We start from the raw sequence: 72,089 nt of genomic DNA on the forward strand, positions 1-72,089 counted from the left end.
GGAAAAGTTTCACCTAGGGACAAAAAACAAACAAACAAACAAATGAAAAACAAGATATGCCCACTTCCAGCCTCCTAAACATAGAAGCCCCTGCTGAGATCAGCAAACAGAAGCTCCCTGCTGGATTCAGCAATCAAAAAACAGCAGGAAAATCAAGACTTTAAAGTGGCTCTACAAGTTAAGAGAATTAAAATCCAAGTAATCAGCAGAGGGAGAGGAATAAAGGCCTGGAGGAGAAGCCAAATTAAATAAACCAACCTCAGACCCACAACTATAACAAGCCTGCAAACCACACACAGAAAAAATGGGAAGACAGAGGAACATAAACCATATGAATCAACAAGAAGAAAAAGAACTGAATGAAATGGAAGTAATCAAATTACCAGATGCAGATTTTAAAATAATGATTATTAGGATGCTTAAGGATCTCAAAGCTATAATGGATGGACTTAATGAGCACCTAAATAAAAAAATTGCAAGCATCAAAAAGGACACTGAAATAATTTTAAAAACCAGACAGTAATGACAAACACAATATCAGAAATGAAGATTACACTAGAAAAAATTAAAAGCAGGCTGGATGAAGCAGAGGATTGAATCAGCAATTTAGAGGACAAGATAACCAAAAGCACAGAAGCAGAACAGCAAAAAGAAAAGAGGATACAAAAGTTTGAGGAAACTCTAAGAGACCTCTGTGACAACATGCAGAGAAACAACATCTGTATAACAGAAGTTTCTGAAGGAGAAGAGAAAGAACAAGGGAATAGAGAACCTGACTGAAAAAGTCATAGCTGAAAATTTTCCTAAATTGATGCAGAAAAAAGTCACACTGGTTCAAGAAGCACAGAGAATCCCATTAAAAAGAAACTCAAAGAAACCTACAACAAGACACATTATAATCAAAATACCAAAGCTAAAAGATAAACAAAGAATACTAAAAACTGTAAGAGAAAAGCAGTCAATCAACTACAAAGGAGCCCCTTAAAGGATGACATTCAACTTTTCAACAGAAACACTTGAGGCCAGAAGGGAATGGCAAGAAATATTCAAAGTAATGCAGAATAAGATCCTACAACCAAGACTACTTTATCCAGCAAGGCAATTGTTTAAAATTGAAGGAGAAATAAAAATCTTCCCAGACGAAAAAAAAACAAAACCAAAAACTCGAGAAATTCATTACAACCAAACCAATGCTGCAAGATATGTTAAGGGGCCTGTTGTAAACAGAACAAATGGGGGAAAGTCTAGTAAAAGAAGAATGTAGATTTAAAGAAAAACTTGCAATAAACAACCATATATCAATAATAACCTTATACATAAATGGATTAAATGCTCCAATCAAAAGACAAGGTAGCTGCACGGATAAGAAAATAGGACCCATACATATGCTGTCTACAAGAGACCCTCCTCAAAACAAAAGATACACATAGACTGAAAGTAAAAGGATGAAAAAAATATTTCATGCAAATGGAAATGAATAAAAAGCTGGGGTAGCAATACTTATATCAGACAAAATAGACTTTAAAACAAAAGCTATAGTAAGGGATAAAGAAGGTCACTACATAATGATAAAGGGAACAATTCAACAGGAAGATATAACCATTATAAATATCTATGCACCTAATATAGGAGCACCAAAATATATAAAGCAGACTTTGATGGACATAAAGGGCAAGACCAACAGCAATACTATAATAGTAGGGGATTTAAATATTCCACTAACATCACTGGATAGATCCTCAAAAAAGAAAATTAATAAAGAAACAGCAGACTTAAAGGACACACTAGATCAACTGGATTTAATAGATATCTTCAGAACCTTTTACCCTAAAGTAGCAAAATATATATACTTTCTAAGTGCTCATGGTGCATTCTCTTAAATAAACCACATATTAGGCCACAAAACCAGCCTCAAAAAATTTAAGAACTAGAAATCATATCAAGCATTTTCTTTGATCACAATGGCATGAAACTAGAAATCAACTACAATACAAAAACTGAAAAACACTCAAACACTTGGAAACTAAATAGTATATTATTAAATAACAAATGGGTTAACAATGAGATCAAGGAAGAAATAAAAAATTTTCTTGAAACAAATGAAAATGAGCATACAACAACTCAAAATTTATAGGACACAGCAAAAGCAGTCCTGAGAGGGAAGTTAATAGCATTACAAGCATACATTAAGAAACTAGAAAAAGCTTAAATAAACAACTTAACCTTGCATCTTAAAGAACTAGAAAAAGAACAGCAAGTAAAGCCCAGAGCTAGTAGAAGGAAGGAAATAATAAAGATCAGAGCAGAAATAAATGACATAGAGGCTAATAAAAAAACAGAGAGGATCAATGAAACCAAGAAATGGTTCTTTGAAAACATAAACAACATTGATGAACCTTTAACCAGAGTCACCAAGAAAACAAGAGAGAAGACTCAAATAAAAAAAATTAGAAATGAGAGTGGGGAAGTAACAACTGACACAGCAGAAATACAAAGGATTGTAAGAAAATACTATGAAGAACTGTATGCCAAAAAATTAGACAACCTAGGTGAAATGGACAAATTCCTTGAAACATAATATTTCAAAAATCAATCTGAAAGAATCAGAAAACCTAAACAGACTGATTACAACAAATGAGATCAAAACAGTTATCAAAAAACTCCCAACAAACAAAAGCCCTGGGCCAGATGACTTCACAGGTGAATTCTACCAAATATTCAAAGAAGACCTAACTCCTATCCTTCTCAGGCTATTTCAAAAAATTCAAGAGGAGGGAAAACTTCCAAGCTCCTTTTATGAGGTGAGCATAATTCTGACTTGAAAACTAGGCAAAGACAACACAAAGAAAAAAAAACAAAACTATAGGCCAATATACCTAATAAATTTAGATGCTAAATTTTTAACAGAATTTTAGCAAACCGGATCCAGCAACACATGAAAAAAATCATACATCATCATCAAGTGGGATTTATTCTGGGTAGACAAGCCTGGTAAAATATTTGCAAATCAATCAATGTGATTCATCACATAAACAAAAGGAAGGAGAAATATCACATGATAATATCAATAAATGCAGAAAAAGCATTTGATAAAATCCAGCACCCATTTATGATCAAAACTCTCAGCAAAGTGGGAATACAGAGAACATATCTTACCTCAACACGCTAAAGGTCATCTATGACAAACCCACAGCCCACTATGACAAACATCATAGTCAATGGGCAAAAATTAAAAGCAATCACCTTAAGAGCAGCAACAAAGCAGGGGTGCCCCTTTCACCACTCTTATTCAACATAGTTCTGAATGTCCTAGCCACAGCAATCAGAAAAGAAGAACAAATAAAAGGCATCCAAATTGGAAGAGAAGTAAAACTATCATTATTTGCTGATGATATGATATTGTACATAGAAAACCCTAAAGTCTCAGAGAACCCAGAAATAGACCCGCACCTTTATGGACAATTGATATTTGACAAAAGAGGTAAGATCATACAATGGAGTAAAGACAGTCTCTTTAACAAATGGTGTTGGGAAAATTGGACAGCTACTTGCAAAAAAAATGAAACTGGACCACCAACTTACACCAGTCACAAAAATGAATTCAAAATGAATAAAAGACTTAAATGTAAGTCATAAAACCATAAGCATCTTAGAAGAAAACATAGGCAGTAAACCCTCTGACATATCTCGCAGCAATATATTTGCTGATTTATCTCTATGGGCAAGTAAAATAAAGGACAGGATGTACAAATAGGACTATATCAAACTAAAAAGCTTTTGCACAGCTAAAGACAATATAAACAAAATAAAAAGACAAACCACACAATGGGAGAACATATTAGACAATATGTCTGATAAAGGGTTAATAACCAAAATTTATAAAAAACTTGTAAAATTCAACATCAGGAAGGTAAACAATCCAATCAAAAAATGGGAAAAAGAAATGAATAGACACTTCTCCAAAGAGGACATACAGATGGCCAATAGGCATATGAAAAAATGCTCAACATCACTAATCATTAGAGAAATGCAAATTAAAACCACAATGAGATATCACCTCACACCAGTCAGAATGGCGCTCATCAACAAAACAACACAGAATAAGTGCTGGCGAGGATGTGGAGAAAAGGGAACCCTCCTGCACTGCTGGTGGGAATGCAGACTGGTGCAGCCACTGTGGAAAACAGTATGGAGATTCCTCAAAAAATTAAAAATTGAACTGCCTTTGACTCAGCCATCCCACTTTTAGGACTATATCCTAAGAACACCACATCACTGATTCAAAAGAAGAAATGCACCCCCATGTTTATGGCAGCATGGTTTACAATAGCCAAGATCTGGAAACAGTCTAAGTGTCCGTCAGTGGACAAGTGGATTAAAAAGCTATGGTGCATATACACAATAGAATACTATGGGGCCATGAAAAATAAGGAAATCTTACCTTTTACGACAACATGGACGGATTTGGAAACTATTATAAGTGAAATAAGCCAGGCAGAGAAAGAAAAGTATCATATGATCTCATTAATTTGAGGAATCCAATGAACAATGTGAACTGAGGAAGGAAATAGAGGCAGAGGTGGGATCAAAGGGACCAGAGGGAAAGCGGTCTGAGAAAAAGGGGATGATAGGTTTGGATAATCCTAGAGAGAAGGGGTGAGGGCATTGTAGGGAGGAGGTAAGGGGGATGTTGAGGAGAATAGAGGGGAAGGGGGGAAGGGGGATATTGAGGGGAACACAGGAGAGGGAGGATGCATTCAGGAGGACACTAGAATCTATGTAAACAAAATAAATTAAAATCAATACAAATAAAAAAAGACACCAACCCAACATAATTATTCATTTGATTTATTCACAGTATACACCTAACAGACTCAGATTAATATCAACATTAATATTAAAATTTTCATTACTGAAAACAGTTTAATATTATTTTTAAGTTCATTTGGCTTTAGTATATTAACTCACTAAAAATATTCAACCATATTAGTGCATTTTAAAATCACTTGCAATGAATCCGCCCTATTCTGTGATAATTCCGTTTCTAAGCTGTCCAGTATGGTAGCCATTAGTCACATGTGGCTATTAAAGGTATAATTTAAATTAATTAAATATAACTTAAAATTTAGTTTCTCAGGAACACGAGGCACATTTCAAGTATTCAATTGCCATAGTTGGAGAGACGCTAACATACTGAACAGCGCATATGTAGAACATTTTCATCGTCAGTGTTCTGTTAGGCAGCATTACTAGTATGTGATTAAATTAATACACTAATTTTTTATTTATATTTTATAAATTTCTTATATATGTATTTTATTTCATTTTGTTATTAAGTGAATTCTTACATAATTCCAAAGACAAACCCAGAAACAGGAGTATATGATATTTAAGGAAGTCTAGTTTCTCTTGTCCTCTCCAACCAGTCCTCTCCTTCCTGCAGGTAAACTTTTTCTTAAGATTGTGGTTTATTTTTTATTTACCTTTATTTTTAATGTAAACAAATATATATATATATATATACATATACATAAGTAATATAGATAATTATAATTCCGTGTTTTCCTACATAAATGGTCGCAAACTATTTGTCATTCAGTGGAATAGGATTTTCTATCCCTGCAGTGGAAAGCCTGCAGATTAACATAACCATAAACCTTTTAGAAGTAAATCAATGCTAACTTGTCATAGTAATTTAAAAAAAAAAATTTATCTGGAGTAGGTGATGAGACCAAATTTTCCCAGGAAAACTTAAAGTTGTGGGTAGTTTATTAACAGAATAATTTAAAGTTCATGTTCATGATAAGAAGTAAATTTTGAATATCCCAAGAGGTGAATGAAGGGTGCCATGTGTGTTAGAACACAGGGATGACCAGCTCAGCCCAAAAGGATGCCAGCCATGGTACTTAACTTGTTCTCCAATAAGAAAATTTCAGATCCATCAGGTCGATTGCCAGAAAATGGATATTTTTTTGAAAGGGTGGAACACGTTCATATTTCTTTAGTTTTTGTCAACAACTTAACAGCTGTGTTCCAAATGGACTGAAGTTGAGCCAAAACATTGTCTGGCAGCCCTGCAAACAGAATCTGACAATAATTGATTTTCAGAGCATTCTCAGTATGAATCCTAACATTCCACAGTCTGAAGAAACTGGAGGGACAAGAGGGAGAGTTAACTTAGGCCTTTATTTTCACAATATTGCAGATAGTACATGACCAAAAGAAATCTGAGCAAGAGATTACCGTTTTCATTGTGCACTATGTCTTAAGAGTAAAATATCTGTGAGAGAAGTCAAATAAAAAATCTGTCTTTCTGCCTGGATGTCATCTACTGCCCTAGGAGGTATGTTGGCGACAACTGCACCACACTCCCTTTTCAAGTGACCCAAGATAGCATGCATAGCAGCACAACTTTTTCCATATGAAAAATTTAAAAAGTAAATGCAACTCTCACAAGTTCTTGGAAGCCTTTCATTCTTCCAAGAAGAAAGAAATGAAAAGTAAGGAACTGAAAGTTTCTCGCTTAGAGATTCTCGCCAGAGTTTCTGAAAGACATCGCAAAATAAAAAGTAGTCAGTGATATTATTTAGCAATTCAGTGTGGGGAAGAGAGACAGAGACTGCGACCAACCTCAGAGCACTGCCATGAACCATCCACACCCACTTTCCACCCTCAACGTTGTTAGAGAGCACAGCAGCTGACTGACTATACTTGAATGTCCACCTTAAATATTTACCCAGCTCTTGATTACAAATAGCAAGAACATTGTCTATTAAAGAAAAACAAAAAAATCTCATTTTCTTAGTAAATAGCCAGGGACAAATTTAATTAATCAGGTAGCCTCTGGTTTTAAAATTTTAAACTTTCCCCAGCTGTCTGGAGACCACTACATATAAATATTTTCAATCTGTTTTACTCACCACAAATATTTATCTTCTTGAAAAATATTCCCCATATCAATGAGATTGAGATTATGAGTTTGAATCCTGTAAACACTACAGCCATTTCTAGTCCATGTCCCAATGTCACTTTGTTCTTTATGCACTGTGTTCAACTCTGGAGTAATTTGAAACAAAATATTTAAAGCTAAATTATTTTGGGCTTATTGCCAAAAAAAAAATTTAATTGATTTTTCTTCTTTTAATAAGGAAGTCCTTTGTAAAGCATATTTGCTTACATTATGAAAGGATGGCAAGTTTTGTGTAAAACAATTTAAATGTAAAAGATAAAATGTGCATAACTTCTCTTCAGAAATGCATATAAAGGAATTTTATGTGTATTAATTAAAAACAATTTCTATATTTGAGAAGATAGGTGAATTCTTTATTGCAAGGGGATCAAAAGATGCTAATTTTTATATTTCTCAATAGTCATTATTTCATAAAAATATTTTCATTTTGGCCCAGTGTGGATAAAAGCCAGCCTAGTTGTGCAGCTTGGTATTTCCATGTATACCTAGGCCCAGCAGAGGCAGCCACAAACTCTAATTGCTTGTAGCTCCAAGAATGTTGCTGAGGTCCAGTCATGGGCAGTGTCTCCCACTGGCCTGTGCTCAGTTCCTGCCAGAGAGGCCCAGGGCTGGCACTTCTAGGGGCCAGCTACAGAAAGCATTGGTTCAGAACCAGCTACAGAAAGCATTGCTAGAGTGGTATCCTAAGAAAAGGCTCCTCACAAGTGGCCCAGCTGAGGTAAGTTCCACTCTCTGTGATCAGCACTGGCACAGGAGCTCATATGCATTGGATGGGGTGGAGCTTCACAGTCAGTTGCCCTGGGAACTGGATATCCTGCCATGCAGGGCTACATTCCACAGGGGAAATGGAGAGAGGCTTGGAGCATGGACATTTAACATGTAAGTCCCTGTCTCTTTGAGTCTATAGTTGGATCTGGTCCAGGGGCTTAGCCACCTTTGGGGGGGCACCGTCAGACCCAGGAGAGGACTCTCTCAGTCTTTCTCCCTGAGACCAGGGTCTCACCAGCTGAAAGAACTTCTGCAGAGGGTACTACTGTCAACCAAACTCAGTCTGAACCTGCTGCTCACCTTGTAGGAGAAAAATAAAATTTGAATATCCAGCAGTGGCTGAGGGATTAAACTGTGGAGTAAGGGCCACATTCCCCATACTAAGCTCTTGACCAAGAGACCCCTGATTTAAGGGGTCCCACTAATGTTGTATTCACAACCTCAGCTGCCCTAAACCACCAAGTGTGCAACCTGTAGAGGGGTTGGTTGGGAGAGGCCAGTCTGAGCCCATAATATAGTCTTACTACAGAAGACTCTGTGGGAAGATGAGGCAGCTGCAAGAGGAGGAGCAGCTGAAAAGTGGAGACAAATCTTACAGAGCTTGGGGCTTTCACAGAGCTGCTGTTATCCCTAAGCAAGAGAAAGCTGATCCTTATACAAAGGTTGGCCCATTTTACCCAGGCACAGAAAACACAGTAAAAACTGCAGTAGCAGCTATAGATAGGTAGCCCATAACAGGTTACAAACAACAGCTGATGCCAACGCAAGAAGATCTAGAGTCAACACAACTGCTAGTGGGTAGAAAACAGCACCAACCTTAGACTCGGCTATCTATTCAATATTATACACAAGAGGAGGAAACTGATGTCGCTTGTCAATAATTTTCTAGCACATTGATGAAAAATAAAACTAGACCTGGGTGTTTCTGCCTATGCGCCCAGAATTATTCCCTCATAGCTTTAGGGCATTGTCATCTAGGAGCAGGTATCAATTTTATTCTTCCTGTTCAAAACAAACATCGTAAATGATCATCCTAATTGTCTCTGCCAGGATCACACCCTCTCTTTGATTTGTATTTCATGTCTTGGAAAGCACCAGCTCTCACTGCTGACATCTCAAAAATCTGGGATGGTTTTGATGACCTGGGCTGGAGGTGGTTGTTCCCCAAGTTTGGCTCCATGGACTTAATGAAGGACTCTGATCATGGGCACCTTTGTTTTGCTTGCTGCAGCCAAAAATCTGCTTCTGTTTGGACAGTAGTCAAGGAAGGTTGACCTACGAGTCACAATTCTCTGGATCTTTGTCCATTCACAACACTTGTAATCATTATTTAACATTCAACCTCACCACATACAGATATTCCACGGAATAAAGATTTCACTTAAATATTCATAAGCAACAATAATAAAAACAGTAGCAACTACTGTCTTTTGATCTTTTAAAGATACATTATGAGGCAGGTATTAAGAAAGCTGATTTTACAAATAAAGAACATTTCAGAGAGCTTCAGAAAATTTTTCAACAGAAATTTTTCAAAAGCTCTGCTCCTACTCACTACTCTGAACTGTCTCTAGATTTAAAAATACTATCTTGTACCTTTCATGTCCTAGAGCTGGGTCACTGTTTACTAGCAAAAATATGGGACATCAAGACTGTGATGGAACATCTTTAAGAAAGAAAAAATCAGTAATTGCTAGTAATTACACCTAAACTTTTTAAGGAACCTCTCTCTCAGGAAAATTTAGGATCTTAAACAGATAACATAAACCAAATTATAATCCCTACTTTATGTACCTCAGCCTAATTACCCGTGTTCCTTGTTTTCCAATACCCCATAACTTCTCCAGTTCTTACAACCTGGTCTCCACCACACTTACTTTTTACAACTCCTTTACTTTTTTTTTTAGAAGTCATAGATCTCTTTTTTATTGAGATATAATTGACATATAACATTGTATTCGTTTTGGGTGGACAACAATTTACATATATATATATATATATATATATATATATATATATATATATATATACTTATCACAATAAGTTTAGTTAACATCCATCACGTTTTTATTCTTCTAATGAGAACTTTTAAAATTTACTGTTTTAGCAACTTTCAAATAGACAATACTTTTTTATGCTTTCTATTTCTCAAGTTTGTTTTCCTTTAAGCACATCTTCAAAAAGAAATCTAAGTTTCTGGTTTTTATTGATAGAAACTTTCAGATTATATGTTTCTTTTTACTAAAAATAAACAGAGAGAAGTTAACAATTTAAAAAGCCATTTCGGGGAGTTTACTGGGGTAGAAAATTATAAACCAGCATCTTATTGATCCACATTATTCAGACTTTTTCATTCCTTTCTAACTCTTCTTTCCTTTGTCTATTTCCCCCAAGGAGAACAAAACTCAAATGATCCATAGCTTATAAATTGAATAAATGATAACACATCTCTCCTAGGAAATTTAGCTATCCTCCAACAGCTCCTGAATAGCTAAATGACCTTTGTTCTGTGGTTGTTTTATTGCCATATTAAATGTGGATGAACTTTGTTCAAATAAACATATCCTTAAAAAGTTTAAGAATTGTCTATCACATAGGCATGGTCATAATGATTCATAACTTTAACCACATCAAGCTGAAATCTATTCAATGATAAATTTAATAAGATCATAGGACTCCATAGAATTGGGAATACCTGTAGATGCAGAACATTCCTGTTTTCTCTTCAAATGCATCTACTGCTCATAGGCTGATAAGAATCAAGTCTACAGTGAAAAAGTAGATTCTAATCAACCTCTCAAGGTAACATACCTTAGGACTTTGAAACTTTACTTGGATGCAACCAATCCACAGATGACCTCCATCTTGTCTTCTTCTCAAGAAAGCTGGATCATAATGTGTGACTATTCTCAGAATGACAAGTCTTCAACTCCTTGCCATCTATTGTATTATGAGCTTTTTTTTTACTCAAAACAACCACAGGCTCTGTAGTGTTTTTTGTAAGTTTTTAAAGTCATCTCTACACAAAAATTTTGTCACTATTAATAGCATGCTTTCCCTTCCAAAACCCTACACTCTAGCAACTGCTACACAAGCATTAATCTTCATAGTAGACATGAGGCACACAAGGTCATAATCAATAGGAAAATGGGAAAAGTCCAAAAACCATCCATAAAAATCAGTATCCCATGACAAAATGTATCTCTATATTCTGAGTCACACTCAGTTTTCTCAAAAAGACAATGCATACTTTCAGGGAGAAAAGAGTCCCAGAAAAAGCCAACAACCTCTTGAATCCACTAATGCAATATTATAAACACATGAAATTTATCATGATCTCCACGTGCAGGTCACCATTTCAAGAGTCACAAGCCCACCTTATGCTAAACAAATGAATCTGATCGTGCTAACAGAACTAATAGAGGCAGAACCAGCTAAACCAAATGGACAAAGACAGTGCCAAGAGCCTTTATGGAATCAGAAAAAGGAATTTAAGAATCAATCCTGTTAACATAACAGAGAGACAATGAACATAAAGATTGCAAATGTGATAAATATGCCATAACCACCTGTAAAAACACATGCTGCTCTGTTGTGAGGAGGAAAATGGTACTTTGTCATTCTATGGCCAACAGAGTCCTTGAAAGATAGCACCTTCAAAATAGAGCTTTGTATCCTCAAAACAGGGAAGAAACATGAATTAATGGAGGTACATGATTAACCCTGAGGCTGAAGGAAGAGGGAAGAATGTCTTGTTCAACTAGGTTCTAATACGGACACTTGGTCTGGATTACTGTTTCTGGACTCTTTTATACACTGTCCTTTAATGTAGGCCAGTGATCTAAGATCAAAGAAAGCATAGTGAATTCAAGTAATTCTGCAGAGAGGCAAAGGATCAAATTCATTTATGCAGCCTCTTCTACTAACCTCCTTAATCTGAGGATTGATTGTAAAGTAACTGAAGGACAACATAAAATAAATGCCTTTCTAAACTTCTTCCATAAATGTTTCTTTCAACTATATTTCTGCAAAGAGTCGAGCTGTAGTAAGGTCAAGGTTTTACTTTTAGAAAGTTTCTAGGAGGAAAATGATCATACTGTGTGTGCAATGGACATAGAGTAATATGGGTCTTGAAAATGCATGAATGGAAATGGGTCAGAAATTATTTCTTGAATTTACAGGAAAGTAAGAGGAAGAATTAAATTTATTAGTTTCTCATGGAATTACAGGCTTACAGATATTTTTTAAGTACTTTACTTACTATATTAAAAAAAACTAAAAATCCTTCAGATGACCAGTTATGATAAAAATGAAGAATATAGTAATATATTAAGTAATATAGTAAGTTTGTTACAGTATGAGAAATAAATAGCGTATGCATTTTGCTGTGCCTTCTCTAGCATCAAGAATGAGATATTCCATGAAACACCTTGTATTTATGTTTAACTCTGAATAAATAAGTAGAAAGTTGGATAAATAGAAGATAAAAAAATAAATTTAAAAATTATAGAATAGCCCTGGCCCGTTAGCTCAGTGGTAGAGCATTGGCCTGGCGTGCAGGAGTCCTAGGTTCGATTCCCAGCCAGGGCACACAGGAGAAGCACCCATCTGCTTCTCCACCCCTCCCGCTCTCCTTCCTCTCTGTCTCTCTCTTCCCCTCCCGCAGCCAAGGCTCCATTGGAGCAAAGTTGGCCCAGGCACTGAGGATGTCTCCATGGCCTCTGCCTGAGGTGCTAGAATGGCTCTGGTTGCAACAGAGCAATGCCCCAGATGGGCAGATCATCGCCCCCTGGTGGGCACACTGGGTGGATCCCGGTCAGGTGCATGCGGGAGTCTGTCTGACTGCCTCCCCATTTCCAGCTTCAGAAAAATAATTTAAAAAAAAAATTATAGAATATATCTAAAGTAAATTACAAAAGGATTTCAAGACTCCACCTCTGCCATTAACAAAACTTATACCAGAAGTTTTTCAGACATATGAACAGAGCTTGTAGAATCAGAAGGAAGCATTTTAAAGTTTTAAGAAAAAAAAAATCTTTGGAGTCTGTCCTGGCCATGTCCCCAGATATTCCACCTAGGGCAGCTCATATGAGGGGGAAGGGAGAAACCACACATCTGGCCTTTTTCAGGGCTGAGCCGAATCAGACCTGGTGCTTATAGCCTCCTGAGATATAAGCGAGGGGGCATGCTGCCCAGCAATAAAAAACATACCTGTCTTATCTAAATTCTCAGCATGTGGATCTTGGCATCTCCCACCAGGCCAAATGTGTTTGTTTAACAAACCTAGCAAAGGGTGGACTTTAACTCCCAAAGGCTATGGCAATCAGAAGAGAAAACTAAAGCTTGGTTACTATATAACCAAAAAGGAAAGAGAAATAAAGTAATGGTGTAATAGATATCCAAGTTCAAATCCTGGAGTTTCTGAATGTGACCTTATGTGGCTAAAGGGACTTTGGAAATGTGATGACATTAGGATTTTGAGATGAGATTATTCTGAATTATCAACATGGGCCCTAAATGTGATCACAAGTATCCTGAAAGAGGGAAGTATGATAGAAGTCAATTTGGCCACAGAAGAAGTCAGGGTGATGTTGGAAGCAAGATGAACTTCTAGATTTGAAAATAGAGGAAGGGCCAGGTGCAAAGGATACAGGCAGCCTGCATAAGCTGGATGAGAAAAAGAATGGATTGTGTCCTAGAGCCTCCAAGTGGCTTTGCTAACACCTTGACTTCAACCCGCTGATATTGTCTTAAGATTTCTGATGCCCAAGTCTGTAAGAGAGTAAGTTTGTGTGCTTGAAGCCACTAAATCTGTGGTACTTTGTTACAGCAGTAATGGTGATCAGGAACGTGGGCTTCAGTGTCAGGGACATCTAAATTAGAAAGCTCTCTTGGACACATATCGACCTTGGGACCAGATTTCATTTCCAGGAGCTTCAGCTGCCTTGTGTTTTGAGCAATTAATGACATGATTCATGGGAAGAGTTTAAGCACAAACTATGACACAGAATATGTACAATTAATGGAAGCCAATATCATTAGGAAGAAAAGAAAATGATGATTGCTGAATCCAACTAAGTCCCATTTTTGTTATTCTTATCTCATTTAAGTTTCATGTTGACTCTGGGAGGCAAATATTTCTGTTCTAGATATTTTACAAATTAGGCAACTGAGATTCAGATTAAAATGAAGTCATTTGTATAACTTACTATCTTGATTCCTCAACATTCACTGTCTCTCCATTGATACTCTGACAATAAAATTTTTCACAGAAGATTTTTCAGACCAGAGCAGATTCGAGGTACCAGATGTAGTTTTAAAAAAGAGTGTGTTATGCTGATCTTTGTTCCTGTTTCTTATTGAGAATCCCATAATCCTATAAAAAAAAGTGACAAATGAAACAACAGGGCCTAGCTGTGTATAAATGATCCTTGCTAAATATCTTAAGTTTTTCTTTTTTGTAAATTTCCAACCAAAAATCTTATTTTCACATTAAAATGGAAACGCCTTTTGCAACTTCAGAATTCTATGAAAGAGCAGTTTTTATCATATCTTGTGTCCATACATTTTTTTTTCTTAACAATAGTTTACAAAAAGAACATTAACAGTTTGTGACCTGGCCAGCTGTATTTTTAGCTCCCAGAGGGGAAGGTTGGTATTCTTGGTAAAACCATGCAGGAAAACTGGAGGGAGCAGTCTGTTGCCAGTAATGTTTCTTGTGTGCCATTAAACCACCTCCATGAGTGGGGGAGCATTCCCTTTCTAATTTTGAAGTTGTATTTGGAATTGTTGCTGTGCACTAAGAACTTGACCTAAATAAAAATCCCACAAAGTGTAAAAAAAAAAAAAGAGTGCAATATCTGAAATCTGGCAAACGTCGGTCCTCACCCCTCTTCTGTGACTGATTAGTCATAGAATTCTCTGTGCCCAGTTTCTTCATAGGTAAAATTAATTGGTTGAAAGATCAATTATACAATAAAAATCTTGCCTTTATTGTCTAAAAAAAAACTAATAGAATTTTTCATCAATTATTTTCTATTTAAGGTCTTTAAATTCATCAGCAATATTTTTTGACAACTTGATTTTGCAAAATAAAAAGACCATACAAACTCTTACTGAACTGTAACATTTTGATTGAAATATAACTGTATCATTTTATAAATAATGAGAGTTTTTTTTCCTTTAAAGAGATATATTAATAAATAATTAGGGAAATTGAAATAACATTATTCCATGGTCTTTATAGAAAATGAAGTAAAAGGTTCTATGATGACCACAAAGATATCGTTAGAAGACAACAAGTTAATTGGTTATAAAAGTTCATTCCAGGCTTACTTATACCGTGTCTATTTCTGTGGGGGCACAGAGAGTTGCAAAATATAAATCTCGGTCTGTTCATAATTAGTCTTTCAACACAGACACAACACGTATCTGTAGCCTGTTCTCTCCCATGGCAACAGGAACTATTCACACTCTCTCTACCTTAGAGGGATCCTGAAGAATTTAAACTCTCCAAACAACAAAGTGTCTGAGGATCAGGGGCATTAGATTCAGTAGTTCGGATGTAAAGATGGTTGGAGTTCACTTCTAATTTCAAAATACTGTGTGTTTGTTACCTTCTTACTCATCACTTAATGTGCTTTATGCTACACTGGCAGGATGCTTAATAACTACATGACATTCTAGATGCCTAGTTTCTGGATGAAAAACTGAAGGGAAGTGAGGTGGTTTCTTTCCAGTCATACGGCTGGCCACCTGTAGAACAAATGTTAGGACTTAGGCATTCTAAATCTGACACCCACTCTTCTCTCTCCACACCATCTGCGAACTGCAGCAACCTTTACATAAAGACAGTAAGGTGCGGGTGTTTTGATAATATGCTGCCTGTAACCTAAAATTTCATGCTCATAAAAACTCTCATGACTCGTTTCTAAAAGGAAGTAAGTTTTGTCTTTCCATTTTATTAAGGAAATTAGCCCTGTTTCTTTTTAATATAGAAGAAAGTAAATGGTTCTCAAAAGCACTCTATAACTTGTTGGCCTTACAAGAAATTGTGGATCAATAAAAGAGCATTAACCCAGGAATCAGTTCTGACCCTGTGACTAGTAAATTGTGCAAACACTTTCTAGATACTTAATTTCTCTGATCTGTAGATTTCTCATCTATAAAACATCTATTTCACAGGGTTGTTTATAAGATCAAATAAAAATGATAATACAAGTTAATATTACTGTTTTAATTATGGTGGGTTAAGAATTCTGCTAAGCACATTACAAGTTTTATTTAATTCTTACAATCACCTTAAGAGGTAGATTCTATTATTAGTCCCATGTTCTAGGTCAAGAATTCACTTTGCGTGTTTAAGTCATTTGCCCAAGATCACACAGTTAATTGAAGTCCTCTTTAGTTGTACATGTAAACATTGTTAAAATTATGTAGCACTATAAAATATAAATTACCTGTTCTTCTGGATTGTGTACCTAAGATGGCCACAGTGGATAAACTGATATGCATGCCTAGTGCTGGACTCACCTCTAGGATAGTAAGTTAGTACAAGTGCCTGACTCTCCTTCCATGTTATTCCTACACTGTCCACAGCTTAGAGAAAGAAGAAGGCAGATGAGAATGTAGACATGTTAGCCAGCAGGAGAATGTAAGCTTTTGAAGCAGGGTCTGTGATATATCTCTATCATATGCTCTGCTTAGTGTCACATACTGCATGCTTTGCCCAATATGCTGTTCATAGTAATTGTCAGTAATATTTGTTGAGTTGAATAGACAAGATTATGAATGCATGCCTACTAGGAGTAATATGAGATTTCTCTACATGCGACCTACCCATAATGCTGACAACTATCACTAAAAATAAATTGATGAGTATGGCTGAAACGATGACTTGTGCTCCCTAATCTCTGGTTCTGTTCTTACAGGACACACAAACAGACCGTGGTTTCTAACCTCTGCTATAGGTAAGTAGAGTCCTGTAAGTTAGATCCAGTCAGTGGAACAGGAACAAAGTGAGGTAACCATCTCCCTGAAGGGCCTCCCAAACCTCACTAGTCTAACTCCCTTCTCATGCCAGCTGATTGCAAAGATTTAAGTGGTGAAATCTAGAATGAGAGAGTATGATTTCTGATCTCTCGAGTAAAAAAAGCTAAGGTGACAGAACACTTGGACACTTCTTGGTCTAGAAATATTTACAGGTATATAAAAAGAGGCTACAACGCTGAAATTTCCACCAAGGCATGAATAGTTAAGGAGATATACAAAACCAAATATGTAAATCTCAGTATTAAAGTCCATTTATTTTATCTTGCATATAAAAAATACTTGGTCTAGCAGAGACTGTGGTTTCTTTAGATAGAACTTCAGTTAAAAAGACAACTCAGATTTAAACCTGAGGGCTTGGTAGGAGATGCAAAGAGATCTTTGGATATTTTAAATAATTGTGCATAAATGCCTGGCATATGGAAGACTATGTTTCTATCATTTAATTTATTTTATGATTGTTTTTCTAATAATTTGTGTGATATTTCCCAGTTGTCAAATGTCCTTGGTTGCCACTCATTAAGACTAAATGAGAAGATCACAATCCTTCCCCAGGTGGTTGTTAGGAAACATCTGAATCACAGTGATTTGTTTGAATTCTCCCTAGCAATCTTGGGTTTAAATAAATAATATTCAATACACACCACACTAATATATTTATTTGTAATGTGGGTTTCTAATATAAAGTATCCAGTTTCTTTATGACTTAGTAAATCATAAGCATGCTTTAAGAAACAAGGGTTTTGGCTTCAAAGATATATGTTTTTATATTTATTAAGTAAACCAGATCTGAGCTACTGGAGAATATAGGCATTTGAAGTTCATGTATTGAGGATAATGTAGTTAACCAATGGTGACATCAGTCAGAGTTCTAGTCAAATGACTAAGAAAATATTCAGATGTGTCTTACTTTTGGGTCTTATTAAAACATAAACACAAAAACAAAAACCTAAAACAAGTGTTCAAGAAATGATTAAAAAGCAGTCACCGTTAGGGAATTTATAGGGGTCACGATGTAAGGCTGCATCTGCCACTGTACTTGGCATAGGCAAGAGGTGTCATCCAAGCAAGATAGAAATTCCAGAAAAACATGTAACTAAAACTTTTGGGAATCTTTGAAGTGGGTTAAAATAATATATATTTCTACTTTTTTTTAGATAGATTCTTGTACAAACATATCTCACTCTGTTGTGCTGTCATAACTTTGCATTACATCGTTCCCTCCTCCTGGCATCTTTACCTCTAAGTTTTGGGATAATATATTTCTCAGTCTTTAAGTCTTGATTCAAGAATCACCTCCCTGGTATAGACTTTTCTGACCCTAACAGACAGAACCAAAAATGCCCTTAGTTTGTCCCACAGCACTCTCTACAGACTCTGCTCTTCTTATTTAATAACTTGCACTCCTTTAAAAAAGCCAGAGCTCTTTGAAAACAAGTACTGGGCACTGTCCATCTTTTCAGCCATAGGGCTTAAGAAGATGTACTATATTTATTGCATGCTCGCTAAGTGTTTGATCCCTCCATGAAATAATTCTCCAAGTATAATCTATGAACACCTGGTGGTTTTATAGAACTTTCAGAGGTTCTTAGAAGTCAACACTATTTTTTATATTAATACTAATGATTCATTTGCTTTTCTCATGTTCTCATGACTTTTTCACTGAGAAGCTAAAAATAATGATGGGTAAAATGACTTGGTTCAAGGTAAAAATCAGGTCAACAGCAACAAGCACTATTAGTGGTCATCATATTCTTCACTGCTACACATTTGCAGGAGATAGCATGCCAGTTTCACTTAGAAATGTTCTTGAAAAAACAGTGAAAAATATTAATTTTAGTAAGTCTTGACTCTTGGGACACATCTTTCTCATTCTCTGAGTGATGAAATAGCACAGTTGAATTGAAAGGACTTCAACTGCCTTCCTCAGTCTGTCACTCTTAGTCAAAGAAAGGACCTTGTTTGATTGTCTGAGTTGTGACCTAAGCTAGCAGCGATTTCTCTTTTTCCTAGAAAGAATCACAGACAGGTAAACTGTGGTTATTCAAAACTGGGCAGAAATTTTTACATAAATGAATAAACTAAGCCTGCTATTTTAAAGAAAACCAACTGACAGTACATGTTGCAAATGATAAAATTCAAGTTTTCAAGTGAAAATAGAAAATTTAGAATACTCCTCTCTTTTACTTTGTACTTGACAGCTTCCCACTACTTAAAGACTTTCTTGATGAGATCAGTGGTGATATTTACAAATGTGAGTTTTGATATTCTGTGATAAAATGTGTCAACATTTAGAGATCTGTGTATTAGTCCCCTGAAAAGCAGATGCAGAAATGCTGTTAGGCATTCAAGAAAGTTATTGATGGAGATCTTCTGAAGGGCAGAGAAAGAGCCGGGAAAGCAGGGAAAGCCTTCAGGCACAATGCAGGTCTGGCACCAATGAAGGAGAGTGGAAGAAATGTATATAGATGGGGTAGCTGCACAGTTCTAGGACTATTTCTGCCAAGCCAATGGCATGTTCTAGAGCCAAAGTCAGCATTTTTAAGGAGGTTTGCATCTCACAAGGATTGGACTGCATTAATGTTTCTGCTAACCTATGCCTTGGCTGGGAGCAGCCCTGGGAAGCATGACTTTTGTACAAATAGTGTGGTAGATGCAGAAGAGCAGCCGCAGACATTGTCAGTCAATTATGTGCCCCACAGCAGGAGATCTTGACAATGCATATTTGTGCTCACCAGAATTTGTTTAACTCAATGAAGTGACATTTTCAAGAAAACCAATGCACAATGTTATTCAGTCATTTATGGATAAAATATTAAACTAAATTGAGTGCAAAAAGCTCATTGACATGAACTATAGTTTCAGATTTCACATTGCAAAGAATTTAAGTAGCATTTAATATTTAAGAAACCACCATTTTGGGGGTTTTTGATGTATTATCAAAGAATAGCCATAATAATTTAAATAGGCTATTAAAATACTACTCTTTCTTTTAGCAATACTTCCAAACACATTTTATGAGGCCAACATAACCCTCATACCAAAACCTGGCAAGGATGGCACAAAGAAAGAAAACTACAGACCAATATCTCTAATGAATACAGATGCTAAAATTCTAAACAAAATACTGGCAAACCGAATACAACAACATATTAAAAAAATAATACATCATGATCAAGTGGGATTCATCCCAGAATCTCAAGGATGGTTCAACATACGCAAAACGGTTAACGTAATACACCATATCAACAAAACAAAGAACAAAAACCACATGATCTTATCAATAGATGCAGAAAAGGCTTTTGATAAAATACAACACAATTTTATGTTTAAGACTCTCAACAAAATGGGTATAGAAGGAAAATATCTCAACATGATAAAGGCCATATATGATAAACCATCAGCCAACATCATTTTAAACGGCATAAAACTGAGGACTTTCTACCTTAAATCAGGAACAAGACAGGGTTGTCCACTCTCTCCACTCTTATTTAACGTGGTGCTAGAAGTTCTGGCCAGAGCAATCAGACAAGACAAAGAAATAAAAGGCATCCATATTGGAAAAGAAGAAGTAAAGGTATCACTTTTTGCTGATGATATGATCCTATACATCGAAAACCCGAAGGACTCCACAAAAAGATTATTAGAAACAATAAACCAATACAGTAAGGTCGCAGGATACAAAATTAACATACAGAAGTCCATAGCCTTTCTCTATGCCAACAATGAAATATTAGAAAACGAACTCAAAAAAAATAATCCCCTTCACGATTGCAACAAAAAAAATAAAATACCTAGGAATAAACATAACAAAGAATGTAAAGGACCTATATAATGAAAATTACAAAGCATTGTTAAGGGAAATCGAAAAAGATACAATGAGATGGAAAAATATTCCTTGTTCTTGGATAGGAAGAATAAATATAATCAAAATGGTCATATTACCCAAAGCAATATACAAATTTAATGCAATTCCCATCAAAATCCCTATGAGATTTTTTAAAGAAATGGAACAAAAAATCATCAGATTTATATGGAACTATAAAAAACCCCGAATAGCCAAAACAATCCTAAGGAAAAAGAATGAAGCTGGGGGCATTACAATACCTGACTTCAAACTATATTATAGGGCCACAATAATCAAAACAGCATGGTATTGGCAGAAAAATAGACACTCAGACCAATGGAACAGAATAGAAAGCCCAGAAATAAAACCACATATATATGGTCAAATAATCTTTGATAAAGGGGCCAACAACACACAATGGAGAAAAGAAAGCCTCTTCAACAAATGGTGTTGGGAAAACTGGAAAGCCACATGCAAAATAATGAAACTCGACTACAGCCTGTCCCCGTGTACTAAAATTAATTCAAAATGGATCAAAGACCTAAATATAAGACCTGAAACAATAAAGTACATAGAAGAAGACATAGGTACTAAACTGATGGACCTGGGTTTTAAAGAACATTTTATGAACTTGACTCCAATGGCAAGAGAAGTGAAGGCAAAGATAAATGAATGGGACTACATCAGAATAAAAAGTTTTTGCTCAGCAAGAGAAACTGATATAAAAATAAACAGACAGCCAACTAAATGGGAAATGATATTTTCAAACAACAGCTCAGATAAGGGCCTAATTTCCAAAATTTACAAAGAACTCATAAAACTCAACAACAAACAAACAAACAATCCAATAAAAAAATGGGAAGAAGACATGAATAGGCACTTCTCCCAGGAAGAGATACAAATGGCCAACAGATATATGAAAAGATGCTCAGCTTCATTAGTTATTAGGGAAATGCAAATCAAAACTACAATGAGATACCACCTCACCCCTGTTAGATTAGCTATTATCAACAAGACGGGTAATAGCAAATGTTGGAGAGGCTGTGGAGAAAAAGGAACCCTCATTCACTGTTGGTGGGACTGTAAAGTAGTACAACCATTATGGAGGAAAGTATGGTGGTTCCTCAAAAAACTGCAAATAGAACTACCTTATGACCCAGCAATCCCTCTACTGAGTATATACCCCAAAACCTCAGAAACATTGATACGTGAAGACACATGTAGCCCCATGTTCATTGCAGCACTGTTCACAGTGGCCAAGACATGGAAACAACCAAAAAGCCCTTCAATAGAAGACTGGATAAAGAAGATGTGGCACATATACACTATGGAATACTACTCAGCCATAAGAAATGATGACATCAGATCATTTACAGCAAAATGGTGGGATCTTGATAACATTATAAGGAGTGAAATAAGTAAATCAGAAAAAAACAAGAACTACATGATTCCATACATTGGTGGAACATAAAAATGAGACTAAGAGACATGGACAAGTGTGTGGTGGTTACCAGGGGTGGGGGGAGGGAGGACAGGGGGAGAGTTAGGGGGAGGGGGAGGGGCACAGAGAACTGGATAGAGGGTGGCGAAGGACAATCTGACTTTGGGCGAGGGTTATGCAACATAATTTAATGACAAGGTAACCTAGACATGTTTTCTTTGAATATATGTACCCTGATTTATTAATGTCATCCCATTACCATTAATAAAAATTTATTTAAAAAAAAAATACTACTCTTTCTTTCAATCATGTAACCATGAGTGGCCCAATTTTTTTCACACACTGTATTTCAACAAAAAGAACATATCTCAACATATAAAATGAGAAGCAGTCAGGAGAACACAGGCAACTTCTATTAAGCTAGATATTAAAAGGATCTGCAAAAATGTAAAACAATGCCAGTCTTCTTACTAATTAGTTTTCTAGAAAATAATTTTCATTAAAATATATTTTATGTCAATTTGCAATGGATTCATTACTGTTATTTTTAAATAAATTAATCAATATTTTGAAAGTTTCTCAGTTTTAATTTTAATACAATAAATGTAAAGAGATATTTCCCATATAACAAGCTCTTTGAGGTTCTCAAGAAATTTTAAGAGTGTAAAGTATACCTGAGAAAAGACTATTTGAGAACCACTGAAGTAAGAAATCATTACATTCAGGTATGGGCAGTGAAATAAAGTCAGTACACCATGGAAGAAGGCAGAGAACACCATGATTAAGAGGGTAGCTCTAGAGCCTTGTAATTGAAATCTGCGTTTGAATTTTGGCTTTAATATTTACTGAAGAGCATATTTGTATACTTTGAATTAAGCTCTCTATGCTTCCATATCTATATATGTGGATAATAACTTCTACTCAAAAAGATCCTGTAAATAATAAATCAAATATAAAGTGTTCCTTATATCATGGCAAAGTAGCAAAAGCTTAATAAAAAGTTTGGTCTCAGACAAAACACCTTGTCTAAAAAGTGCAATGATTTGAACAGACATGTCAACAAAGAAGAGTTACAAATTGCCAATAAATACATGAAAGATTCTCAATATTTAGAACAAAGTTTTAAAATCTTAACAACACCAAATGATGATGATATGAAGCAACTGGAACTCTCCTGCATCACTGTTAAGGATATAAAATGATGCATCCATTTTGGAGAAATGTCTAATAGTTTCTTGTAAATTTAAACATGCATTTATCTTATGAACCAAGAATTTTCCTCCTAGGTATTTACCTAAGAAAACAAAAACTTATATACACAAAATAAAATTATAAGAGTGTTTATAGCAGACATCTATAATAGTCTAAAACTGAAAACAATCTAAATATCCATCAAAACAAATATAATAAATAATCTGTGGTTTATTTAAATAATGGAATATTAGACACCAATTAAAAAAATGCAGTAACTACTGATGCAACATGGATGGATCCCCCCAAATTATGTTAATACATGCAACAAAATGGGTAAATTTCTCCAATCTATTTTAAAGAAAAGAAGGTAGACTCAAAACTATAATACTATACAATTCCATTTATATACAATTCTTTTTTTTAATTTTTATACCTTTTTATTAATTTTAATTTATTATATTAACATGGATTCAAGTGTCCCATTCAATATAACACCCTCACCCCCCACCTATGTGTCCCCCATTATACTCCCTTAGCCCCCTCCCCCCTAACTTCCTCCCCCTTCCCCCTGGGATTTGCTGTCCTGTTATCTGTATCTATGTGTTAAGTATATATGGTCTCACTAATTCCTTCACCTTCTCTGATCTTGTCCCCTTCACCCCTCTTCCCTCTGAAAGCTGTCCCGCTGCTACCTGTGACCCCACCTCTGCCTCTATTCCGTTCCTCAGTTCACTTCATTCATTAGATTCCACATTATATACAATTCAAGAACAGACTGAATTCATTTTTAGCTAGATATCAGAAATAGGGGCTGGGAAGTGACGTCAGAGAAATGGCGCCATGAAGGGTGCAACCAACAATTCTCCCCAAAATTTCAACAATTTCATCAACCAGAGACAGAAAAATCTATCCTTGGAGTGTCTGGGAGTTCCACACACTGAAGGCGAAGGTAGGATCAAGCAAAAAATTGACTAAATATATCATATAATCAACCCTGAAGGAAATAAGAAGGACAAAGGAACACTCTCCCTTCCTTACTAACCTGAGTAAAGGCTACTTTCACTTGGAACTGAGAGTTGGGGGGGCTAAGGGTGTGGAGGAGGTTAGGCTGTGGCACAGACGTTCGTTCAAGCCAAGGAAAGAGTGTGCCAGTGAAGAATCAGCCCGTGTGAGCAAATGTCTGCACCATGAGCAAACGCCTGTGCCACGAGCAAATGCCCGCGCCGGGAGCAGCAGCTGCCAGCAGCGTGCAGGGAGTGTGCCAAAGCAAACTTCTCTAAGCCCAAGCCTCTCTGGGCAGGCGGGATGCCTCATCCAGCCATTCAAGCTAACAACAAAGCGTCGGAGAGGGGCATGCAGGCAGCTTGCAGTCCTTTCTGGAGCAGATTGGCGGATCCAATTGCTGAAATTATCTTAACCCACAGTCTGCTCACCTCCCAACTGACCTACATGGCTCTAACTGACAAGATCTCTCCCAGTTCAGTGATCTAAGACAAGAGGCATGATATTTTTTAGTGCCTCTTGCTAAAAGGGTGGGGGCAACTTCTGATTGGCAGAGCTTTCATACTCAGGGATATATGCTAAAAAGAGGGACTTGGCAGATGTTAAGACCTCCTGTATTGCAGGCAGCGACTAGGGCATCTTCTTCCCAGCCAAAACAGTTACAAAGTGCAAAAAGCCTGCAGAGAGTGGTCCCACAGAGTGCTGGGCATGCTGAACAGGCCTGGAGGCTCATAGAAAGTCAACTTGAGAGCAATTGGCTCCCAGCCCCACCTGATTATGCTGGCGGCTCTGACTCACAGAGCCTTACCCAGAGCCCTGCATTGAGTGGGGATAGAGTGAGGATTTGCCAGCTCTTTGAGCCTCTTACTCCCTAGGCAGGGGCAGCGGCAGCCTCATAGCTGGATCATCAGGATGCTAATTTAGGAAGGAGACACTAGGAGAGAGGCTCCGGGAAAACGGACTCTCTCATTGTCAGAGCCTGCAAACGCTAACAAGCCTTGATTAACAACGAGACTAAAGCCTAATATATGACATCACCGTAGAGTCTCATCAACTGCAAATCTCTACCTAAGCATGCCACAGGGGCAGAGCCTGGGGTACAGAGTTACTGACCAGGAAGAGGGAGACGAAAGAAAAAGGAAGAAGTTAACCTCTCAAAATCAAGAATAATCCACAGATTTTATAACTTGTTCCACTATTTTTTTTGTTTCTTTCATCTTCTTGCCTTTATTATTATTATTCCTATTTCCTCCACCTTGCTCCTTTTATTCTCTGTCCATCTTATTCTTTCCTCTTCTTGAACTACACTACCCATAAGTGTTACATTTCTCATTTTATTTCTTTTCTTCTTCCTTATTCTCCACGAGGGTTACACTCCAAAACCCTTAATGCTCTCTCTCTCTCTTTTTGTTCTTTTTCTTTTTTCTTCTTTTCCTTTTCTCCTTTTTTTTTATTTCTCCCTCTCTATTAGTTTCTTCTTTTCTCCTTTTACTTTTCCTCTCATTCAATCCTCAATCACGAACAAATTACTTAATTTGGGACTCAAGTTTTTTTTGTGGCATTTTGGGTGCTTTTTACCTCACTTTTTAACTCATTAGCATTCCTCCCAACCCAGGATCTTAATTCTATTTAGTTTTTGCTCCACTTAATACAGTAGTTATTTTTTTTCCTTTTTTCTGTTTCTGTCTTATCCCTCTCATTATATCTCTTAGTCAACCATCACTTACAAGCAAATCATTTTATACTTGACCTAAATTTTTTCCTTTTTTGCATTTTGTGGGTCCATACGTCCTTTTTTGCCCCTTGAACACTTCCCCCCGACTCAGGTCCTCCGTTATAGGCAGTTTTTGTTCCATTTAGCATAATATAATTCACAGTTCATCACGATATTTTCCTAAGGAGGATGGGAGAGAAGGGGAAGAGAAGAGAAAAAAAGAGGGGGAAAAATAAATTATTATTGGGTTTTTTCTTTTCCAATTTTTTTTTTACTTTTTATTTTATTTTATTTTTTACTTATTATTATTTATTAATTCTCACTAGTGCTATCAAAAAGACCACCCTCAAATGCCATTAAGAAAAAGGAAATCAAATATCATGAATGCAAAAGATAGAGAAGTAGATGTGGAAAAATCTAAGGAGAAAAAAAAATTTTTTTGAACTTCTTTTTAACTTTTTATTAATTTTTAGAGAGGAGAGAGTGAGAGAGGAAGAAAGAGAGAGAGAGAAGGGGGAGGGAGGAGCAGGAAGCATCAACTCCCATATGTGCCTTGACCAGGCAAGCCCAGGGTTTTGAACCGGCGACCTCAGCGTTCCAGGTCAATGCTTTATCTACTGCACCACCACAGGTCAGGCCGAAAAAATTTAATATATTGGAAACCTTGGAGCTAAATTACAGAGAATTTAAAATAGAAATCCTAAAAATACTCAAAGATATACAAGAAAACACAGAAAGGCAATTTATGGAGCTCAGAAAACAACTCAACAAACACAAAGAATATATTACCAAGGAAATTGAAATTATAAAAACAAATCAAACAGAAATGAAAAACTCAATTTATGAAAATGAAAAATGAGGTAACAAGCTTAGCTAATAGAACAGGCCAGATAGAAGGTAGGATTAGTGACATAGAAGACAAGCAACTTCAGGCAAAACAGAGAGAAGAAGAGAGACTCAAAAATTTAAAAAAATGAGAAAGCCCTACAGAAATTGTTTGACTTCATCAAAAAGAATAAATAAGAATAATAAGGCCTGACCAGGCAGTGGCACAGTGGATACAGCATTGAACTGGGATGCAGAGGACCCAGGTTTGAGACCCCAAGGTCCCCAGCTTGAGTGCGGACTCATCTGGTTTGAGCAAAGCTCACCAGCTTGGACCCAGAGTCGCTGGCTCGAGCAAGGGGTTACTTGGTCTGCTGAAGGCCCATGGTCAAGGCACATATGAGAAAGTAATCAATGAACAACTAAGGTGTCGCAACGAAAAACTAATGATTGATGCTTCTCATCTCTCTCTGTTTCTGTCTGTCTGTCCCTATCTATCCCTCTCTCTGACTTGTTCACTGTCTCTGTAAAAAATTAAAAATTAAAAAAAAAGAATAATAGGTATATCAGAGGGAGAAGAGAGAGAAAATGGAATGGAGAATATATTCAAACAAATAATAGATGAGAACTTCCCAAGCCTGTGGAAAGAACTAAAGCCTCAAATTCAAGAAGCAAACAGAACTCCGAGTTTTCTTAACCACAACAAACCTACTCCAAGACACATCATAATGAAATTGGCACAAACCAACGACAAAGAAAAAATTCTCAAGGCAGCCAGGGAAAAGAAGAATACAACATATACATGAAGGCCTATTAGATTATCATCATATTTCTCAGCAGAAACTCTACAAGCTAGAAGAGAGTGGACCCCAAAATTTAAAGCCCTGAAAGAGAGGAACTTTCAGCTAAGAATACTATACCCATCAAAGCTATCCTTCAAATATGAAGGAGAAATAAAAACATTCACAAATACAGAAAAGATGAGGGAATTTATCATCAGAAAACCCCCACTCCAGGAATTACTAAAGGGGTTTTTCCAACCAGATTCAAAGAACAAAACAAAACAAAACCACAAGTAAAAGCTCCAAGAAGAACACAATAAAACCAAATTTAAACTTGTGACAACAAAAGCAAAAAAAAGGGGAGAAGATAGAGATTAACAGAAGCAATGGATGGAGAAGTGCAGAAACACTCATAAGATAGAGTACTACAATGAATATGGTAGGTACCCATTTCATTACTTAATGGTAACCACACTTGAAAAAACCACCACAGAAGCACATGACTTAAAAAAGGTAGCAACAGAGGAAAGAAGTATGGAATACAAACAAAAAGACCCAAAACAAATGATAGAAAAACAAAAGAGAAAAATCAAACAAGATACAAAACTAACAAAAAGCAATTTATAAAATGGCAATAGGGAACCCACAAGTGTCAATAATTACACTAAATGTAAATGGATTAAACTCACCAATAAAAAGACACAAAGTAGCCTGACCTGTGGTGGCGCAGTGGATAAAACGTCAACCTGGAAACACAGAGGTCACCAGTTCAAATCCCTGGCCTTGCCTGGTCAAGGCACATATGGGAGTTGATGCTTCCTGGTTCTCCCCCCTTTTCTCTCTCTCTCTCTCTCTCACACTCTCTCTCTTCTCTCTAAAATAAATAAAAAAAATTCTTTAAAAAAAGACACAGAGTAGCAGAATGGATTAAAAAAGAAAATTCAACTGTATGCTTTCTACAAGAAACACATCGAAACAACAAGGATAAAAACAAATTCAAAGTGAAAGGCTGGAAAACAATACTCCAAGCAAATAACATCCAAAAAAAAGCAGGTGTAGCAATACTCATATCTAATAAGCTGACAAGACATAAAAAGTACTCAGAGACAAAAATGATCATTTCATAAGGGGACACTGAATCAAGAAGACATAACAATCCTTAATATATATGCACCAAACCAAGGAGCACCAAAATATATAAGACAGCTACTTATTAACCTTAAAACAAAAACTGACAAAAATACAATCATACTTGGAGAACTTAATACACTGCTGATGGCTCTAGATTGTTCATCCAAACAGAAAATCAATAAAGATATATTGGCCTTAAACGAAACAATATCACCTGGATATGATAGACATCTACAGGACACTTCATTCCAAAATGACAGAGTATACATTTTTCTCTAGTGTACATGAAACATTCTCAAGAATTGACCATATGTTGGGCCACAAAAATAACATCAGCAAATTCAGAAAAATTGAAATTGTACCAAGCATATTTTCTGATCATAAAGCCTTGAAACTAGAATTCAACTGCAAAAAAGAGGGGAAAAGCCCACAAAAATGTGGAAACTAAACAACATACTTTTAAAAAATGAATGGGTCAAAGAAGAAATAAGCACAGAGATCGAAAGATACATTCAGACAAATGAAAATGACAATACGACATATCAGAATCTATGGGATGCAGCAAAAGCTGTGATAAGAGGGAAGTTCATATCACTTCAGGCCTATATGAACAAACAAGAGAGAGCCCAAGTGAACCACTTAACTTCCCACCTTAAGGAACTGGAAAAAGAAGAACAAAGACAACCCAAAAACAGCCGAAGAGAGGAGATAATAAAAATCAGAGCAGAAATAAATGAAATAGAGAATAGAAAAACTACAGAAATAATTAATAAAACAAGGATCTGGTTCTTTGAAAAGATCAACAAAATTGACAAACCCTTGGCAAGACTCACCAAAGAAAAAAGAGAAAAGACTCATATAAACAAAATCCAAAATGAAAGAGGAGAAATCACCACAGACATCATAGATATACAAAGAATTATTGTAGAATACTACCAAAAAACTATATGCCACCAAATTCAACAATCTAGAAGAAATGGATAAATTCCTAGAACAATACAACCTTCCTAGACTGAGTCAAGAAGAAGCAGAAAGCCTAGACAGACCAATTAACAGGGAAGAAATAGAAAAAACTATTAAAAACCTCCCCAAAAATAAAAGTCCAGGCCCAGACGGTTATACTAGTGAATTCTATCAAATATTCAAAGAAGACATGGTTCCTATTCTACTCAAAGTCTTCCAAAAATTGAAGAAGAAGCAATACTTCCAAACACATTTTATGAGGCCAACATAACCCTCATACCGAAACCGGGCAAGGACGGCACAAAAAAAGAAGACTACAGACCAATATCTCTAATAAATACATATGCTAAAATACTAAACAAAATACTGGAAAATCGAATACAACAACACAATCAGGAACAAGACAGGGTTGTCCACTCTCTCCACTCTTATTTAACGTGGTGTTAGAAGTTCTGGCCAGAGCAATCAGACAAGAGAAAGAAATAAAAGTCATCCATATTGGAAAAGAAGAAGAAAAGGTATTACTTTTTGCAGATGATATGATACTGTACATCAAAAACCTCAAAGACTCCACAAAAAGATTACTAGAAACAATAAAGCAATACAGTAAGGTCGCTGGATACAAAATTAATATACAAAAGTCCATAGCTTTCTATATGCCAACAATGAAATATTAGAAAACAAACTCAAAAAATAATCTCATCACGATTGCAACAAAAAAAATAAAATACCTAGGAATAAACATAACAAAGAATGTAAAGGACCTATATAATGAAAATTACAAAGCACTGTTAAGGGAAATCAAAATAGATACAATTAGATGGAAAAATATTCCTTGTTCTTGGATAGGAAGAATAAATATAATCAAATTGGTCATATTACCCAAAGCAATTTATAAATTTAATGCAATTCCCATCAAAATTCCTATGACATTTTTTAAAGAAATGGAACAAGAAATCATCAGATTTACATGGAACTATAAAAAACCCTGAATAGCCAAAGCAATCCTAAGGAAAAAGAATGAAGCTGGGGGCATTACAATACCTGACTTCAAACTATATTATAGGGCCATGACAATCAAAACAGCATAGTATTGGCAGAAAAATAGACACTTAGACCAATGGAACAGAATAGATAGTCCAGAAATAAAACCACATATATATGGTCAAATAATTTTCGATAAAGGGACCAACAACACACAATGGAGAAAAGAAAGCCTCTTCAACTAATGGTGCTGGGAAAACTGGAAAGCCACATGCAAAAGAATGAAACTCGACTACAGCTTGTCCCCTTGTACTAAAATTAATTCAAAATGGATCAGAGACCTAAATATAAGACCTGAAAAAATAAAGTACATAGAAGAAGACATAGGTACTAAACTCATGGACCTTGGTTTTAAAGAGCATTTTATGAATTTGACTCCAAAAGCAAGAGAAGTGAAGGCAAAGATAAATGAATGGAACTACATCAGACTAAAAATTTTTTTTTCAGCAAAAGAAACTGACAACAAAATAAACAGACAGCCAACTAAATGGGAACTGATATTTTCAAACAACAGCTCAGATAAGGGCCTAATATCCAAAATATACAAAGAACTCATAAAACTCAATAACAAACAAACAAACAATCTAATAAAAAAATGGGAAGAAGACATGAACAGACACTTCTTCCAGGAAGAAATACCAATGGACAACAGATATATGAAAATATGCTCATCTTCATTAGTTATTAGAGAAATGCAAATCAAAACTGCAATGAGATACCACCTCACACCTGTTAGATTAGCTATTATTAACAAGACAGGTAATAGCAAATTTTGGAGAGGTTGTGGAGAAGAAGGAACCCTCATACACTGTTGGTAGGAATGTAAACTAGTACAACCATTATGGAAGAAAGTATGGTGGTCCCTCAGAAAACTGAAAATAGAACTACCTTAAGTAGCAATCCCTCTACTGGGTATATACCCCCAAAACTCAGAAACATTGATACGTAAAGACACATGTATCCCCATGTTCATTGCAGCATTGTTCACAGTGGCCAAGACATGGAAACAACAAAAAAGCCCTTGAATAGAAGACTGGATAAAGAAGATGTGGTACATATACACTATGGAATACTACTCAGCCATAAGAAATGATGATATCGGATCATTTACAACAAAGTGGTGGGATTTTGATAACATTATACGGAATGAATTAGGAAATCAGAAAAAAACAAGAACTACATGATTCCATACATTGGTGGGACATAAAAAGGAGACTAAGAGACATGGACAAGAGTGTGGTGGGGGTAAGGGGGGACAGGGAGGGAAGGAGGGAGAGGGGAAGGGGGAGGGGGAGGGACACAAAGAAAACTAGACAGAGGGTGGAAGGAGGACAATCTGACTTTGGGTGATGGGTATGCAACATAATTGAATGACAAGATAACCTGGACATGTTTTCTTTGAATATATGTACCCTGATTTATTGATGTCACCCCATTAACATTAATAAAAACTTATTTATTATAAAAAATAGGGGCTGGGAAGTTTAGGGGAGATGGAATTTTTTAGAAAGAATCACAAGGGAATCTGTGGTGATGGAAATATTTTATATTTTGTTTTGGAAAGTAGTTATATAGATGTACACATTTTTTGAAGCTCATTGAACTAAATCCCAAGATAAGTGCATTTCATTTACATTAATTGTATTTCACTAAAAAGAATATTAAAAGGAAGCAAAAGGAGGAAGGAGAAGTGGAAGAGGGAGGAGATGTTGAAAATAGCAGGTGTCTGGGTCTGACTTCAGCTCTATTAAATACAAAGTGCCTTGTCTAACCACTAAGCTGTACACCTCAAACCAATACAAAATAAAATGAAAGAAAAAAAATAGTCATGTAGTAAATAAGTATTTAGAATTACCTCAGTTCCAGTATATATGATCATGTTAAAAAAGAAAACATGTTTTCTAAATATTAACAATGTATTTAAAAAATAAATTTATAAAAGAAGAATAAAGAGAAAACTGTGCCAATAATTAGATTCAGAAATTTTCATGCTCTACTGGCCTCTTAAAGGGTTTTGCTGAATTCGAGGGTCTTGACAGGTGTTGTCCACATCATTGTCCCCACATCTGTAGAAAACACTGGTGTCCAGTAGGAATAGGTCAAACAGCATCTTCTCTGTCTCAAACCTTTTCTGTAGAAATCCCCCAGCCTGGGATCTCCTGAAGCACTTTCTATTAAAACAATAAAAAAGTTCTCATATTTCTTTTATTTTGACCTGCACAGGTTTTAAGATACATCCTTGTCACTTGTATAGATTGTAACCCCCACAAGCTCAAGTCTTCTCTAGCATATCTTTCTTGTCTTTCCACACTGGCTGCTCTAATGAGGTTTTTGGAGAACTTGCTCCTCAGCTCCCTCGGCAGGAAAGCTGGTACTTACAGCACTGACCAAGGAACAGCCACAACCCATTAAAAAAATGGAGACACCTATGAAATTAGAGACAGGAGAGGGTCAGCTCATCCCTGGTTGAGAAGTGAGTCAACAGGATGACCAGGCTGAGTATCCTGAGCACAGTTCAGGGTCAAACCTAGGCCACAGAAGTATGAGGTAATGCTGGACTTTTCTAAGAAAACCCATAAAGCCAGGAGCTTAGAAAAGCAAATTGGACCATTGTTCCCAGAATGCCTGGCTTCATGCCCAGGCTCAGCCCTTCACTCAAGCAAATGGGTGTAATCCTACTTTTATAATGCCTCTTCCCAAAAATCTAACACAAGGCCCTCCTGGCACCAAGTGTTAAATCTGGTGAAATAAAGGGTTCAACAGCCTCTGGCCAGATTTCCAGAAAGGAAGCCACATTATTGACAGAGACAGTGAAAACAAAGGCAGCCTACATAACCTGAACATGTTTTCATCACATTTGTTATTGAGAGGTAATTGTGCAATCTCCAAATATTCAGATCCAAGATTCTGTAAAGCTTTAATTTTTTTAAGAGCTGAGTCACTCGTTTTATTGATTGCATGTTCTAAATGCATGGGCACAGTTCCACAAACAATAACAAAATTCTTTTTTTTTTCTTTTTTAATTTTATTTCAAAAATTAAATTTAATGGGATGTCATTGATCAATAAGAGCACCTAGGTTTCAGGTAAACATTTCTACAACATTTGAACTGTTGATTGTGTTGTGTGCCCATCATCCAAAGTCAAATCATTTTTCACCACCACATATTTGTCTCTCTTTACTCCCCTCTCCCAATCCTCATCCGTCCCCCTGGTAACTACTTTATTTTTATTTGTTCCTTTTTATCTATGCATTTTCTCCATGGGTAGCAGGGTCAATAGTTGTCAGAAAGTTTTGAGTTCCTATTATATGTCAGGTACTTGTGAAACAATGTATATGAGTGATCTAACTTAATATTCATAGCAAACTAATAATGAGGCAAAGACTATTAGAATTGATATTTTACAGATATAAAAACTATGGCTAAGAAAAGTTAAATTATAAGCCAAAAGTTATCAAGCTATGAAATAACCAAGCCATAGTAAGACCTAAGTGGTCTTACTTCATGAGTCATTCATTCTTTCAACAAAATTACCCACTGATGTACTTATTAGATACCCATTATATGCCAGGCAGTACTCAAGGCATTGGAAACATAATGACAAATCAAACAAAGTCCCTACCACCATATAGCTCACATTCCCATAGGGAAGAGAGAAAATGAATATATAAAGCATTTCTAATGTAACGAGCAGTGATGAAGGTTGAAGGTGATGTTGGGTGCAGTTTAACTAGACAGGATGGTCTCCAAAGGCCTCTTCACAAAGGTGTCTTTAATGATACCAAGCCAAAATTAGAAAGACAGCTAGGCACACATTTGCAAAGAAAGAGTCCCAGGTGGTGGCAAATGCTTGCAGTAAATGCTCGTCACATTAAAAGGATCGGAAGGAGGCAAGTGGAAATAAAGAAGGTAAGTAAAAGAGGGGTGGTAGGAGATGTGAAATGTGTAAAAAATGTTCCCGGGGCATAGTTTATAGGACATGAAAAATATTTTATTCTGAGGCTGGCCAGGAGCCGTGGGAGGTTTTAAGCAGGGGAGGGATGGTCTACCTACTCTGGGGGGATCAGGCTCAGTGAGGATGGGATCAGGGAGGTCAGCTGAGAGACTACAGCAAGTAGAGACAGGAGTGGTGAAAAATGGTGGAATTTAAAATGTACTTTGGATTTAGCATTGGAATTTTCTCGATGCTTTTGAGCTATTATGGTGTACCCCCTCCATGTGCTAACCAAAGAGCGAATATTATGTTCCTTTCAGGAAAAAGGAATGAAAATCAAGAAAAAGACCTTCCTTAGAGATGAGCACAACTACTGTCTCTAAGAAAACCAGTAAATGAGTAGCTTTCTTGGTAGTTGGGTCTTACATGGCAATAAGAAAACTCCAGTTTATTAAAGTACAAAGGAAATTAGACTAAGTGTTGGGAGAAGAGGGCTCAATTTCTGATTCAACCACTTAAGGAGAATGTGACTCCAGCAAGATGCCTAAGCTCTCTGTTTCATTTGCTTTAACAATCAAATAAATGGGCATAATAATTAATCTTGTACACACTCATAAAGTTGTGAAGATCAAATAAAATAAACCTGATGAAAGTATCCTAAAACTTCTAAAATTTAGCATACTGCAGTACATAATAAGAATTTTTTCTTTGCTGATTTAGCATGTCTGCATAGTTAGTATAAAGTTAACTTTTGTTACTGCACTTAATAATGTGAGTTTTAATATATCTGTTATTAAAAGTTGCCTATAAGTTCTCTTAGCTACAAAAAAACAAACAAACCACTCCATAATAGTATATCTCTATGTTCATGTAACTTTCTCTCTTTTTCCATGCAACTTCCAGGTCAGTTGCTCTCTGTTGTAATATCAACTCTGTAGCCTACATCTTCCTTGTAGCATGCAATTATTTTTGCTTATATGAAAAATAGAATTGAAAATTAAAAATAAGTAATGGAATTTGCAATGTAAAGAAAGATTTAGCTTTAAAAGTTTTAGCTTTAAAAATTAAAGTTGGAAGTTTTAAATCAATTTGAGAAATTATAACCTCCACATTCATAGAACATTGGGGTTAGGCAATTCCACAATGAGAATATTTTAAACAGTTTAGAGGACTGTCCGCTCAAGCATAAATATGAGTGTTTCCTAATTTATAAAACCAAACTCAGAACCTACTGTGTAAACCCATTCAGATATTAGATACTATTCACTTTCCATTTTATAAGTAACTGACATTCATAGGGATTCCCAGGATGTCTACACCAGCCATAAGTGATCAAGTGGAGTGACTTTCTTCTCCATAATTTTCAATGCTGTATACTTCTTATTAAGATTTGTACTATATAAAAAGTAGCCTATAGTCCTGGCCAGCTCAGTGGTAGAGTGCTGGCCTGGCATATGCGTGTTCCAGGTTTGATTCCCAGTCAGGGCTCACAGGAGAAGCATCCATCTGCTTTTCCACCTGTCTCCTTCTTGCTTCTCTCTCTCTCTCTCATCCTTGCAGCCATAGCTCAATTGGAGCAAGTTGGCCCCAGGCACTGAGGATGGCTCCATGGCCTCTGCCTCAGAAGCTAAGAAGAGTTTGGTTGCTGAGCAACAGAGCAATGCACCAGATGGGCAGAGCATTGTCCCTAGTGGGCTTGCCAGGTGGATCTTGGTCAGAGCATATGCAGGAGTCTGTCTCTGCCTCCCCTCCTCTCATTGAATAAAAAAAAAAAGTAGCCTACATATTTGGTATTAAAAGGGTTGGGAATAAAAATACTGGACATCTACATCTTTAGACTTAAGTGTTTATATCTCAACTATTACATGAAGAATCAACTAGCAGAGAAAAAAAGGAATGATTTTACTAGCTGCTATTAAAACAAATGGGTGAAGATCAGATATATAGCCCCTGATTTAGGAACCATAATATACAATAACCTTCCATGCCTTTCCTGTTTCTATGTTGTTTATTTCTTCTCATTTCTCACATTACCTCACTGGCCTCCTTCACCTGCCTTCCTGCTTATTTTACTGCCATAAGTTACATATAGTTGACGAAAATACACACACACACACACACACACACACACACACACATACACACACACACACACAGAGCATATGTGTGACTGCATCAGAAAGTCAGGGAAAGAAACTTTGGAGTTTCAAATAGGTTTTGGTGTTGTTATAAAGTACCATACCCCAGATTCTGAAAGGCACCGTACTTCACTCCATTAGGTTCATGTAAGGACACCAAGTCCAGATGAATTTTGAAGTTTTATTAAGAAGGTGTAAAGCCAGTAGCCATGGCCACCATCACAGCCACCTGGCCCATGCAGGTTCGCATTGGATTCAGACAGACAGTAATGAAAGAACGGAGCCTAGAACTGGTGGGCCATTAGCTTTAATCTTAGCTTGCACCTGGCGGGCAAGCAATACACACATTGGGAAAGAATTTCCCTTTCCATTCAGGACTCCCAAAGCCACTGACTTATCCGAGTTTCCTAGAATCAAAGTGTCTAGCTCACCAGTCTTATTTACCTCTGTTCCCCATCTCCTTCTCTCTGCACAAACTCTGCATAAACTGGCTTCTCCTTCAGCATTCAGCCATCTTGGCTGCTTCTCCTGGCCTCCTCCATGTGGCCTTTCTCTGCTGTCCTACAGCATGGGCTTCTCCTAGAACGTAATCACTCTCCCCCTGGAACAACGTGATCTCTCTTTCTTTTAAAACCTTTTGGTGCAAAAGCCCTCCCCCAACACATATTAACATAATCACGCCCATCCCAAGCAATCACCTGGGCAACGGGCTTCCGTGTGGGCAGCACCATCTTTAACAAAGTGAGCATAATATATTTTATCTGCCCAACAGGAGTAGATTTATTAAATGTGCCAGCCACATATAGCTGACATGGGGCAAATCGTGTGTAAACCAAAAATAGTTCAGGGGCTGTTTATATACCCTTGCTCACACACGGGCGGGGGAGAGCATGGCATCATGGCACATGCTGACAACATTTGTTTAGGTGATACACAGAAACATTAAGACTTTCAAGGTAACACAATCAAAGATGTTTACAAATCTTTTAGAGTTCATCTTCCCTCACTAGCTTAGAGGTATTTTACTTTAAAGATTCCAGGGAGGGGGAGGAACTACAATCAATGTAAGGTGATATGTAAATTTTCTCTCCTATTGAAAGAGAAGAAGTTTCTCAGTTAACCTTTATTTTAGATTTAAAACTAAATGACCCATTGTTCTTGTAAGCCAGAAACTTTCACATTCTTCTCCCTCCCCTCCCCAAAGGAAGGATGGGACAGGAAAGCCTGACCTTTCCTCTTAGAATATCAATATTAATTTTTCAGCTTTTTGGTACCTTACAACAGTGTCAGGTAGGAAAGAAAAATGAATGCAACAAGCAACTTACTCTAAGGACAAATGCCCACTAGTCAGACTGGTGGTAGAAGGTGTTAATATTCACCCTCTCCACATGGTCCTCTCTGTTTTCAGGCTCCCTTGCATCTGGATTGGATGATGTGTAGAGTGTGGCCAGTGCACAAGTGGCCAGAGAAGTTCTATGTCTTGTGTCCAGTCTGCCGCTTGGAAATCCAGTTCAGTCTGCCATGTTCCTTCCTTAGCAGCTGGCATTGAAGAGCTGTGAGATGACAGAATAACCTGATTCCTCTGCTGGAGAAGAGCTGCCTGCTCCCACAGGACTTTGTGTGAACAGAAATAAACTCTGTGTAAATCCACTGAGATTTTGGACTTCTTTTATTTTTTCACTAGATTGTGGCAATTATCCTGAGACAAATGTTTTGATGACAAATCACATGTTGTCTTGAGGTGTCAGAGAACTGAAACCTCAATCTGTAATGCAAACTCAAATTAAAAGTTCAGGGTGTGATTTAGATAGATGATAGATAGATAAATAGATAAATAGATAGATAGATATAGATAGATTGATGATAGATAGATAGATGTCATTAGTCATGTAATAAAAATATAGAGTTAACCAGCTTCTATGATGTTTCTCATACCTCCACAAGTCAATACCTTCTCCTCTTGCTGCCAAGTGTATCATTTTACCTGAATTTATGTATTCAAGTCAATAAGTCTCTTTTTAAAGACCGCTTACAGAGAAATTTTTGGTTTTCCGTACCATAGTGTAAGTTAGTTGGTTCTGATTGATTAGTTCACAGCATCTATTTGACAGTAAATGCACTGATGAAACTAGAAACTGGGGGGAAAGGAAGGTAGATTGTTAAAATAGCATGGAAATGGTGCTAAAGTGCCTGAGTATAAATAAGTGCCTTCAGCCAAGTTAAGGGTATGCTAGCACTGCCAGAGTGGTACTGAGGGTTGTAGAAGGTTGCCCAGGGCAAATCTTGCAAGTTTCAAATTTTTGCCTATAGCCATCTCTTGGAAATGGGCAAGCCATCATTATTCTTCCACTTGACTCTCAAGGCTGCCTGATTCTTATTCCCAGATGGCCAGACAATGCATGCTATAGTTCCACTACATGAATTAATTAAGTTTTTGTGGGTTAACCTCACACCCTAATTCCCAATCAACACACTGTTTCTATGAGAGCATATTTTCCAAATTCTAAACAAACAGTTCTGGAATGCAACCTGTTCATAAAATTGAGATTATGAAACTGAGGGAATTTATGCCTTTCATTAAATTTAGTTTTAAATACTAGCTCTAGAAATTCTTTCTCTTTCTCTCTCTCTCTCCTAACCTTTCCCCTGGAGGGTGATCAGTAACCCCTGAAGCAGCAGAAGACAATAGCCCTGACCAAACTAATATTCATAGGTGCTTCTCCAACACTTCTTTCTCTGGCCACCCACCTCTTTTAAGCCAGACAGGATAAAGATAAACTCTTGACCTAAATTATGTTCTAGTTCCTGAGTCCTAGGTGGAATGACCTCTGGCTACTTTTCCATGAGACTGACTTCAGAGCTGTCCTCAAGACCAAAAGAAACCATGTGTTACCCTTACCTCATTATCAACCAATCAGCTCCCAACATAACCCCAGATCCCCTAATCCATGGTGTCTATATAATCTGTAACCTACACACCATTGAAGAGTTTGGGCATTTAATCATTAGCTTTCTCTTCCCCTGGATGGCATCATTCATCAATAAAATGGCCAATATTTTTTCACTGTAATTTTCAGTGTTTAATATTTGGGTTGGTTAATGCCAGGTGGACAAACTCTTTCTGTAATGATTGCTTGTGCCTAGAATCAATCTATATACTTCTTTGCAGCCACCAGGACTAAATAATTTGATGTTGTTGCACATCTTTGTGGATGCTCATTTTTTTATAATTTTTTTCCTTCTTCCAGCTATCTCTAGAATATTTTTACCTGATTTTATCTAGTTAAATGCATTTTAAAATTTAATTCTAGAAAAATTCTTTTTAAGTGAGAAGCAGAGAGTCAGAGAAACAGACTCTGCATGCACCCCAATTGGGATCCACCCAGCAAGCCCCCTACCGGGTGATGCTCTGCCCATCTAATATAGCAACCAAGCTATATTAGCACCTGACACAAGGTCATGAAGCCATCTTCAGCACTGGGGCCAACCTGCTTCAACCAAGCCATGGCTGCAAGAAAGATAGAGAGAAAGAAGGGAGATGGGAGGGGTGGAGAAGCAGAGGTTTGCTTCTTCTGTGTGCCCTGACTGGGAATCAAACCCAGGATGTCCATACACTGGGCCAACGCTCTACCATTGTGCCATCCAGCAAGGGCCAGAAAAATTTATTATTGAGGGAAAGGCTGGTGTCATGATCAGAATGTTACAGTAAGCCCTCTTACCCAGTTCTGCTTTCCATGGTTTCATTTACTAGTGGTCAACTGCAATTTGAAAACATTAAATAGAAAATTACAGGACTAAATAATTTATAAGTTTTAAATTGTGAACTATTCTGAGTAGCATGATGAAATCTTGCATTGTCCCGCTTCTTCTTGTACAGGATATGAATCTTCATTTCGTTTAGCGTGTCCACGCTGTGTATGCGACACACCCTATGCCACTTAGTAACTGATTACATTGTCAGATCTACTGTTGAGGTATCACACTGGTGATACTTTGTGTTCAAGTCATCCTTATAGCAGCCTGCTGGGCAAACCAGTGTATTTCGAGTGTGAAACAAGATTTGCTCACTTGTATTTTGCATTGGCACGGGCAGCACCATGTGTGTATATAGTCTGCATAAGGCTGGGGATGCTTACCCTCAGGTTGGCAGATTACAAATTGTGGACTGCCTCCTGCTGTGCGGAGAGGCGATTGTTTGCTGTTTGCCAGAGAATGGGTATTTCTGCCTGGCCTGTTTTGCTGGGGAGTGCTGCAGGGCTTGGGAGCCTTGCTGAGACTGAGGGGGCCTGTGAATCCAGGTGAGTCCAGGTGAGTCCAGAGAGAGAAAAAGGAGTGATTTTCTGTTTGCTTGTCTGCAGTTACAAGACTAATAAACAAATAGCGCACCATTTTCTGGCTCCACTGTTCCTTTACTGACTGCCCGAATCCAATGAGAACCTGCATGGCCATGGTGGTCCCTGGCCTTACACAGCCTAGTGCCATGTCACAAGGCCTACATCATTCACCTCACTTTGCTTCATTACCAAGGCAGTGTGTCATCTCACATCATCACAAGAGAAAGACCGCATTTATATAACTTTAATTACAGTGTACTGTGTGGGGTTCAAAATGATTTTCCCCCAGCTGTGCCCCTCTGGTATGCAGATAATTTTGAGCTAAAAACAATCAAGAGTCAGAAGTCTCAGAAAGAATCTTTGGCCTTCCCCTTACTGCCTAAAGAATTTAAGGTAAAAGACCTGCTCTAGGAAGAAAGCTATCATCACAGATTACTATAGTTTCATGTGAACTGGGTATGGTACACAGTGAGGAACCCAGCAAAGAACATTTGATTAAGGCCTTACTTGTGCCACGTTGTTTCAAAATGGCCTAGCACAAATAAACCTGGATGGTTTGTTTACTAAACATGAACTCTTTTTATCCCCTTATAAAATTTCCTTGTTTCCCTTTGAAGTCCGAGATCCCTCTGTAGTCTGCAATGACAAATATATTTCATTTTACCTTACTGTCTTTGAAAATTTCATTCTTATGTGCATTTTCCATACATACATATTAAAATTTTATTTTCTTCTATTCCTCTGCGCTATGTCATTTTAATTATTCTACTCTCTAGGAAAACTAAGAGGTGAAAGGAAAAGTTTTCCCATTCCTGACAAATTGTTATAATTGTTCCATTTTATTATTAGTTATTGTTAATCTCTTACTGTGATTTATTTATAAATTGAACTTTATTATAGCAATGTATGCATTGGGAAAAAATATAGCTCATAAAGGGTTTGGTATTATCCACAGTTTTAGTGATCTGCTTGGAATATATCTTTCACAGATAAGGGAAGACTAATACTCTATATAGGTTAATAAAGAAAGCAAGTAATGATGCCTAGCAAATACTGGATGGAGGAAAAAGATCTTAACCTTTAAGAGAGGAGTGCCATGCCAAACTCTCTCTAAGGCGAATGGTCAAGAAAGTCAACTCTTTGGAAATACCTAGTTAAAGTCAAGTAGTTTTCACATAATAAAGTGGCATGGGTGTAACTGGGTCTTGAGAAGTAAGAAAGCCACACATTAAAGCAATCGGAAAATGCTTTATCTATGGCTCCTCCATCTACGACCCCAGCATGACTACTTTCTGTGACTAAAGTCAAATACAGACAAAAGGACAGTGGAATACTCAGGAGATGGCAGGGCTGACGTGGAGATACCCTTTGTCAAAACCTTCAATCCATCCTACTGCTATAATTATATCACAATATTATTAAAGGACTCATTTTAGTTGTAAGAACTCAAGCCTTGTCATGGTAAAAACACCTTGGAGAGATTCTTCTAAACCAACACTCCGTTGTTTTACTGTTTTTTTTAAGTCCCAGGCCCAGGTGCATAAAGGCTGGCTGGCCCTCAGAGAAGTCAGTAGATTTTGCTTCTCCAACACTTCTTTCTCTGGCCACCCAGCTCTTTTAAGCCGGAGAGCAATAACCATTTCTCTAATCTAACTGTGAAGGACTCACATGCCTCAGGTCATGTGAGGTTCTTCACTGAAATACCCAACTACATTTGGGTAAAATCTGCCACAGATAGTCAAATATGGATGATGTACTAAAAGAGCCAGCTAAAGAAGGTTATCAAAGCTTTACAGTTGCCTTGTGCGTGAACTCGTACTCCTGAAATCTGACACTTGAACTTGACTGAGTTCTTTATTTGCCAGTTTCAGCATCTTCCCTGGGTTATTAGTTTAAGAGCAATTCTGGAAAGACTTCTGGTTTCCCTTAGTGTCCAGGACTCTTCAGAACAAGCGTATTTTTCAGGCATGAAACTATAAGCAATTGTTAATGTCTCTCCATTACCACCCTTGGAATAAAAAGTGTCACATCCCTGGTCTCATTAATAGAGAATTTTAGTTTTGACAAGTTATTGTGGAAATGAGTTACTCTGACAGATATAATTTAGTTCAAATATACACATCTTCTGACTTATTTTAATCAAACTAAATTAATTAGGTAGATATTAACTGCTTGCTATATAACTGATTAAGGAGAGGGGGCAATATAAAGAAAACATAAGCTCATTTGTGCCCTAAAGTAGTTTACATTTGGGGTGACAAGACCCACACTAAGCAAATAATTTCCTAACATAAAGTATCCTGAATTGCCTAATATAGTAAAAAAATATTTGTTGAATGAGTGAACAAAAAGAAATAATTACTCAAATGAGCAGCTGATTTAGTAAGGAGAGCAAAGAAGTACCTAAGATCTTGTTATCACAGAGTGACTAAACACAGATATCTGGAATTATGAAAAATGCATTCCACTTGCATGGTATACCTTTCTATCCCAACACATAACTGTGAATTTCTCATGGCTACCTTTACATGGAGGGATTTAAAATTGAATACAGAGAAGTCATCTTTGCCCCTCCTCTAGTATAGTCCCCCATCCTAGATCTCTGAGGCCTGCTGAGCGAGGCCTTCGGAATCCTCACCATCCCAGATCACTTACAGGTCCAGAGGAGTCTAATTGTAGTGATCAGGAAACGGTGATTATAACTTGTCCAGACACAATAGTTTTTAACAACATAATTTACATAGGCACTGGAGTAATTAAATGCTTCTTACTTACTAGGAGAACTTGTTGCATTGGGCAGCATCACTGAAGATGTTATCTGCTATACTCATGGTGACTAGAGTTTAACCTACTATTTCAGTTATATAAATGCCCAGCCTTTCCTTATCCGAGAAAAAAAAAATAATATGTTGTTCAAAGTTTTGTGTTTATATATATAGTGAACTGAGCATAAACTCTCATTCTTTATTAGAAGTTCAAATTAAATTCAATTGCTCAGACATGACAAACACTGATTTGGGTTAGGATTAGTTGAGCTGGAGGTGCTGCCTACATTGATTCCTTTCCAATCCATCTACCTACACACCTTCCTTTAGTTTCTATCTTCCCTCTGAAAGTTTCCTAAATGCTATATTTTTATAATATATTTTCATTACTTCCTTAATTTGTTATTAATTTCCTTATGTCTTTTCATCCAAATGGGATTTTCCTATATGCATCCTCTTATTTCTTCATGCAATTTTGTTACTAAAACACTTTTCTATTGTTTCTTTCCCCTGATTATTTTCTTTGCTAGCATTGTTTCTGGGACTGATTAACAATTTCCTTTAAACAAGTCAAGAGGCCGCATTCTCCACTTCCATTCTGATATTTCTTCCAAAATCCATTAACCATGTTTCTAAATCACTCATCAAATCAATGAGTACTATTTGAACTCTTACCCAAAGCCTCAAAATCAAGATTTCTACAACAGATTCTGTCTGAACATTTGCCTGCTTTCTCTGTTGCTGAATCACTATGATGCTTTTATGGTTGCAAAGAAGTTTCTATAGCTTTTTTATTCTAGATTTCCCCATTTGCACTGGTCCTTAAGAAAATCAATTTGATGTATTTAACATGTTCAGCTAGGGGCACTCATCTGCTATGAAATTGGAAATGACTTCTAGACTCTAGAGCTACAAAGATTAAAACTTTGTACATTTTGATTTGTAAAAAGATTAAGTGGTCATATAACTTATTGTAGTCTTCAGCAAATGAGGAATGTTTATTCGAATTGTACCTGTAGGAAAAGAGAATTAGAATGGGTAGGGCAAGGGCTACCCTGGCAGAGCTGCTAAGGAATAGCCAATGAATTGACATGTTCATGGCCCTGAGGCCCTCTCTCTGGGGGCACTAAACATTAAGCAAAGGGAGAAGCTATTTGGCATCAGAGAGCATGCCTCATCAGACTTTCTGCTATTAGCAAGCTAATGGCTTATATGTTTCAGTCTTTATTTTACTCTAAAGAAAATAAAAATATTAGAATGAGGGAGTTTAAAATATTTTATTACTCTCTTATTTTCCCAATGGATGGATTAAGAGGTGACAAGGCAGGGCACAGCAGCAATTCCTGAGTTTGTAAAATTGCAAAAATTGCCTGGTTCGGTAGAATTATAAGGATTATGTGATTATCCAAAGAGAAAAATAGATATAAGGTAGCATCAGGCCCTGGACAGTTGACTCAGTGGATAGAGTGTCACCCCAGTGTATGGATGGATATCCCAGGTTCGATTCCTAGTCAGGGTACACAAGAGAAGGCAGAATCTGCTTCTCCCCTCCTCCCTCTCACCTTGCCCTCTCTCTTCACCTCCCACAGCCAGTGGCTTGAGTGGTTTCAGCCAGCCTGGGTACTGAGGATAGCTCAGTTAATCTGACTGTCAGCCTGAGGTGCTAAAAATAGTTTGGTTGATTTGAGCATTGGCCCCACATGGGGGTTGCTAGGTGGATCCCCACTGGGGTGCATGTAGGAGTCTGTTACACTATCTATTCTCCTCTCACTTAAAAAGAAAAGAGTAGCATCAAACACTATTTGAACATAACTATATCCTCAGAAATTAAAATAAGATACTAAGTTTATGAATGCTACTATAACCACAGTAAAATGTATTTTAAGATATTTTGTAGTAGAATGAACAGATAATATTCCAAGGTCTTTGTGAGTGTTGCCTCTGACTTGTAGCTCATCCAGGGTCTTAAAGATGCGGAGAGAGAGCTGGTATTGAAGGAGAAGAAGGGAGAAAGAAGCCCTTCACTCAGGTGTGTGCAGAGACAAGTCTTGAGAATACACCTAATTGAGGATCAGGGTTGTAATGCACTGGTAGATAGGAATTTTTGTTTTTGAGTTTAAAATAGAAAAATGGTAATACTTAGTTTTTGGTAAGAGCTGTGGTTGGAGGGGAGCCAAAAGACATTACCTATGTTCACAAACCTGGCTTCCAACATACAGACATAAACTGAGTTTATCAACTGGAACTTACTCTGACAGTGCTGGAAATAGATGTTATCATAGGTATGCACTGTCTCAAAATTTGCAAAAAAATTCTGCCCTGCTAAGAAACACATTGCAGAAAATGTGACAAAAGAAGCAATAGAGTATACTTTTTCTGTATTCATACTATATTGGCTACCTTCATCTGTCTCCTACCGTTTACCATTTAGATAAAATTTGTAGGTTGGTTCAGCTGACAGAAACAGTAAGCAAAAGCAGCACACTTTTTCTCATGGATTTGCATTTGCCTATTGGATAAATTTCTAATTTTTAAACATTTTATTTCCGGGGGAGGAGAAATAATATCTATGAGAGAAAATATTGTTTTGCAAGGAGTGTGAAGTTTGATTATCTTTAGAGCTAGACCTGTGAGACTCAGTAGAACTTATTATGGGAAAAACTGTTTTGATGCACTAGGAAACTACAAAGGAAACATTTCTAGAGAAGCAAGCACGACAGTCGGAAATGGAGCTCAAGCTCCAGACTGGTGAGGACCTGAGACAATTCCAGCAAGGTGTCCGCACTCACACGTGTACACATGTGCACTGTCAAATTCAGTAAGAAAGAAAGATTCCAACGTTCTGATTTAAGAACCCCAGACTCTCAGTGGCAAATTCCTGAGTTATTTTTCTATGGCTGTTATAGAGAGACTAAGAATAGTTGGAATAAATAGAAATTTGACCATGTCTAATTTATTCGCTTTCTCCAAAGTTGTGTCACCTAGGGGCCAAAACAAGCAGGTAAAAAAAAAAAAAAAATACAGCATAGCCTGACCAGGCGGTGGCACAGTAGATAGAGCATTGGACTGGGATGTGGAGGACCCAGGCTCGAGGCCCCAAGGTTGCCAGCTTGAGCACGGGATCATCTGGTTTGAGCAAGGCTCACCAGCTTCAGCCCAAGGTCACTGGCTTGAGCAAGGGGTTACTCGCTCTGCTGTAGCCTCCCCACCCCCCCCTCCCGCCCCTGGCAAGGCACATATGAAAAAGCAATCAATGAACAACTAAGGTGCCACAACAAAGAATTGATGCTTCTCATCTCTCTCCCTTCCTTCCTGTCTGTCTGTCCCTCTCTCTGTCTTCTCTGCCACAAAAAAAGCATAAATCTAAGCACAAAAATTCAGATGAATTTAAGTGGTTTCCTGTCAGTAACTAATTAGTTTGATCCACATTTTAAGTGAGTTGACTAAGGTTTTTTTTGTCAATATGGAAATGGTTGCAGATGCTTTTTATCTTGAAAAGATGTAGTCATGTTTACTGTGTGATCCCAGCTAAAGTGCTGCAAAGTACTGTCGAAGAAAGGTATCATAAGGTAAGGCTTGCAGTATTTCTACAACACACCATGGAGTAACCAATTAAATGCCTGAAAGAAAATCAGTCACACCTCTGGGAAAACATAATATAGAAATGTGAAAATTAGGACTAGAGAAAAGTAATCAGGTTGTCCTCCTACAATGTGCTGATGTTTACTGTCAGCTTATACACAATTTTTCCTACCTACTAGAAAATGAATAATTTAACTGTTATTTCAAAATCAGAACATCTTGGTACTAACTTATTAGAGTGTGGCAAAATTCTAGGTTTTATTCTTATTTCAATTCCTTCCCCTTTCCTAGAAGCTTTAAAAACAGAGCTAGTTATTTCTTCAAGATTGAGGATATGTATTATAATCCTTTTTTGGTGTTTGGGAGTGTTGCAGTCATAATGAAAAGACTAAACCAGTGAGTGGTTGGCGATTTCAAGTTAAGAGAGGAAAGAGAAGACCCGATCTCTAGTTCCGTTGCAAAGGTTCACATTCACATACTGAAAAGATAACAATAGGCAAGATCATTGCTGTGGCTTTTACTAATCTGAACTATAAAAGATAGAAAAGAGCAATGGAGAGTTGAGAAATTATACAACTTCTTTGGATTAAATAAGTGTACTCAGTAATTTTCACATATTTTAAATTAATGAACAGTCTCTTTGCAAACATTTATTGAGCATCTATGATGAGGAACTTCGTACGTTATGGAGGTATATAGTGGAAGAAAGCCATATATGTAAATACTTAGAAAGACTGATAAGTTGAAAAATATAGAAATATATAAGCCCGAGGGTAGTGCAGTGCACTTCAAATTCTGGCTCTGTCATCAGCTGACAGTATGACCTTGGAAAACTCCTTTAATTGTGGGGAACTCAGCTTTCTAGTCTGTAAATGAGGAAACATTCATCTTAAGTTTATTATGAGAGTTAAATAAGTTAATATATGTAAAGCAATTAAAATAGAGCATCACACACAGTAGGCACTATATAAGGTTCACTTATTTTTATTACACTGACAACATGGGGGAGAGAGAAAACTTTGGGATCCCTAGAAGTTTGCTTAAACAGAGTAAAAGTATAAAGTCAGAATTTGTTATGGGCTAGGAAGGTGGAAAGTGAAGAATAAGGAGTTAGAAAGGATATTACAGCAGTGAAAGCAGCTTTTGTAAGATGTAAAGATGAATTTTATATTTTTAGAGCTTATCTAAGGGAAAGGAAAGAAATGATAAGAAAATAGAGAAAAAAAAGAGTTAGATTATGAAGGGACTTATATGCCAACTAAGGCAGTTGTATTTTATTCTGTGTGGATGATGGAGAGGTACTAACTACCTCTAATCAGGGAAATGATGTGATCAAATTGGATTTACTTCTGGAAATGATAAGATTGATTTTAGAACATCTTAACTGGAAGATATTGAAAAACCATATGCTTATGACTATTTCTGAAGTTAAAAGACTACTAAAGGTTAATGTAGAAATAAAAAATTAATTCACCAAGTTTATCTTCTTATCAATAAATGATAATTTAATGCCTTTATCTAAGTGCTTCCTATAGCAATACTCTATGGTGAAAGATCCTGGGAACCACGGTGACCATAATTTTGTTCAAATCCAATGGAAAGGTTTAGTAAAATGAAATCTATATGAAAAATAGCAATGTGGACCAAAAACTGAGAAAAGTGATCAATCACTTAATAAAATTTATAGGCCATCGAACAAATGTAGATCTAAACTTCTCATGGAAAATAAATCATAAGCAAGGTCGTCTTGCATCGATATGATGCTGGACAAGCTGTTTTCTCTGGCTCTCCTTTCCCTGTCAGCGTTCATGTTTCCATCATTTTGGAGAGCGTTGAATGTTTTATTGCTTAGAAAACACTTTAAGGTGTTTGAAATATGTTAGACACTATTCTAATCACCTTGTAAACATAAATATTTGCTCTTTTGACTCCCATAACAATCTTGTGAGATAGCTGGAAACTGAGCCCCAGACATGTTAAGAAGGTTGCAGTACTGAAAGAATTTGAACCAGGTAAGCTGGCTCCCAAGTCTATGTTCTTAGTCACTGCATTATACCCTCTCTCTCTGACATATGGAAAATGTTTGTTCTGAAGGAAATCTGGGTTACTTTATTCAAAAAGGCAATGTTCTCCCTTATGTATAATACTATCTAGCAATGCTAAGCATGTCTATGCAATGAAATAATTCAACTTATTTGTTTATAGATTTCAAAACTGAATAAGCTTGTCTCTCAGCTGCCGCTTCCCTTTGTTTCCTTATAAGTGAAAAGACAACTTACTCCCTGTCTTGAAAGGAACATTCTTTTTTTTTTTTTTTTTTTTTTTTTTGTATTTTTCTGAAGCTGGAAACGGGGAGAGACAGTCAGACAGACTCCCGCATGCGCCCGACCAGGATCCACCCGGCACGCCCACCAGGGGCGACGCTCTGCCCACCAGGGGACGATGCTCTGCCCCTCCGGGCGTCGTCGCTCTGCCGCAACCAGAGCCACTCCAGCGCCTGGGGCAGAGGCCAAGGAGCCATCCCCAGCGCCCGGGCCATCTTTGCTCCAATGGAGCCCTGGCTGCGGGAGGGGAAGAGAGAGACAGAGAGGAAGGAGGGGGGGGGGTGGAGAAGCAAATGGGCGCTTCTCCTATGTGCCCTGGCCGGGAATCAAACCCGGGTCCCCCGCACGCCAGGCCAACGCTCTTACCGCTGAGCCAACCGGCCAGGGCCGAAAGGCACATTCTGCACTCTTCCTTTCTTCCTATAGTCATGGCTTCTCCCTGCCCAACAAGGAACTCTAAAGTCCAAGCTTTGACTGAAGAGAGAAACTGTCTCTTCTCAAATAAATAAGACAATGTATTATTTATTGATATATAAAGGACTTATAGAATATTTAATCACACTTATGAAATGCCCACCTCCAAACAGAAGACAGCAAGGCAGTACACAAACCGGAAGCCCAGCCAGACTTCATGCCCCAAAAAAGAGCCACATATAAATAAATGTGTTCTACAAAGGCAGGCAGGCAGGAAGGAAGGAAAAGAGGAAGGAAGGAAGGAAGGAAGGAAGGAAGGAAGGAAGGAAGGAAGGAAGGAAGGAAGGAAGGAAGGAAGGAAGGAAGGAAGGAAGGAAGGAAGGAAGGAAGGAAGGAAGGAAGGAAGGAAGGAAGGAAGGAAGGAAGGAAGGAAATGAAATGAAATGAAGACAGAAGGAGAAAAAATCCACCTACCTGCAGATACTGTGAAAAAGTAGCTGACTGGGCAGCCACAAGATGAAAATTCTGATCTGTTCCTAGAGGCAGCCAGAGGCCCATTAGAGCAGTGGTCCCCAACCTTTTTTGGGCCACGGACTGGTTTAATGTCAGAAAATATTTTCACGGACCAGCCTTTAGGGTGGGACAGATAAATGTATCATGTGACCAAGACAAGCATCAAGAGTGAGTCTTAGACGGATGTAACAGAGGGAATCTGGTCATTTTTTAAAAATAAAACATCATTCAGACTTAAATATAAATAAAACGGAAATAATGTAAGTTATTTATTCTTTCTCTGCGGACCAGTACCAAATGGCCCACAGACCGGTACTGGTCCGCGGCCCGGGAGTTGGGGACCACTGCATTAGAGAACTTGAATAGAATCCTCATACATGGAGTTCCCAATGAGAGATAGTCCTGCTTCTTAGCAGAATTCAGGTGGGTACACTAGAGCCAGATGCTGATTCTGTAAGAAGTCCTATGGAAAGGTGAATTTCTTAAGGGCCCCAGATATAAATGACTATGTATATCCCCCCAAATTATTTTCCTCTGGCCTACTGGCAGCCAGCAAGGATGGTAAATGATGAGTTTTGGTCATTGTCCTACCCACTGTAGGAGTAGTAGTTTGCCCTCCGAGTAAATGTTAAGGGATTCCTAAAATTAGACATGCAAACTGCCTAGAGGTGGAACTCTTATCAAGCACCGTGGAGGAATCTGTGTATGAGAAAAGACCAGGTTTCTAAGCTTTCTTATAAATATCTTAAAAAGGAATGTGATATAAAGTGCTGAGGCTCTTTCTGTAGCACCCTTTTTCTTTTACAACCTTTTAGGTGCAAAGATTGAAGAAAAGAGGCCCATAAAAATCCCCTTAATAGGACCCAGGTATATTGCATATCACTAACAGTAATTACTGTAACTGCTGTAATCTGAGCTCACGGAAATGGCTGGAGCATTTTTAAAAATTACTTTATTAATGATTTCTGAGAATTTATCCCATTGCAGAGATACTAAGTTCAATAGAGAGGAAGCATCCGTATTAGCCAGGTTTGCAAAACATACCAACCTCTGATGCAGCTGTCCCAAATTATCCTCCTGTGTAGCCATGTTTAATAGGGAGAAATTAGCCCAAAGAGTCACTGACATCATTGCTTATCAGACTAATAACTGTGACTTCACCCAATTTAAACACACTGAAGATAGGAGGAAAAGAGAGGTGGTTTATAGCACATCTAATTGCCTATTGACAGGTTGAAGAGCTTGGAGTACTCGTTCTAACATGTACTTAAATAAAGGAGTTAATGAGAGCAGCTTTTCTTAAATTATTGTAACCATCAAGTGTTCTGGACCTACATGATACTTTTCTTAGGAAAAGCACAAAATCCACTTTCATTAGTACTATGTTAACTGCTACAATGTCTCGATGTTCCTTTCTATTGAGAGAATAAAGATTGTTGTGTTTACACAGTTAATTGAGTGTGTTGGTTGCTTTGGATTCATGCATGTTTCTCTAGTATTTTTTATTATAAATTCTCAGTGTCTATGTTTATATTTCAAAGGGCAAAAGTATCAGAAGAGAGAAGAGGGTTGAGGGAGAGCGACAGAGATAGAGACTACGTTCTAACAATATAACACTTAGAAATAAAATGGATATTTTGTGTGTGTAGGTGTATGTATTAACTGGAATAATCTGATTGATTTAGTCTAAAATTATCTAAATACTTATAAGTATACCTATATAATAAAAGTATAAAGAAGAGATTACACAACAGCCCAATGCACACAATATCTATAATTAAATTTTACATATAGCTTTTATAAAATTATAACCTTATCATTCTCATCTTTCTCTCTCAGAACTAAGTAGAGAGTAAACAAGGAATAGTGTTGAATTCAAACACAGGAGATAAATTTCAGCTACATTCAGACAATCTCTAAGAAAGGATAGAAAAAAGTAAAAGAAAAGAATATAGCAAAAATAGCATTTTAACAGGAATTTGTAACGCTATTTCTTTTTTGAAAATATTTTGTATGGTACCAGAACACAAAGGGCAAACTTTTTTTTTTTTAATGTTTTACCTTCAGAAAATCACATGAAATTTTTACTACCAATCTTTGTAACATAGTTGAGAAAATTGGGTAAAAACTGAAATATACTATAATTTTGATTTTTTACTTTGAGGTTTTTTGAGCTTTGTCATGGTAGTCCTCTCTGCAATAATTAAAAAAATAGTCCTGGATCAACTTGGACAGAAGTATTCCTGAACAGGAAATAATCTATGCCAGAAAAGCAATGCAGTCAGAGGCACTGGACATAATATTAAAAAGTCTCTTTGCTGTGTTCTTTCTTGCAAGGTCACATCCACTTAACATTTAGAGAAGGAAGGGCTGGATATTGAGCATCCATAGATCAGAGTGCATTTTAAGTTTTCTGAATTAGAGCCAAAAATAGGCAAATATAATTTATTCAATTCTCTGATTAAACAGTAATTTTCTAAAAATTAAGAAGAACTCTCTGCATTGGTCATCTATAGAGCAAAATATTAAAAGAAAGCTAATTTTTAAAAACATGTTCTTCAATAGAATAAGAAGACAGTTATAGATTACGAGAAAATATTTGCAAAGAAAAATCTCATAAAGAACTGTTGACTCTTAGAAATCAACAGTAAAAGCTCTGGCTGGTTAGCTGACAAAAGAACAGGGTTGTGGATTTGATCCCTGGTCAGGACACACGTGGGAAGCAACCAAAGAATGCATGGCTGAGTGGACCAACAAATGAATGCTTCTTTCCCCCCCTTCACCTAACTGTCTATAAAAAAAAGATATATATATAATTAGTTGGATTGCTCAGTTGGTTGGAGCATCGTCCCAGAGCATGGAGGTTGCCAGTTCTATTCCCTCATCAAGGCACATACAAGAGAAACTCAATGTTCCTGTCTCTCTCTCTCTCTCTCTCCTGCCCTCTCTCAAGAGAAAAAAAATCAACAGTAATAAAATAAAAACAATTACAAGAAAGCTGATTTTTAAAAACATGGGAAAGACACCTGATATACAGAAGGCAGGCAAGCACATAAAAAGATGTTCAACATCCTATGTCATTAAGAATTGCAAATTGCCTAACCAGGTGGTGGCGCAGTGGATGGAGCGTCGGACTGGGATGCGATGCGGAGGGACCCAGTTTCGAGACCCCGAGGTCGCCAGCTTGAGCGCAGGCTCATCTGGCTTGAGCAAAGAACTCATGAGCTTGAACCCAGGGTCGCTGGCTCCGGCAAGGGGTTACTCAGTCTGCTGAGGGCCCCGGTCAAGGCACATGTGAGAAAGCGATCAATGAACAACTAAGAAGTCGCAACGCGCAACGAGAAACTGATGATTGATGCTTCTCATCTCTCTCCGTTCCTGTCTGTCTGTCCCTGTCTATTTCTGCCTCTGTAAAAAAAAAAAAAAAAAAAAAGAATTGCAAATTAACCTGACCAGGAGGTGGCGCAGTGGATAGAGCATCAGACTGGGATGCGGAAAGACCCAGGTTCGAGACCCCGAGGTCACCAGATTGAGCGCAGGCTCATCTGTCTTGAGAAAAAAAAAAAGAAGCTTATCAGCTTGGACCCAAGGTGGCTGGCTTGAGCAAGGGGTTACTTGGTCTGCTGAAGGCCCGCGGTCAAGGCACATATGAGAAAGCAATCAATGAACAACTAAAGTGTCTCAACAAAAAACTAATGATTGATGCTTCTCATCTCTCGCTGTTCCTATCTGTCTGTCCCTATCTATCCCTCTCTCTGACTCTCTCTCTGTCTCTGTAAAAAAAAAAAAAAAAAAAGAATTGCAAAGTAATGATGAGATGCCACTACACACCTATTAGAATGGCCAAAATGCTAAACACTGAAACCACCATACACTGAAGAGGATGTGGAGCAACAGGAACTCTCATTCATTGCTGGTGGGGATGCAAAATGATGCAGCCACTTTGGAGAACAAAACTAAACATACCCTTACCATATATAATTGAGCAATCATACTCCTTGGTTTACTGAAGGAACTGAAAATTTATGTTCACACAAAAACTGCATATAGATACTTATAGCAATCTTGCTCCTAATTTTCAAAGCTTGGAAGAAACAAAGCTGTCCTTGAGAAGGTAAATGCATAAATAAACTGGTACATCCAGACAGTGGAATATTATTCAGTGCTAAAAAGAATTGAGCTACCAAAACCTAAAAAAACATGGAAGAAGGCAATCTGAAAAGGATACATACTGTATGATTTCAACATTCTGGAAAAGGTAAAACTATGGAGATGGTAAAAGGGTTAGTACTCGCTTGGGGTTAGGTGGAGTGAAGGATGAATATGAGGAACACAGAGGCTTTTTAGGGCAGTAAAACTCTTCTGTACAACACTATAATGGGGGTACATGTTATTATAAATGTATCCAAACTCATACAACATACAACAGGTTGAACGAATGGTAATCTAAACTATGGATTTGGAGTGATAATGATGTGTTCATGTAGGTCAGGGGTCCCCAAACTTTTTACACAGGGGGCCAGTTCATTGTCCCTCAGACCATTGGAGGGCCAGACTATAAAAAAACTACGAACAAATCCCTATGCACACTGCACATATCTTATTTTAAAGTAAAAAAATAAAATGGGAACAAATACAAATTTAAAATAAAGAACAAGTAAATTTAAATCAACAAACTGACCAGTATTTCAATGGGAACTGTGGGTCTGCTTTTGGCTAATGAGATGGTCAATGTGCTCCTCCTCTCACTGACCACCAATGAAAGAGGTGCCCCTTCTGGAAGTGCGGCGGGGGCCAGATAAATGGCCTCAGGGGGCCGCATGTGGCCCGCAGGCCATAGTTTGGGGACCCCTGATGTAGGTTTATTCATTGTAACAAATGTACTACTCTTGTGTGGGATGTTGATAGTGGGGACACTGTGGGTGTGTGGGGCAGGGGTATGTTAGAACCCTGGTACTTTCCACTCATTTTTACTGTGGATTTAAAACGGCTCTAAAATATTGTTTATTATTATTATTATTTTAAAAAATCATGTTCATGTTCCCTGTTTTTTTATCTTTTAAAAATGTGAACATTTCATGTAAATTAATTGTTTTCTTGAATCCTGTCTTGATTTAATGTTTACTTTTTCTTGTTTTTTAACCATTAAGAGAGAAGTGGGGTGAAGAGATCCCTCCCACATGAAGGTTGACCCTTGCAGCAGCAAAAAACAGACCTGCTCACAGATTCTCTTTCAGGCTTGAGGAATTATTGAATCCGAGGCAGCTATATTTACCAGCTTCTATAGTCTGGAATCATTGACTGGAAATAGTATATCATTAAGGCTGGTGATTCTGAGCACTTGAATATATTTTGATTTGGGGCTGATCCCTTGCTTTCTAGCTCACAGAAAAGTATACACATGAATGGACTCGGCCATGGCCAGAGCAGAGGCAGGATGGACAGATGAGTTCCTGACAGTATGGGTTTAGGGGTAAAATGTTCCCCCAAATACCCTTTATAATAGAATAATTTTTCTAAATTTGATTACTTCCCAAAACACCTTAATATACTGTATTTTCCTTTTAACATGCACTATGTTTCTCTCTTATGCTTTAATTAGTTGTAAGGTACTTCAGTCATGATGCAGGTACTTTGGAAACATGGAATAAAAGGGGCTGGAGAGAAATTCAGAGGTTATTGTGACAAAATTCATAGTCAAATAGTTTTAATCATCAAAAACACAATTTATGATATATCTGGTACCAGGAATTTAGTAGCTGAGAATAACTTAATATTTCATTACCATTTTTATTGCCATTCTGGAAAACACATCATGAACTCAGAACAGCCAGTCAACCACGTTTATTGAGCATCACAACATAAAAAGCCCAGAGCATTCGACAGTGTAGGAAGAGTACAGAGAGAGAAAGCTTCTGTTCATCTATTCAAAATCTGTCTTGCAGATGCTTAAAATCTTATGACAATTTGAGACTCAACAACATTGTAGGTATAATTACCTCCAAAAGAGGTTGTCAGTATTAAAAAGAATCAAAATAGCTAGTAACCTATGGCCAAGAGGAAGAATACAGAATTATATAACTAACATACACAGGTATCACCATAGTGATACTAGCTGTCGTAGTTGAATTACAGGGTATATTTGCGCTGTCTTTGCCTTTCATTGTTTTACTAATTTTCAATATTTAACATGTATTCAGTATTAATAAGAAAAACACTTTATGCTTAAAATTAAAGAGAAAAAAGTTTTATTGTTATAAATCTAAGATCAACGTATATGTAACCAGTTATAGTAATTTGATAAATCCTAGAAAAATACTTGTTAGTAAAAAAAAAAAATAGCTGGAAAAAACAGAGAGAGTTGTGAGAGAGACACACACACACACAGAGAAAAGAAGAATAATTCTTCTTTCCTTCAAGTAGCAAGAATATGGGATTTACAGAATTATGTAATACCTCAGTTTTGGCTTACCCCTTGGTCTGCAAACAGAAGGGTCAATATATTTTAAACCAGAAGGGGGCAGCAAGGAGCTATTCTTGAGAAAGAAAAAAAAAAAAGCACAACAACAACACAACACGTAAACACTCCAGATGACTTTAGACTGGAAAGGAGGAGAGAGTAGAGCCAAGCTGAGCACGAGGTGATACAGGGTAATGTTAAGGAGTACACAGGATGAAGGCTAAACCAAACACAGCCAGGAAGAGGTAACTCTGAGGAAAGATATCACTCCAGCCACTGAGAACTGAAAGCAGTCAGGGCAGCACAGGCCAAAGCTACATTCTTTGGCAGGTTTAGGTATCGAGAGAGAAAAAAAAAACATCTAAAAAAAGAGAAACAAACATCTAGAAGAACTGCTCCATGCAGTGGACTCCAGAAAGGGGAATGAAATTTTTGTTGTACCAAGTGTCAGGAGCGGATGGGTCCCATCTAAACTGCTGATCCACAGACTGTAAGTGTAGCCTTTTAGGCTTAGACACAAAACTGTCTTGACTCTTTTTTATTGCCCTGAATGCCCAAGGAACCATAAGATCGCCCCTACAAGAGTGGAGCCTATAATTTATCTGTGCATGGGAACCAGCAACTGAAATCAAACCCTCCCCATTTTCAGCCATGGGACAGATTTTTAACCTGGCTTAATTCTAACCCTTTCTTTATACCCAACATTTTGTTTGGGAGCTAGCAATAAACCAGGCTTGCACTAGATAGACTTAGAACATTTATCTTTTACTGCTGTTCCCTGGAGAGAAATTAGCCCTCTCTACCTGCCTGTCCCATTTTAGCCTGCTGAGTCTAGAGGCAGTGTTGCCTGTAGGTCAGGAGCATAGAGGGGAGCAGGGAAGAGGGTTCAAATCAAAGTCTGTCCAGTCATGAGGCCTCACTTTACTGATGCTTACCCCCTCTGAGTCTCAATTACCCTATCCTAAAAGTAACCCAAACATTTAGTTGTGAAGAACAGATGATGTAATCAACTTACATAAAGTACTCTGTGATGAACCCAGAACGGTGTAGGCATTTCTTAGGGTTAATGCTGGCCATACTTTTGCATCCTGTGCTACATTCCCTAACCAACCTGAGAAAACCAAAGCGTCTTTTGTCTTTTCTTGGGGCTCCTTATGAGACTGGCCTTCACACATCTTCCACGTCCCTGTATTCTCCCTATGACACATTTTTTTTTTTTTTTGCATTTTTTATTTTTTATTTTTTTTTATTATATAATTTTATTTTTTTAATGGGGTGACATCAATAAATCAGGATACATATATTCAAAGATAACAAGTCCAGGTTATCTTGTCGTTCAATTATGTTGCATACCCACCACCCAAAGTCAGATTGTCCTCTGTCACCTTCTATCTTGTTTTCTTTGTGCCCCTCCCCACCCCCTATCCCTCTCCCATTCCCTCCTCCCCCCCGTAACCACCACACTCTTATAAATGTCTCTTAGTTTCACTATTATGTCCCACCTACGTATGGAATAATACAGTTCCTGTTTTTTTCTGATTTACTTATTTCGCTTCGTATCATGTTATCAAGATCTCACCATTTTGCTGTAAATGTTCCGATGTCATCATTTCTTATGGCTGAGTAGTATTCCATAGTGTATATGTGCCACATCTTCTTTATCCAGTCATCTATTGATGGGCTTTTTGGTTGTTTCCATGTCCTGGCCACTGTGAACAATGCTGCAATAAACATGGGGCTGCATGTGTCTTTACGTATCAATGTTTCTGAGTTTTTGGGATATATACCCAGTAGAGGGATTGCTGGGTCATAAGGTAGTTCTATTTGCAGTTTTTTGAGGAACCACCATACTTTCTTCCATAATGGTTGTACTACTTTACATTCCCACCAACAGTGTATGAGGGTTCCTTTTTCTCCACAGCCTCTCCAACATTTGCTGTTACCTGACTTGCTAATAACAGCTAATCGAACAGGTGTGAGGTGGTATCTCATTGCAGTTTTGATTTGCATTTCTCTAATAGCTAAAGAAGATGAGCATCTTTTCATATATCTGTTGGCCATTTATATTTCTTCCTGGGAGAAGTGTCTATTCATATCCTCTTCCCATTTTTTTATTGGATTGTTTGTTTGTTTGTTGTTGAGTTTTATGAGTTCTTTGTATATTTTGGATATTAGGCCCTTATCTGAGCTGTCGTTTGAAAAAATCATTTCCCATTTAGTTGGCTTTCTGTTTATTTTGTTATCAGTTTCTCTTGCTGAGCAAAAACTTCTTAGTCTGATGTAGTCCCATTCATTAATTTTTGCCTTCACTTCTCTTGCCATTGGAGTCAAATTCATAAAATGCTCTTTAAAACCCAGGTCCATGAGTTTAGTACCTATGTCTTCTTCTATGTGCTTAATTGTTTCAGGTCTTATGTTTAGATCTTTGATCCATTTTGAGTTAATTTTTGTACAGGGGGAGAGACTGTAGTCCAGTTTCATTCTTTTGCATGTGGCTTTCCAGTTTTCCCAGCACCATTTATTGAAGAGGCTTTCTTTTCTCCATTGTGTGTTGTTGGCCCCTTTATCAAAAATTATTTGACTATATATATGTGGTTTTATTTCTGGACTTTCTATTCTGTTCCATTGGTCTGAGTGTCTATTTTTCTGCCAATACCATGCTGTTTTGATTGCCTATGACACATTTTAAATATTTATGATCACTACTCACATTGGTGACAGTTTTCATTTCACAAAATGCCTCTTCTTACAACTAGGCTTAAAAGTCCTCCCTGAATGGTCTTAAATACATTAATTATGCAAAGTGACTCACCTGATGTATGAAAAAGCAAAGTTTCAAATGATTTCAGATTAAATAGAGTGCCGCCTATTGAATAAACAGCCTCCTCTCCACCCCCCACCAGTGTCAGGAATGTGTTTATTTGAAATCGTGGTGTGAGCCTGCCTAAACACCTGAAGCACTGGAAACATCTGTGGAGCAAATGGGCAGGGGTTTCTGCACGCAAAACCCTCCAGGGGTGGGGAGCTAAATGAAGTGAGCGTTCTAAAACTGTATTTTCTTGCCTTTTCCAAAAGTACTGAACCCCTGAGGTCCTTTGACTAGCTATTTGATACTGCTGGCAAGAATATCCAGTCAGTTTGTATAGACAGTATGAGGATAGGAAAATGGTTGTATAGCACTTGGGAAATAAAACGTTAACTCCTTCCGGTGTGTTCTTCAGTCAAGAATAAAAATGCATATTTTAAAAGCTGAAGTAAGTATTCCCTTGTGAAATTAAAGTCTTCAGGTCAATTTAATATTGCCGACAAAACTACAACTGTAATATGAGTCCTTGGAGGAACAATTTGAGTTTACTCAAATTTGTGTCTTCAGAAGATAATAAATAACTTTGTCATTTTGACAGATAAGATCACCTGAGGTGCTTTGGACAGAAATAGGACACTGTCTTACTAAGTGGATGCTTTCATCGGAAGCCTTCTGTTCTTATAGCCACATCATTACCCTGAATTCAAATGACATTTGTTTTCTCAAAACATAAAAGTGCCTCCCATTTTCTTTCCTTTGTTCATACTCATGTCCAAGGGGTCTTTCCTACACAGAGCAGCAGGACCCATAAGTGTTAATCGATCACAGCGAGGAAACAGGCTAGGCAAGTGGATCCTGATTTCAACATCAAGGTCCACCAAAAAGCTACAGTGACACAGTCGTGCTTTAGCTAAGAAATAACCCCAAACACTTTTCTTCTCACTACACCTCCGCGGCTTCACTCAGGCCCAGAAACCTGGTGCCACACGGAACGTGAAGACACCAGGGAGAATTCTGAACACAGAATGGAAACGACATTAGAGCGCCACTTTATATGCTTTCCCAGTGTTTTCATATATAATATTATCACACACATCAGGTGTTATTTTCTGTTTTTGCAATTGGGAAACTGAGGTATAGAGAAGTTAAATGTCTAGTTCTCAGGTATGATACCATTTTATTCATGGAAATTTCTGAGGAGAAGTATCTGTCATATCGCCATAGACAACATTCAAGTGTTATTTGTAGGTTGGAAAAAGGAAATTTGAAAAAAATTGAAACTGGACCGTGTTTTCATTCCTATAGGGTTTCGGAAGAACCTTTATATTTAAGAACAAGGCCAGAGATAGAATGACATTTAATACACAGCAATGTGTTGGTAAAGCCTTGGCCTAACTCTATTTCTGGGTTTTCTGTGCTGAAAAGGTCATCTTCATTTTTCTGTGTGAATTCTTTAGTTAAATGGGCGTGTTTGATGACAGTGTAATTAATAATATCAGAGATAAAATATAGAGTTTACACAGTATTTTTGTAAAATACTTATATCACTTCATTCCTACCAAGAATAGTCCATGTCTTTTATACAAAACATTAGATTTGATGTAGAAAACAGGTGTCAAAAACAAAGAGAATGCCAGGAGAACTCCAGACACCCAAAGCTCAGAACATCATCTGCTAGTGACCACAGTTGTGACAAAATTAATATTTTAAGTATACATTTCCTCTTCAGTATGCCATATATCTAACTTGATTTGCATGTGTGTGGTTAGCTACTTAAATTGTAATCTCAAAAGTAAATCCTGGCCCTGGCTGGTTGGTTCAGTGGTAGAGCATCAGCCTGGAGTGCAGGAGTCCTGGGTTTGATTCCCAACCAGGGCACACAGGAGAAGCGCCCATCTGCTTCTCCACTCCTCCCCCTCTCCTTCCTCTCTGTCTCTCTCTTCCCCTCCTGCAGCGAGGCTCCATTGGAGCAAAGATGGCCCAGGTGCTGAGGATGGCTCCATGGTCTTTGCCTCAGGCGCTAGAATGGCTCTGGTTGCAGCGGAGCAATGCCCCCTGGTGGGCATGCTGGGTGGATCCCGATCGGGCGCATGCAGGAGTCTGTCTGACTGCCTCCCCATTTCCAACTTCAGAAAATACAAAAAAAAAAAAGTAAATGCTCTAGCGTGCGGAGGACCTGGGTTCGATTCCCAGCCAGGGCACACAGGAGAAGTGCCCATTTGCTTCTCCATGCCTCCGCCATGCCTTCCTCTCTGTCTCTCTCTTCCCCTTCCACAGCTGAGGCTCCATTGGAGCAAAGATGGCCCGGGAGCTGGGGATGGCTCTGTGGCCTCTGCCTCAGGCGCTAGAGTGGCTCTGGTCGCAACATGGCGACGCCCAGGATGGGCAGAGCATCGCCCCCTGGTGGGCAGAGCATCGCCCCATGGTGGGTGTGCCGGGTGGATCCCGGTCGGGCACATGCGGGAGTCTGTCTGACTGTCTCTCCCTGTTTCCAGCTTCAGAAAAATGCAAAAAAAAAAAAAAAAAAAGTAAATGCTAACTAGAGTGCTTTTGGTGATCATTTCATAATGTATACAAACATCAAATTACTACAATGTACACCTGAAACTAAAAGAATAATGAATTACAGTTATACTTAAAAAAAAAAAAAGCATTATACTGGCAAGAACTGAGAGGAGGCTTTCTGGGGCATAATACTATCCAGTTTGTAAAACTTTCCATAGGGACAGTTTGCTTATGAATGGACGTTGCTGAAGGCCCCATTAGTCACATTCTGTCAATATGAATAAAAAGGCCATGAAATGAGGACAGGCAGCATTATATAAAATAGTCAAATTGCACCCAGCTTTATTTAGAAGTGGTACCTCTGAGCTCCTTCAAAATAGTCTCTTGGAAAAGTCATTAGTGATGTTTTTCATACACAACACACAGTATCTCTATATCAAGTATGAAAATGGTCCTGTTCTGTGCACGCACAGGTATGGGAAGTACAAAGGGGTGATGTGATGTAATCTGTAGTGAGTGACTCATGGGGTCAAACAGCTGAGGAAGGGCATCACTTTAGAATGCTCAATGTGAGTCACAGCGTGTCGTTGGACAACCATAGATAGACACATATTTTGTCTCAGAGTCTATGTTCTGCACCAGAAAGTCCTTTCTTCCCTGGCTTCAGTTTTGCTGGGCTCCTCCTCTTCTTCTTGCGAAGCAAGGTGTCTGTGGAGAGGATTTCTCATCCTTAACCAGCCAGTTATTGTTCTTGGATAATAATGCTTTTATTTGTGTGAACTCCTCCAGGCCTACCTCACCTAACTCAGACCTCAGCTATCCCTCATTGGGATTTCCCAAGTTTTTATCTCCAGTGGACATCTGTCCTTGAGATTTCAATCTCAGCATCTAACTGACCACATGTCAACCTGGATATATCTGTAAGTACCTCAAACCACAGCATGAGAGTGACCTCACAACTTCCACTTCAATACTTGAACTTTTCCAGAATCCCTAACTCAATAAATAGTATCACCATCTATTCCACTGTGTTAGAAATCACCTCATCTTGACCCTCTCTTTTCCAGTGACATTAATCCCTATCAGTAACTACTTGACATTCATCATGTTTTTCTGGACTAGAAAACAGCCTCTGATGGGTTTTCTTACTACTAACATTTTGCCCCTGAAATGCCACCTTCACACAGCGAACAGCATTCTTCACTCAAAACAGAAACTCTTCCAACTTACTCTTCTGTTTTCAACCTTCAGAGGCTTACCAGCTCTGGCATCATCTGCACCAGTACCTCAACTTTGATAAAAGCCTCTTGAAGCCCGTGTGTTACCTTAACACCTACTTCACCCTGTTTCATCTCCAGAAGACAGGAAATCTTTGAGGTATTCTGCACACACCATGTCTTTTGTATCTCTGTGTCAAGGATTCAGCTAAGCTACTCCAGGGTACTGAGCCTTGAACATCTATTTTGTTTGGTCAAGTGGACTGCAGAGGCATAAAGCTGACTTTAGCCCCTCACAAAAAGTATGTGCCCTAGATAAGAAATAGCCCACAGAATCACAAGTAAATGTAAATTAATTTCTGATATCACTCTTCTTGTAATAAATAGTTTACCTGTACGCCCTTAGATAAGCTCTCCTCTGCAGGGCTTACTATTGATAAAATCCCAATCTTTTTGGTTTGAATTGGCCAATCCTGTCTTAGCTGGGAAACCCCAAAACACTCCACTCACTGAACCTAATGAAGGCACGTGCCCCGTTCCTGCAACTCCCTGGACCTGCACCTTGCCTTGACTTCCCATGTGGCCCCTCAAGGCATGCCAGTACTTCCTCCTGTATTTTTGAGTAATAATCTTCAACTTTTTTGAGAGTCTTTTGTTGAAAAGTGGCTCACCATCCAACACCCCAGACCTCAACTTTAAAAATGTTTCTATAAAAAAGTTACAGCACTATCCTTTTGCTTTTTTTTTTTTCAAGTGATAGGAGGGGAGATAGTGAGACAGACTACTGCATGAACTCCGACTGGGATCCACCCAGCAGCCTGTCTGAAGCTAATGCTCCAATCAACCAGTTGAGCTATTTTTAGTGCCTGACACTGATGCACTGGGACCAACCGAACTATTCCCAGTGCCTGGGCCAACGCTAGAAACCAATTGAGCCACTGGAGGAGTGGAAGAAGGAGAAAAGAGGGAGAGGGATTGGGAGAAAAGCAGATGGTAGCTTCTCTTGTGTGCTCTTACTGGGAATCAAACTCAGGACATCTGGACACTGGGCTGATGCTTTATCCACTGAAACAAGTGGCCAGAGCCAGCCTTTTTTTTTTCTAGCCTTTTTTTTAAGGCTTTCAGCCATTGCTTCTTTTAAAGAGTCAGGAAGGCTTTGCAGACATTCCCCAAAGCCCTAAAAAAGGCCCCTTCCCCAAAGTCCTAAGTGCTACCATAAGCTTTCTGCCCATCTCTGCTTGTGTGTTACTCTGTTACACTGTAATTATCTACAGCATTCTCTCTTTCCCTTGTTAGAATGTGAGTTTTAAGATCCAGGACATCTTCTTGTTCTGTTCATCTTAGTATTTCACAGTCTCCAACACAGAGCCCAACACAGGCAAGGGACTCCATATACATTGCTGAATAAATGATTGAGTATGTGCTTGACCTTCCATAGATTCTTTGGGCATCTGCTGAAAGTATAGTTTGGGGACATGAATGAGTTACCCAGTGTGTTGTGAGAGACATTAAAATGAAGTGTTAAGAATGTACTGAAATGTGCTAATATTTACTTTTATTAAAACAAAGCCAAGCACATTTAAGGTGATCCCTATAATAATGTGGCTCTCAGTCATTTGCTTTTTAATATGTTCTTGTGAAGAGAAGGAAAAGAGTGAAATTATATCCATAGAAGTGGGTGCACATAATACCAAATCTTAGGTCATCTATGCTATAGCCTTTAACAAATCATTTCTAATAGTTGTGGTGATGACACATTCGTCATGAAACTAAATTTTTTCAATAAAATTCTCATGAGTGTACTGTGCACGTGAACATCAGCATGCCTTTCCTTTCCGTCACAGTGAAGAATTCAAGTGGGAAGTTTTCTGTAAGAGAGTACACTCTGATTTTAGCCAATAGTTTCACCATTTTATTGTTTCAAGGCATTCATAGACACACAGCTGCAGTTTTAATTCTTCTTCCCACCTTAGCCCCCACTGCGCAGGTGTGTTATCAAGAAAAAAGAAAAAGAAGGTTAAGACATTACCATGAGTAGACAAGGAAGAACTTATTCCAGGAGTTTAAAAATAAAGTCTTTTTCCATTTTCCCAAAGAGAAACAGACACGGGAACAAGGCTAAAACGAAAGGGGTGTTCTCCATTCCAAAACAAACATGCAAAGGGATGCTACTTGTAGAAATTGTGGCATAAAGGGAAAATGAATTTTGAGGAAAGAAAGGCTTTGCTTGAAATGTATTTTAAGCTTCCTCTCCGTCTAAGCTTCCAGCTGCTTCTGGGTCACTTGACTAATGGCACATACCTCATCTCCTACTAAGTGGGCAATGACAATCTCAGTTAGTTTTTCTTCAACTGACTAACTGTGTTTAGACCAAAGAAGAGACAGAGTGATCTAATTATGAATGTTTAAAAGCATTATTGAGTACTTTGCTTTTCCAAGAAAAAAATTAGAGTTGAGGATTCGTAAGTGGGACTAATGAAATCAGGGTTTAGTTTCTGGCTTGCTGCTAGCTGACTAAGATATGCAAACATTCCTTCACCTCTCTGAGCCTCAGCTCTTTATCTGTAAGATTAGAGAGCTGGACTACTTAATTTTTAACACGTCTTTCAGGTTCTATGACTCGAGAGTCTGTGTATAGTGCTAAGAACCTAAAGCCATACTACTTGTGCTCAAATCAAAACGTGCCCCTTCCAGCTATGTGAACTGGGCAAATCACCTGCCCTCTAGGTCTAGTTTCTGTATTGCAAAATAAGATAACACCTCATTGATGTGCTGTATCAAATGTGCTAATCTGTATAAAGTACATAAACACTTCTTAGTCTATTGTAACTGCTATGTAACTTTTAATTATTAACTTGTAATCTATAAAGAACATTACATACAGTAACTTAGTTTTGTTTATACTGAAGATTAGATCAGAAGAGATTTTTATTTCACTATAATGTTAAAGTCTATAAATTAAATTCCTGCTTTGGTGAACTCATATTGTGGAAGAGAATTCACCAAATATGAATTCTACCTACACATTCTCTGAGGAGTCTTCTTGGAGTCTCCAAAATTATAATAACCCTGGATTCCACAACTTCTCTCTTCTCTCTTTTCGGTCCTCCTTTTAGGTTAATGTCTTAATATATTGCATTTGTCAGCTTGCCTTTTCTAATAAAGTGTTATTTTTACTTAAACTCTTCCAAATATGTTAATAAATTGCTATAGGCTGCTTGCTTACTTGTAAACTTTTATCTATATCTAAATCTAGATCTATATCTACGTATATATTCTTTAAAATCTTTTTTTTAACTCAGTCCCCAAAAGAGATGGATAATAGTGAAAAATTACCAGAAAATGTCTAGAGTTCCTGGATTATAGCCTTTCACCATAACAGATGCAGTGTATAGAGAAATCATATTACTGGAAGAATTGCACAATCTACAGTAGCCAATTGTTAGCAGGGCTGCCAGAAAGCAGTGTGTTCCCTTCTGAAATTACATGCTTATTGCTCATGTTATTTTATTTGTTCTAAAGGTTAAACTTTTTGTTGCCCTTAAAATGTTATATGTCATTCTTTGAAAATCATATTTGAAAAATGCTGAATTCAGGATTTTATTCCCGTATAATTTACAAGTGGAAAGAGCAAGACAGTTATTCTCTACGTTCTGTTCTCTCAGTAAAGGGATCATTTGGAAACAATAGCATCTACTTTTCTAAGCAAGAGAGTTATTTCCAACCTGGGACTCATCTGTTTGAAAGTACACCAACAATTGAATAGTTTTTCATGGAGACAAGGGCCATTTGAAGTGTGGTACAAAACCAAAGGACAGGAGAAAGGAGTAAAAGCAAACTTCTGGAATTGACTTGTACCAGGAGAAAAAAAATGTTTCAATGCTCAAACCATGGCCTTTTGAAAGTTATTTCAAATCTACCCAAACAAGAAATGTTTTTCAGGTGACATGTAAGAACCTGTTGAGTTCAGAATTTATCCAAATAGCCCTCTGGGCAGAAACAAACAGACTCGTTTCGACTCGTTGGTTCTTCTTGTGAACATTTCTAAAAACATACCTACAGAAATAATGACATATTTTAGCAAGCACCATCCTTCTCTTTTCTGAAACTATTAAGTTATTATAAGCTAAGTACACAGTCTCTGAATTAATAATATGCTATTTTCAAAGTCAACAGTCTTATTAATTTGCATGAGTTTCTGTTTTCCCCAGGAATAAACATATCCTGGATGCTTCCCAGCACTCTTTTACAAATGAATCTCCTTCTAATTACTCTTACTATAGAATTGGTGGTTCAGCGGTCTCAACGCAAGGAAAAGAAACTTATAATTATTCCAGGGGGTGGGGTGGTAGGGAACTATTGAAGCTTACCTTAAGATAGTTCAGCTTTTGTGAATACTAATTTTCCACTGGGTCACAATTTATTTACTCGTCTCCCCCGAAAAACTGGAAATGGCAATATTTTATATCAAGACTATGTAAGCCACATCATTATAATAATCACAGAATATTTGAAGAAATCTTTATATATAATTTTTCAGATAAGAAAACTGAATTATAAATAGATGAAACATGTAGCCTAATAAAAAGCAAGATCTGAAACTCAGGTCTCCTGGCTTTCTCTCCCAGTCTTCTCATTGGATCATCTTGCATTCCTACTTTGGTATTTGTTACACAGTTTATTATGTGTCAAATCTAATTTTTCCCCCTCTTTTCAGGTAAAACCAACTTTTTTTAGTTTTTATTTATTAATTTTAGCCAGAGAGAAAGGGAGAAAAAGAAAGAGAGTGAGGGGAACATCGATCCGTTCCTGTATGTGCCCTGACTGTCAAGCCTAATCCAGAGGGACTCGAAACGCTGAAGACATGAACAAAATCCGTCGATTACACATCAAAGCTTTATTGTCTAGCTTGGCCAAGCGGCGGCAACTCCGACAGAAACCTGAGGGAGAGTGCACCGGCCCTTTGTTCTACTTAGTTTTTATAGTATTGTAAGTGGGAAGTACAGAAGCAAAAATTGTAATTAGGAGCCCTTTACCACTATTGGTTATAGTCATATGTCCTTTAACATGATAGGACCATGTTCAATTTGCAAGCCATACATCATTTTGGAGAAAACAAAATTTACAAGCCAACACAATGGTAGAAAGATGTCTCTTTACATATTAAAAGGCATTCCTATATTTTCTAGTGTTTATCTGCTATCTCTCTGTCCAGAGTCACACGTGTTAACCACATGCATTTACATAGGAGAGGTAGTTTCCATGGGGACAAATGCCTGCAAATGGCTCATTGCTATACGAAAAGGTTTATTTTGGCTTTTCTCTCCCTGCACCTGGCTAGCCATTCACCCCTTTCCCCACAGGTGTGGTGGAATGTCTGGGAATCCATGATTTCCTCCCCTTTGCATTTACAATACAATGCCAAGGGCCATCCTGGTTTTGCCAATCACACAGTACAGAGACTATTCTCAAAATTTCTCTGCACACCTTAACCCAAATTAATAAAATGTTCTTCAAGCCTCTTAAAATATTAATATTGATTCTGTAGCTTTTGGTACTTTACAACACCTGTGGGTGAGGTGGCGCAGTGGCTCCTCATTCCCACCTCTGAATGGGAGGATAAGACGCGGTATCTACCAAGGGGAGAGGCTGGTAGGTGGGCTGAAACATAGGTCGACGGACCAGGAGGTCGGCAGCCCCTAGCTGGTGTTTGACCAGGGTGGCCACCATGCGTAGAACACAGGGGCCAATCAGGAGCATGGCAAGGAGCACTAGAATGGGACCTGCAAGGGAGGAGAGCAATGTAGTGGCCACGAGAGCCAGGTAAACCCGGGGACCCAAAGTCCATGTGCTCCTCTGTCCAAACAGTGTTTCTCCAGTCTTTTCGGAGGCGTGGGTGGGATAAGCAATAATCAGGTATTGCTCTTTGTTCACTGGGCTGGTGAGATGGGTGGTTAGGCCCAGCACCTGTTCCCTGGATATAAAAAACACCCTGTTTATATTTCGGTCCCCAACAGATTCCCCTTTTGTATTTATTAAAATTTCAAATTTGTGTGTTGTGATTCTTACTCATCTGAATTCCCATGTTCAGATTTGGAGGCAGACTGGAAAAATATAAAATAAACAACAATATTAAAACAGCCAATGCTAACAGATATTATAACAAGTGTCCTAATACAATGAAGTAACTAAAACCTATTAGATTAAGCAAAGCCTTAACTAATACAATAGGATTTAAAATAAAATTTTTAGTCTTAAATGTTCTTAACATGTTAATGTAATTTCACCAAGTCCATGTTGACACCATCACCGCTTCATATTATTTGTAAATGTAACCCAACCCCACTTCAGTTTGAGAAGTGTCCCAAGGAGCAGGAGTCACACACATTCAGGAAAAGTTCACAAGGCACTGGAGTTGTGGTCACATTTCCATGCTTTGCAGCTAGAGTCCAAGTCCCAATGACCACTGCTTCTAGCTGGTAACAATTCAGGTAGACTGGAAAAGCCATCTGCAGCATGTATGGAGAAGGAGCTTCTGTTTTCTTTAAACTGGAGAGGTAAACCCAGGGTGCCTTTTTTGGAGCTCTGCAACCATGACATGGTGAAGAGAACCTGGGGATACACTATGCTGGGGAGCAGAGGTAAATTCATCTAAATTAGGAGTAAGTCCCAGCCTAAAATAGGCATGGGACATTGAGGCAAGAGAAATAAAGGAAACACTATACATTAAACAAAGCAGCAGAAAATAAGGCTATCAACACCCACAAACACTATACATTAAACAAAGCAGCAGAAAATAAGGCTATCAACACCCACAACAGAGACTTCGAGGGATGAATAAAAAAAAACCCTGAATATTCAGGCAAGGCATAGTAAGTGGCCCTTGTGTCCATAAGAAAGGAGATCCGTTTATGTGCTACTTGGAAGAAATACCCTAGGCTCATCCATAGCTATGTGAGATGGGGCCAATGGCCCTGGGCACCTTTAGTCTTCAGTGGCAAGCCTCAATAGGCTGGCAAGGTCGGGTCACAGGTAGCCAGAGCAGGGCTAGAAGAGACTGAACCCTCCCTTGGAGGAGTGAGGGGGCAGCGTACCTTCTAGTGTCCCTTTTTCCCATAGTCAAGGCATGTCCCTGGTGGGGGCCGAGAAGCCTGGCAGACTTTAGCTCAATGACCTTCCTTTCCACTCTTGAAGCAGGGCCCTGATGGAGTCCTATGAAGTCTCTTCAGGGCGTTGGAGCCTTTAGGGGCATATGCCAAGAGCTGGTATTTTGCCTGATCTCTTTTGGGGCTCTGTCTGCCTTTTCTGTTCCTCTCTTGGTTATTATAGACCTTAAATGCCATGCTCAGAAGATCCTGTTGAGGGGTTTGAGAGTCCCCATCTACCTATATAAACTTTTCCATATACCGAGAGCTGATTGGAAAAAGACAAAACAGCATTATCAGTTGGATCAAATAAAAGAGGGTAGAAGTTTGCCAGAAGAGAAAAGAAGTTTGGCATCTTTTGTAGGATTCCAGAGTCTCTCAGCTACTGAATAAACCTGTATATCAGTATTCAAAAGAAAAAATTTTTTTTAAGTAAACAGCATGATAAAATAGATTTGCAGGAGTTCCAGGATATGACTCCTTCCCCCCTTTTTAAGATTATTTATAATTGACCTTTAAGCATTTGTTGAGCACACTTTATAATACCTTTAGTTCAAAATTGTAAGAAATACTTGTCTTTATGTTAACTTAACAAAACATAGTAAATGCATTTTCAAGTAACATTTTCATACTTATTAAAACATTTCTACCCCATTAATTAACAGGCAAATTAAAGAGCACAATAAGGCTGGAAAATTTCAGTGTGACTTTCATTATTTTCCTATATTATTAATGACAATTTACACCTTTGTTAGGTAAATCTGCTCTGCTTCAAGCTTTGTAGCTTGCAGAAGCAGCCTGAAGTTTGAAGCAGTTTAGCCAAAATTAGCAAGTTTTTAGGATTCACATTCTATTTTATTTAAATTTAAATGAGCACACTATATTTATTCCAATTAAAATTAAAAATTTGTAGGGATGATATCATCTTATTTTTTTTCAATATTAAAGCCGGCATTTCCAATTTTTGCATGCAAGAACTTAAGACATCATATTTAGATAACATTAAACAAAGACCAAACACAAACAAGGATCAGACAAAGTAGACAAATCAGAGAGAAACCCGGGATTTTAGAGATTAGAACTTGGCCGCTTGATCTTTATGCAGGGCTATTATGATAGGAACAAAAGGATAGAAACTAAACAGAACTCTCTCGAAAAGGTTCGAGAACGGCCGTTTATGAGATTCTGTTTAGCTACATCCAAACGGGAATTCCCTTCGCTC

This window comes from Saccopteryx leptura, chromosome 7 (genome assembly GCF_036850995.1).
Source record: "Saccopteryx leptura isolate mSacLep1 chromosome 7, mSacLep1_pri_phased_curated, whole genome shotgun sequence".
NCBI classification, from domain to species: domain Eukaryota; kingdom Metazoa; phylum Chordata; class Mammalia; order Chiroptera; family Emballonuridae; genus Saccopteryx; species Saccopteryx leptura.